This window comes from Belonocnema kinseyi, chromosome 9 (assembly GCF_010883055.1).
Source record: "Belonocnema kinseyi isolate 2016_QV_RU_SX_M_011 chromosome 9, B_treatae_v1, whole genome shotgun sequence".
Lineage (NCBI taxonomy): Eukaryota > Metazoa > Arthropoda > Insecta > Hymenoptera > Cynipidae > Belonocnema > Belonocnema kinseyi.
Window position 1 is genome coordinate 85900384 of NC_046665.1, and position 72089 is coordinate 85972472.

General features: G+C 26.2%; 2 protein-coding genes across 4 annotated transcripts in view; one reads left to right on the forward strand and one right to left on the reverse strand.

Moving 5' to 3' along the window:
• The first annotated feature begins 2317 nt into the window (after positions 1 to 2317).
• Positions 2318 to 38254, forward strand: LOC117179529 (CD2 antigen cytoplasmic tail-binding protein 2 homolog). Of its 3 annotated transcripts, XR_004467931.1 has the most exons (8): positions 2318 to 2743; positions 7748 to 7911; positions 11103 to 11283; positions 16682 to 16866; positions 19520 to 19616; positions 24268 to 24573; positions 33842 to 33897; positions 37820 to 38254. XR_004467931.1 is itself a non-coding variant. In XM_033371417.1 (6 exons), the coding sequence occupies exons 1-6, from the start codon at positions 2593 to 2595 to the stop codon at positions 24495 to 24497; spliced, it is 1008 nt and encodes a 335-aa protein (XP_033227308.1). In that variant the 5' UTR covers positions 2318 to 2592; the 3' UTR covers positions 24498 to 24816. The 3 variants fall into 3 exon arrangements, 1 of the variants encoding a protein (XP_033227308.1); XR_004467930.1 differs by lacking the exon at positions 33842 to 33897; XM_033371417.1 differs by lacking the exons at positions 33842 to 33897; positions 37820 to 38254 and having other exon boundaries at positions 24268 to 24816.
• A 31423-nt stretch (positions 38255 to 69677) lies between these two features.
• Positions 69678 to 72089, reverse strand: part of LOC117179528 (chondroadherin-like) — a 117032-nt gene continuing 114620 nt past the window's right edge. Inside the window, exon 3 of the mRNA XM_033371416.1 lies at positions 69678 to 71531. Within this exon, the coding sequence (XP_033227307.1) occupies positions 70769 to 71531 (763 nt within the window). The 3' untranslated portion in view covers positions 69678 to 70768. The remainder of the gene's footprint in view (positions 71532 to 72089) is intronic.

Below are 72089 nucleotides of genomic sequence, written 5' to 3' on the forward strand. Positions count from 1 at the left end.
ATTGAGATGGTTTTTCAATCAACAAGGTTAATTTCTTTACCAAAAAATACGAATTTTCAACCAAATATATGTACATTTTCTACCAAGCATATTTCATGCCCATAAAAACGAATTTTTATCCAAATATATAAAATGAGCACTAGAAAAATATAAATTTTAAAAGGAAGAAAATATTTGTAAACCAAAAACAATCTTCAATAATATTGTAGTTCCATTTCCAAATAAAGAAATGAATTTTCAACAAAATACAGGAATTTTCTATCAATGAAGACAAATTTTCAATAAAATACATTAATTTTCAACCAAAAAGTTGAATTTTAAACAAAATACGGCAATTTTTAAGAAAATACATGAAACTTTCAATTAAAAAGATTGCTTCTAAGTCAAAGGAAATAATTATTGAATAAAAAAAATTCAAATAAAATTGTTCAAGTTTCAAACAATGAGATGAATTTTCAATGAAGAAGATTAATTTCTTACTATAAAAGGCAAAGTTGTAACAAAATTGTTTCTGAATTATAAACCAAGAAGATTAATTTTCTATTAAGAGATTTTTTTAACAAATCACATAAGACTTCAACTAAAAAGATCAAATTTAAAATTAGAAAAAATTTTTGGACTAAAAAACAATTTTCAACAAAATAGTTCAATTTTCAGAATTTTTACACAAACAAAATTTTTTAACTATAAAACAATTTTCAACAAAATAGTTAAATTTTTAAATAAAGAGTTGAATTTTCAATCACAAAGGACGAATCTTGAACAAAATACATAAACTTTTAACAACAACAAAAAAAAAACTTTTAGGATAAATAAAATAATTTGCGAGTAAAAAAAGTGCACAAACAAAATAGTTCAATTTTTAAACAATGAGATGAATTTTCAATTGAATGAATAATTTTCTAACAAAGAAAGCAAATATTCAAATACATACGTAAATTTCCAACAAAATACCTGAATTTTCCACCGAAAACAAGCATTTTCAACCAAAATAGTGAATTTGTGACAAAGAAGATATATTTTCTACCAAGAAAGATGAATTTTCAACAAAATACATACAAATTGAAGTAAAAAAGATTTACTTTAAGATTTAAAAAATTTTGGACATAAAACAAACAATGTTAAAAACAATACTTCAATTTTGAGAGAGATGACTTTTCAACGTAAAAAGATGAGTTGTCAACAAAGTACAAAAAATTTCAACGCAAAAGATAAATTTAAACGTGAAAAAATTGCAAGTACAAAACAATGTTCAACAAAGGAGTTCAATTGTCAGATAAAAGATTGAATTTTTAACCAAAGAAGACAAATTTTTAACAAAATACATAAATTTTGAACTAAAAAGACAACTTTTTAGATAATCAAAATAATTGTTGACCAAAAAAAAAATTTTCAACGAAATAATTCAGTTTTCAAAAAATGAGACAAAATTTTTAATAAAGAAGGTTAACTTTCTTCCAAAAAAAGGCAAATTTTCAACAAAATACATGAACTTCAATCAAAAACATTAATTTTTAACCAAGAAGATAAATTTTCTGCTAAGAAAGACTTCCAAATTCGGTTCTAAGGGTTCTAAGTCAAGCCAATAAAAATTATTAGTAAGTTTAAAAAAAATACATTAAAAATCTTTTCACTGCGTTTAACCAAAAACTCGATATAGTAGCTAATCTATTTGATTATTAATTATCTAGAACATTTTAAATTTGTGTCCAGCTGAAAAATATCACTAAGGTAATTTATAAATCTTATTAAAATTTAATAAAAATAGCGATTAAAATCCTATTTTAATTTTCTCTTAAAGTTCATTTTTCAAAATAAATAATCATTAAAAATTTTCACACGAATATTGAGGAAATTCACCAAATTTCATCTTGATATCGATATTCGTATGGACATGAGTTCTTGCAAAAATATTTCGGTAAGAGAGGAATCAGAAAAGTATTACATGCCCTCAAAGGGCATGTTACCACATGTGACACTTCTCCGATTCCTACCTTAACCAAGCAATGTGTACTAATCAATGTTTGCTACTAACTACCACCAAAAAATTATCAAAATGTTATATATTTATTGTACATCTAAGAATTTATTAACACATAATTGCATAAACATTCCCTTGTCACTGTTCTTTATTTTTTTTAAATAACCCTGAGTCAAAGAAATATTTTTGCCTGAGTCCCGTAGATTTTCAATAATTTCAGTTGCTTGAGGCAAAGTATCTACTGTCGGTAAGTAGTAGACTTGTGGAAATTCTTCCTTACCGATAAGTTATGTTTACCTCAAGCAAAGTTTGCCTCAAGACTAGAAATGCCGCCGCACTTCTAGAGACGTCGAGTTTATGTGTTTTTCTCCTGAGAAAATGTAACGCGCAATTAAATATACGTTGATGAAATTGCAATTCAGAAAGAGTTAAAGTAATTTCAAAGTGTATTTGCAGTAGTGGTTCTTCAAAGTGTGAAAAAAATCTATTCTGTATGACCTGTTACGAATCTTAACAAGCTAAAAGTGAAAACTAACCTCGAAATTCGTAAAAAAAACTTTCGGTTTCCTCGTTTCGTTTTGGTTAAACTGTGATAAATTAAAACCCTCAAAATGTCTCTTAAACGAAGATTCGAAGAAATATCGCGTGATGAACAGAGTGAAGAAGCTGCAGGTGTATTTAAAAATTCACTAGATTCAGATGAAGATGACGACGAAGCGGAGGAAGAATCGCGTAATGTTATGAACGATGATGATTTCGAGGGTATGTTTATTATTATTTTAGTTATTATTGTTTATTATTATTTGATTTATTAATTTATCTCGAATTCTCCTAAAAATAAAGTTCCCAAATCCAGGGTGGCCGCTGGATCCGGAAGTTTATGAGGCCGGAAAAAATTGGGAAATTACATTGAATTTATTTTTTGACCGTGAATTTTACAAATTTTTAGGAACAAAATTTGTCAAAATTTAATTTTAATAGTTTCTTAAATAATTAGTTGAATTGTTATCTTTTTCTATTGTATCATTCTATCATTCTATTGTGCGTAATTCGATAATATTTCACTTCAAAATTTTCCGTTTTAGATTTTAATTTTTAAGCGTACATTTTTCATGTAAAGAATTTTAGAATGCAGTTTTAAAGACTTAAAAAATGCAACATTAAAAGCGTTCGAAACTTAGAATTTTGGATAAAAATCTTTTTTAGTTTATCGAGAATTTACGAGTGAACAATAATTGATTTTCGGAGAAGATTCTGAATTTCAAAATAAGATTATTCATAATTAGGGGTTTTTATTAAATTTAAAATATTATTTTAGTCTAGAAACGGAAATTTTACATTTTGAAATTTTTTGTGAGAAAAAAACAATGCTCAGTATTTTTAAATATTTTATTGCTTATTAAAGGTCAATATAAATCAAATATCTAAAACTAAATAAGAAAACTAAACTTTGAACGTTATAATTTTAATGGTTCTACTTTAAAAAATTTAATTTACAAGCGAAATTGTTGAATTTTGACGTATAATATATTTTGAACATTTAGTATTTATGGAAAAAATCAGTGAAAGTTGAAGAGATATTTAGAAGATCCGAAAAGATTCAATAATTCATTTAAAATTCAAAATAATTTAAGCGAAGTGCCTACGTATACTAATTTAAAACAAAATATAGATTTTTGCAGATTTTGAAAAACAAATTTAAAAGATTTTTAAACATTGTAAAGGGTTTCAAAAGTATAAAAAAAATGCTCCAGATTCCTATCAAAATTAAAAATAACTTTTTATTTTCGAAAGTTAATTTTAAGAGCATATTTAAAAAAATTTTTAAATCATCAAAAATTAATATAGAAGGTTTTAAGGAAATACTTATTTTTTGCAAGATTTCAACAAAACTTTTTTTTTTAAGATGTTTAGAATTTCTGAAAAAAATTCAATAAGTTAAACTTTGAAAAAATTTAAAACGTGTGGATTTTTTAAGATTTTAAAATAAAATTTGGGAGATTTTTAAGGATTTTCAAACTATTTAAAATAAAAGTAATTTAACTTTTCATTAAACAAGTATTATGATTATAACAAAAATGTAATCCTTTAATTTCTAATATTTCTGGCTCAGAATTGGTTTAAAGGATTTACAGCTTAGTTTTTATTACATGAAATGGAGGAATTTCTAGTCCTGAATTATAACATTTTTAATAAAACAATAATATAAGAAAAATATTTTAATTGTTTAAATTTGTGAATTTTCTATTTCGGATATTTTATAATTCGGCAATTTTCTGTCGGGAATTTTCAAATTCGGTAATATTTTAATCTATCGGGAATTAAAAAATTTTTTAATTGCGGTAAATTTATTTTTCAGGTATTTTCAGTCGTCCTCAAGATTACGGGACGGCTGAAAATTCCCTTAAAGTTTATATTGTTACCGAATTTGAAAATTGTCGAATTATAAAATATGCAAACTGAAAAATTTCCGAATTTACACAATTAAAAAAATTGTTGTTATAAATATTGTTTATTTAAAATACAAAATTAAATATTTTTATTTAAAAAAATATTATTTTCAATGTTTAAAGTTTCGAAATATTGTTTGGCTTTAAAACCACAATAATTGAAGAAAAAATTCATCCAGGAATATACTTTTTTCAATAATGGTAATTATATTTTTAAACACTTTAAGCATTAAAAATAATTTTGTGATAAAAAAATGGTTTATAATATCACCGAATAATAAATTTCCTGAATTAGAAACTTCCCGATTAATAAAATTCCTGAATTAGAATATTCCCGAAAAATTTATAATATTTTCGAATAAAGAATTGCCGACAGTATATAATATTACCGAATTTGAAAATTCTCGAATAATAAAATTCCTGAATGTTAAAATTCGCGTATAATAAAATTCCCTAAACGTTTATAATATTACCGAATTTGAAAATTTCCGAATAATAAAATTGTGAATTCTAAAATATCCTAACTGGAAAATTCCCGAATTTAAACAATTGAAACATTTTTGGTTATAAATATTGTTTATTTAAAATACAATAATCAAATATTTTCATTAAAAAAATATTATTTTTAATGTTTAAAGTTTCTAAATATTGTTTGACTTTAAAACCACAAAATTTAAGAAAAAATTCATCCAAAAATATACTTTTTTCAATAATGGTTATTATAATTTTACACACTTTAAGCATTAACAATAATTTTGTTATAAAGAAATATATTATTGCATTTTTAATAAGTAAATAAAATATTGAAAAAAAATTTTAATTCGGGAGTTTTCTAGTTCGGATATTTTATGATTCGGAAATTTTCTGTCGGGAATTTTTAAATACGTTAATATTATAAACAATCGTTAATTTTTTTATTCGGGAATTTTTTCCTCGGGATTTTTCAGTCGAACACAATATTGGGACGACTGATAAATTTCGAAAAATAAAATTCCCGACACTGCAATATTCCTGAATAGGAAAATGTTCGAATAATAAAATTCCAGAAATTATAAAAATTCTGAAATGTAAAAATCCTGAATGGGAAAATTCCCGAATAATAAAAATATTGACAGAAAATTACGGAATATTAAAATATCCGAACTAGAACATTTCCAAATTACAAAATTCCCGAATTTAAACAATAAAAAATTGTTCTTTAAAAAATGATTCTTTATTTATTATAAATACGATAATCAAATAGTGTTATCACTGAACATTTATTTAACGTTTAAAGTTTTTAAAAATCATTTTTTTAATTTAAAATTACATTAACTGAACAAATATATTTCTGCATGGAAAGTTTGTATTGAAAATGTGCATAGTATTTTTGTTTAAATTACAAAAAACGGTATAAAAAATCTAATTTTTAATTTTTTTAAATAAATTAAAAGAACGCTTCGAGATTATTCAATGCTGAATTGAATCCTGCAAAGTTTATTTGGAGAATGTTATTAAGTTCGAAGAAAATTCAGGGGCAAGATCTTTTTTTTCGTTTGAGGCTTGTTTTTACATTCTTTTTATACAAGTTTCATAAGATTATTGTTATTGTTAATGTTATCTGAAAAATAATTTTTATAACTTGAAAAATTGAAAAAAATCGTTGGTAAATATATTTTATTATTGTATTTTTAATAGAACTATAATAATTATAAAAAATATATATTATTTAAATTCGGAAATTTTCTAGTTTTGATATTTTATAATTAAGGAATTTTATTTCGTAAATTTTATTATTCGAGAATTTTCCCATTCGGGAATTTTATTTTTCGGGATTTTTCACTCGTCCTATAATATTGCCGAATTGAAACATTCGCGACAGTTTATAATATTACCGAATTAAAACAATTTTGAATAATCAAGCTTCTGAATTAAAAAATTTGCGAATAATAAAATTCCTGAAATAGAAAATTCCCGAACAGTTTATAATATTTCCGAATTAAAAAATTTCCAAAATAAAAAAACTCCTGAGTTAGAAATATCGCGAATAATAAAATTCCTAAATTAGAAAATTACGGAATAGTTTATAATATTACCGAATTTGAAAACATGTTACAAAGTATGAATCATGTGGAAGCCCTATAATATAATTTAAATTAAACTTATTTATTAACGTTCTTTAAAAACAAAATAAAAAATAGGAGACATGATTTGATGCCATGGTACTGTCAGGTTTACGCAGTTCCCCTTGAAATCTTTAGAAGTGCTACAAAATTCTTTAAAATCCCTTGACATTTTGAATCTCTTGTAATACTTTAAAATCAATTAGAAACACTTGAAGTCTCTAGAAAACATAAAAATCTATTTAAGAAAGTTTTAATCATTTATGAGGCCCATAATATAATTTGAAATAAACTTACTAATTACATTTCTAAAAAGAAACCATTCAAATCTCCAGAAATCCTTGAAATCCTTGGACATTTTATAATAAATTGAAATTAAACGCATTGTTTTAAAATTCCTTGAGATAACTTAAAACCCCATCAAATCTTTGGAATTCTTAGGAATCCTTTAGTTTCATTTCATTTATTTTCAAAGTTAACTATAAATCCTTTAAAATCTTAAAAATCCTAAAAAAATTCTCTGAAATCTCTTGAAATTTTTCCATATCTCTGGAAATCCTTTAGAATCTCTTTCAATTCCCTGAAATCTTTAAAAAGCGTAAAAACTCATTTTAAAACGTATGAGTTATTTGAAAGCCCTAGAATATCATTTAAATTAAACTTATTCATGAAAGCTCTCTTCAAAACCCCGTATAAATTCCTAGATATAATTGAAATCCCTTGAAAGCCTTGGAGATTTTATAATAAAATCCTTGAATCTTTATCAAATTCCTGGAAATTTCCATTAAATGTTTGAATTTTCTGAGAATTTCTTGCAATTTGCATTGGAAATCCTACAAAATTCTTTGAAATCCTTTGACATTTTTTATATCTCTTGCAATCCCTTAAAATATAATTGAAAAAAACATCAATAAAAAATAAAATAGAATCCCGTGAAATATGTTTAAATCTTTACAAAAAGTAAAAATCCATTTTAAAAAACTATAAATCATTTTAAATTCCTTGAAAATAATATAAAATAAACTTCTTTTCCTTAATTTATTTTGAAAAAAACACGTTTGAATCTCTAAAAATTTTCATTCCTAGAAAAACCGCCGGCATTTTGTTAATTTATGCAATTTTGCATATACTTATACTTATATATACTTATATGTTATATTAATTTTTTTTAATTAATTAATTTTTCCATTTTCATATTTGATTTTAATAATTAGGAATGGAAGAAGGACCGTCTACTGACACAAACATTGGATTCACTGCATTTAACATGGACGAGGAACTTGAAGAGGGATATATCACAAAGGAGGGAGATTACGTTCTGCATAAAAAGGAGAACCAAATAAGAGATAACTGGCTGGATAATATTGACTGGGTTAAGGTGAGCAATATAATATAAAATACATAATAATATAAAAATATATAATATGAAATTAGATAAAAATGATTTTTTTTTATTTGTAAAATTAGCTTAATATTACTGAATTTAATAATACATTTTTATTTATTAGTACATTTTTACGCGAGAATTCATCTTTTCTTTATGGAAATTCAACTATTTAGTTGAAATATGAACTCTTGTTAAAAATTAATTATTTGGTTAAAGATTCTACATTTTACTATTTTGTTGAAATGTCGCTTTTTTTTGTTGAAATGTCGCTTTTTTTTGTTGAAAATTAATTTTTTACTGAAAATTTAAGTATTCCTGTTCAGGCTTGAATTATTTTGTTGAAAATTATTATTTTTTTCTTCTCTGTAATTAATTTCCTTAACTAAAAATTTAACTACTCCAGTTGAATATTTCATCATTTTTAGTTTAAAATATATCTTTTTGGTTAAAAATTAATTTTTTGTACTTAATCTTTAATCATTCAAATTTTGGTTAGCAATTTATTTCTTTTAGTAAACTTGAATTTTTTGCTAAAATATCGTTTTTCTTTTTGTTGAAGATATTTTCCTCTAAAAGTTGAGTTATTTTAGTTAAAATTTGAACTTTTTTTATTTCTTTGTTGAAAATAAATGTTTTTAACTGAAAATTTAACTATTTTAGTTGAATATTCCATAATTTTAGTTTAAAATTTATCTCTTGGGTTAAACAATTATCTTTTTCAGTTGAAAATGTTTGTATTTTTTTGAAAATTTGTTATTTTTGTTAGAAAATTAAATCTTCTTGGTTTAAAAATTGATCACTTTTGTTGAAAATTAAATCTTCTTGGTTGAAAATTTATCATTTTAGTAGAAAATTCATATCTTTCATTAAAAATTCAACTGTTTCATTTTAGTTGAGAAATTAATCTTTTTAGTTTAAAATTCGACTAACTGATTGAAAGTTGAACTCTTTTTTTCTAAAAATTCATTTTTTGTTTCAAGATTCTAAATTTGATTTGAAAATTCATGTTTTTACTGAAAATGTATCTATTTCAAGTAAATATTCCATTATTTTAATTCAAAATTGATCTCTTCGATTGAAAATGTAAGTATTTTGAGGAAAAGTTGTTTTTTGTTTGTTTAAAATTAAACTTTTGCAGTTCAAGGTTCATCATTTTACTTGAAAATTCCTCATTTTTATTGCAAATTTAACTATTTTGTTGAAAACTCCTTTTTCTTTTAATGAAAATTAATTTTTTGTTAACTGAATTTTTAACTATATTTTGTTGAATGTAGGTTTTTTTTTTATTGAAAACTAATTTTTAATAAATTGATAATGTTACTATTTCAGTGGCACAGTCCATCATTTCAGTTTGAAATTAATTTCTTTGGTTAAACTATTATTTTATTACTCAAAATTTAACTACTTCATTTTTGGTTGAAAATTTTTCTTTTTCAGATGAGAGTGCATGTATTTTGTTGAAAATTTTTCTTTTTTGTTAGAAAATTAATCTTCTTGGTTGAAAATTCATCTTTTTTGTTGAAAATTTAACTGTTAAATAATTTTTTTTAACTTAAAATTTAGCTATTTAATTTTTGGTTCAAAATTGGTCTTTTACCGATAAAAATGCATGTAATTTTTTGAAGATTCGTCTTTTCTTGCTAGAAAATTAATTGTATTTGTTGAAAATTCATCTTTTTTGTTGAAAATTTAACCATTCCAATTACAGATTCATCATTTTAGTAGTTGAAAATTCAGCTTTTTTGTTTAAAATTCGATTATTTGGTTGAAAATTTAACTCTTTTGTTAAAAATTAATTTAAAAAAAATAAATTTTACGGTTAAATATTCATAATTTTAGTTGAAAATTCCTATTGTTGATCAAAAATTAATCCTCTTGATTGAAAATTAATTTTTTTTTATTTTTAATTTAACTATTTTGTTGAAAGCTTTATTATGTTTTGTTGAAAATTTATTTATTTTTTTTTAAACTGAAAATAAAACTTCCATTTTTTGTTGAAATTTCGACTACTTGGTTGAAGGTTAAACTGTGGTGTTACAAATTATTATTATTTTTTTTTAATTAAAATTTTACGGTTAAACTTTCATAATTCTAGTTGAAAATTTATTATTTTGATCAAAAATTCTTCTTCCTTGAAAATTAATTTTTTTCTTTATTTAAAATTTAATTATTTTGTTGAAAATTCCTTTTTTTTATTGAAAGTTTTTTTTTTAACTGAAAATATAACTATCCCATTTTTTGTTGGAATTGTACCTTTTTTAGTTGAAAATTCAACTATTTTGTTGCAAATTCAACTATTTAGTTAAAAGTTAAGCTCTTGTTAAAAATTCATTTTTTTCAATTGAAATTTGACGGTTAAATATTCATAATTTTAGTTGAAAACTCATCCTTTCGATCAAAAATTATTCTTCCTGTTGAAAATTAATTTTTGTTGTTCAAAATTTAACTATTTTGTTGAAAATTGATTTTTGTTCAAACTGAAATTATAACTATCCCATTTTTTGTGGAACATTTATTTTTGTGTTTAAAATCTTACTATTTTGTTGAAATTTCGACCACTTGGTTGATAATTAAACTCTTTTATTAAAAATTAATTTTTTCAATTAAAATTTTACGTTTAAACTATCATAATTCTAGTTGAAAATTTATCCTTTGGATCAAAAATTCTTCTTGCTTGAAAATTAATTTTTTTTTGTTTAAAATTTAATTATTTTGTTCAAACTTCGACTACTTGGTTGAAAATTAAACTCTTTTATTAAAAATTTTTTTTTTTAATTGAAATCTTACGGTTAAATATGAATCATTTCAGTTGAAAATGCATCCTTTTGATTAAAAATTAATCTTCTTGCTTAAAGATTTATTTTTTTATTTAAAATTTAACTATTTTTTTGAAAATTCGTTTTCTGTTTTGTTGAAATTTTATTTATTTTTTGACTGAAAATATAACTATCTAATTTTTGATTGGAAATGTAAATTTTTTAATTGAAAATTCCACTTCTTTGTTGAAAATTATGCTTGGAAAAATCTTGAGATACCTAGAAAAAGCCTGAAATAGTCAGGGAATTTGTTTTCAGAATTTGATTAGACAGCCTGAAAACCACTAATATTAGTTATAATTAATTAGCATCAATTGACCATTCTGTAACCAGGAAAAAAGTTTCAAACGAGCTTAATTTCAACAGGTTAAGCCCGTGTCTGCAGAAGATAAAAAATACACAAAGGGAGAAAGAACCGGAATAGCAGATAGCGACAGTGACAGCGACGAAGATCCTGACAAGTCTTTTGACCCTATCTCATTATATAAACAGATAATAGAGTATCTTCAACCTGGAGAAACAGTAAAAAGAGCTCTATGTAGGCTTGGTGAGTAGCAAATTAAAAAAAAAGAGATTACATGCGAGACTCGGACTTTTGCCACTATTTTTCCTAGGGAAACCTGAAAATCAGGAAATTAACCCAAAATTTTACAAATTTGTAGAAAAACATTATCTGCCCAAATTTTGTTTCAACAATTTTTTCAGTAATCAGTTGAATTTTTCTCTTTTTTCGACTATGATATCATTCAGTTAACAATGCGTAATTCGAAAATCTTTGACTTTCAAATTTTCCATTTTGGATTTTAATTTTTAAGTGTAAATTTTTCATTTAAAGAATTTTTTAATGCAGTTTTAAAGGGATACAAATTAAAAATTAGAAGCGTTTGACTTCGACAATTTTGGATAAAAAAACCCTTTTTAGTTGAACAAATGCGAATATAAATTCTCATAACTTTAAAAATTAAACTATACATTTAGGATTAACAAGTGTATAATAATTGTTTTTACAAGGTTCAAAATTTAAGAATTTCCGGATTTTAACGATGAAAGTTAAACTGTTTCAATTGGAAAGTCTCGGTAGTTAAAATTATGTAAACGGCCGATTGAAACTTTATAAACTATTTTCAATTTTTAAATAATTCTAGAATAATATATTCAGAAAAGCCTTTTATTAAATTTAAAATGTCGTTTTAGTCTAAAATTTTCAATTAAAAAATGTTAAATTAAGAAAAATAACAAATACTTAATGTTTAGAAATATTTTATTGTTTTAAAATCAGTAATTATAAATCAAATACTCAAAACTAAACAAAAGACACGACTTTAAACGTTACCATTTTTATTGTTTTATTTTCAAAAATTTAATTTACGAGTAAATATGTTAAATTTTGATGTATGAAAAATATTAGACACCATTGCAGATTTTGAACAAAAAATTTATAAGCATCTTAAGAATGATACATTATGAGATTTCGAAAAAAAGAGGTTTTTAAGAATTTTGAAGGATGTCAAAGAAAACAAGATTTTTCTTTAGATATCTAAGGAAATTTAAAATTATTTTTAAAAATTAATTTAAAGAAAATATTAAAAATATATATAAAGCATGTTAAAAATTTTCAGAAATTTTCTAAGAAGAATTTGAAATACCTTAGGCATTTTTTTGTTTTAAGAAAAACTCTAAATCATTTTAGAAAATATTTTGAAGATTTAGAATTTCTAATACGCATTAAAAAGGAAAATTTTTAAGATTAATGGAAAATTTTGTTATGATTTTTTTTTATTTTTGAAAGTGAATTGTAAGAGAAAATTAAAGAAAGTGAAATTAAACCAAATATTTTGAAGCTGAATTTCGAAAGGAAAAAATTCTATTAATTCCTGGGAATATCTTTAATAATTCGTTCTTTTTAAACATTTAGTTTTAAATAAAATTTAAATACATTACAAAATATTTCCAAAAGTGTCGAAAAAAATGGGAAAGATTTTAAGGCAATTTTTTAAATTCTTTAAAAGATATTTAGGAATTTAAGAGGTAAACATTTTTTTACAACTGGGAAAGATTTCGGAAAAATTATAAAATATTTTTAAATTTCTTCAAAATTTGTAAAAGTTTGAAATATCTTTTAAACTGGCTTCAATTTTCCCTAAAATTGGTTAAAATCCTCTAAAGTAAAAAAATTTTCTCACCAATTTTGTATATTCTTTTTCTACATATCTGAATTTTTCAAAAATCTTTTTAATTTTCTTGAAAATCTTGAGGAAGTCACTTTTAAATAACAATCTCACAATCTTTATATAACAATCTTTAAAATGATGATGATTTATTAAGAGAAAAATCATTTTAATATTTTTCAAAATTTATGCCCGTAATAAATACCCGTATTTATGTAGAGTGCGTCTAGCGACCTTGAAAAATCTGGAATTCTCTTTAAATTTCCCAAAAAAATCTTGAATTTGAACAGGGTGGCCGCCGGACCTGAAAACCGGGAATTTTACGAATTTTTAGAAGAAACATCTGCCCCAGTTCGATTTTAACAGTTTTAAAAATAATTAAAGTGCAGTTTTGAGAATTTAAACAATGAAAAATTAAAAGCATTTAAAGTTGAACATTTTTTATTAAAAAAAAAAAACAGTTTTATTTTATCAACAGTAAATATAATTAAATAAATTATTTTTAAAGTGAATCTGTACTGTAAGTGTACAAATCTGAACAATAATTGATTTGACCAAACAATTCTAGATCAGTTCAAAATTTGAAAATTTCCAGATTGTAATTATTTCAATCTGAAAGTCTTGATAAGAATTGAAATTAATAAATCATTTATTCCGATAATTGTATTTTTAAATACAAATTTTAATGATTTATCAATAATATATTTTTAAATCAGAGTTTCAGGTATTCCTTTATATTATTTTTTTATAATAAAACTAATAAATAAATTTATTAGTATATTATTTCTATTAATTTTTTTCAGCTATTAAAAAATGTAAACGTGCGTTTTGCTATTTTCCACTTAAAAATAAATACATAATAATATAGTCCTAAACAAATGTTTTTATTAAATTAAAAGTATTTTGAGTCTAAATTATTTAATTTATTCCCCATTTAATTTGAAATTTCTTAATGTTGAAAAAGAATAAGTATTTAATATTTAACAATATTTCACTGTTCATTTAAGACGAGTAAATTGAAACCAAATATTTAAAAGAAAACAATTTGAAACTCAATTGTTTTACATAGAAAGCTTTGAATCTTTAGCTTTTCAAAGAACTTTTTATCTTTTAGCGTTACAATTTTAATTGTTAACATTTTTTTCAGAATTTCTAAATATATTTTAAAATTAATTGAAATTTTCCTACAATTTTTCAAAATTCAGAAAATGAAATAAAATCCTTAAAATCTCCCATTTTCTTCTTTGATAATTTTTGAAATCTCTTAAATTCTTTTTAAACTTTCTGTTGCAATAATCTTTTAAAGTGAAAAATCATTTTCAATTTTCCTAAGAATCGTAAGAACATTTTTTATCTTTTGTAGTCTTTCACAATTCTTAAAAAAATTCTAAATTTTTTGTTTGAAATCTACAAAAATCTAAATTTTATTTTAATTTCGGCTGTAAGTATTTCAGATTATTTCAAGTTCTAAATTTAATTTGAATCTTTCTAAAACTTCTAAATATCTCTTAATATTACTCTATTATTTCTACAAATAATAAGTGTTCTATTGTTATTTATAAATTCAAATCAAATGTTTTTTAATTTGCAGGATTTTTAAAAAGCTATAGAAAAATTTCAATTTATTTTGAAATATATTTAAAAGTTCTGACAAAAAATTCAAAAATGATTTTGGATTTGGAAAAATATTAAACAACTTCTAGATTTCTCAAAATTTTGAAATAAAATTTTAAAGATTTTGAAGGATGCCTAGGCTATTTAAATAAAAATAATTTGACTTATAATTTAAGAACTGTTAAGTTGTTAAAATAATTTTTCAATTTTTAATGTGTCTAACTTAAAATCACTTAAAATAATATAATTTAAAATTTTTTAAAAGTTTATTGCTTGATTCTTTAATTCAGACTTGAAAATGTTAACGTGGATTTATATTTTTGGAAACTAATCTGAATCTTCGAACTCTATAATTTATAAAAGTTCTAAATTTTGCAGTTTATTTGCATTTCATTTAACATTGTTTAATTTAAAAGTGTTAGTACCTTCCAGCTTATACGTGTAAGTTATTGAGCATTGGAATACACACTTTTTTAATTGAAAACTTTTAAAATTTGATTTTAAAAATTTGGAATTCAAGGGTTTCACTTTGAATGCTTTAATTTGTTGTTTATTGTTTATTACTTTATATGGAAAAATGTTTAGAATATAGTTTGATTTTTTAAATTTCATTGGCCGTGAAAAATGTTTGCTTTTAAAACACGGATGGATTTCAAATACTTAAAAAGGATTCAATGATTCTAAAAAGGTGTGTAGACAAGATTTCACAAACATTTTTAAACTTTCAAAAGATATCAAGGATTTAAAATATTTTAATGATTTTAAATGGATTTTAAATGTATTTAAAAAGATTTAAAAATTTTTTCAGAAGTTTTCAAAAGATTTCACAACGCTTTCAAAGAATTTACATAGTTTGCGAACATTACACAAAGATTTCAAATATTTCACCAAAATTTTATAAATATTTCGAATTCAAAGATTTCAGTAAATGTACAGTACACCAGATTTTCAAGATTTTAAAAATGTTGATAGATTTTCAAAGATTTCAAATTAGTTCAGAAGTTTTTTAAAGATTTTACAAAGGTTTTACAACTTTCAGAAGATTTCAAGGATTTAAATCATTTAAATATGTTTAGGATGTTTCAAAAGATTTTACAAAGATTCTAAATATTTCAGTGATTTCGAAAAAATACAAAAGGTTTCACAAATATTTCGAAGAAACCATCGGGATTTTTAAAGATTCCAAAAATAGTAAAGTACAGCGAAATACAAAATATTACCAAGATTTTAAACTAGTTCACATTTTTTAGAAGTTTTGAAAAGATTTCAAAGATTTTACATAGTTTTCGAACATTTCACAAAGATTTCAAATCCTTTAAAAAGTAAATCAGATTTCGAAGATTTCAGAATATTGCAAAGGTTTTAAATAGTTTCAAAATTTCCAGAATATTTCAGAAGGTTTCACAAAGATTTAAAAACTTTCAGAATATTTCAAGGATTTAAAGATTTTAAAAAGGTAGTTTTTCAAAAAGTGAAATCCTTAAAATCCTTCAAAAAGTAAATCAGATTTCTAAGATTTCAGAATATTACAAAGGTTTTTAATAATTTTAAAAATTTTACAGTATACCAAAATACAAAATATTTCCATGATTTTAAACGAGTTCACATTTTTTTAAAGAAAATTTCAATATATTTCCTAAAAGTTTCAAACATTCCAGTGATTTCAAGTAAACATAAACAATATAGAAAAGATTTCACGAGTATTTCAAACAATTTACAAGGATTTCAAGAATGTTAAAAATTTCAAAAGGTATCAAATATTTCTTAACATTTCAAAAGGTTTCCAGAAATTTTAGAGAATTTTAAAAGATTTAAATTATTTCAAACGAACACTTAAGTTTTCAGAAACAAAGATTTCAAAGATTTGATGAAAAGATTTTTAAAAATTTCAAAATTTTGCAAAGATTTTCAATACTTCAAAAGATTTCAACGAATTCACAAGATTAAAAAAAAAATCGAACACTTCAGAAAGGTTTAAAAATATTCTCAAAAATTTCACAAAGACGACTTTTGTTCGAAAAACATTAAGAATTTGTTTATTTATGATTCAGCCTTTTTTAGAAATGTTGATGTAAAAAAAAGGAGACCTGGAAAACCTGGAAAAGGTTTTTAATTTTGTTCCTAGGAATCGAAGAATTTAAGTATTTTTAAATGTTTTTTTAGGCAAAGGAAAAAAACAGCTGACTACAGCAGAGAGGTGGAAGAGGAAAAAAAATCCAGAATTGGCAAAGGAGGATGACGAAAAGTCGGCACAAATCATCAAACTTACAGAATTGGCTAACGAAATACTCACTCGAACCGGAAATATGGACATCTATGAGGAAACCTATGAGCAAATTAAGGAAAAGGTATCTCCACAAAACAGCATTTTCTGCATATTCGCAAAAGCCATATTTTTAAAATGAATCACATTTTGCTTAAACTTTATTAATTTTTACTAAAGAATCTCACCTGGAATACCTGAAATTGTCAGGACATTTTTATGTATCTGGAAAAATCTGGATATGTCGGGGTAATTTTTTTTATTGAATTTTTTAAGAGCGTGTTAAGGTTCTTTCAAATTTTTAATTTAAAATTAAATAACAATGTTTTTTTTCGTTTGTAAAAGTAGCTTTGTATTACTGGATTTAACTGTTTAGTTGAAAATATATTTTTTTATCGGAAATTAATTTTTCTCTACGGAAAATTCGGCTGTTTTTTCTTTTTTTGAAAATTAAAATATTTTTTGGTTTAAATATCAACTGTACTTGGTTAAAAGCTGAAATATTTTCTTGGAAATTAATTTTTTTATTGAAGATTTATCATTTTAATAGAAAATTTAGCTCTGGTTAATAATTAAGGTATTTTTGTTAAAAAGTCGTATTTTTCGTTGGAAATAATATTTTTTACTGAAAATTTAACTATTCCACGTCTGGTTGAAGAACTGCCGTTTTTAGTATAAAAATTCCCCCTTTGGCTTGAAAATTCCTTTAAGTTGTTGAAAATTATTTTTATTTCATTTAACTGCTTTATTAAAAAATAAATTTTTGTTTAAGATTAAAAATTTTAGTTGAAAATTCATCTATTTGATTGGACTGCTTTCTTGAATTTTCTTTTTTGGTTAATAATAATTATTATAACGGAAAATTGAACTATTTGTTAAAAATTGGTTTTTTTTCCTATTGACTTTTTTGTATAAAATTCAACTGTTTTGTAGAAAATTCTTTTTTTTTTAATTGATAAATCATTTTTTATGTGAAAATTTAACAATTCCTTTTTTGGTAAAGAAATTATTTTTTTAGTTTAAAGACTTCACTTTTTGGTTCAAAAATTATGTAATTTGTAGAAAATTCTTATCAGGTAGAAAATCAATTTCCTGCGTTGAAAATTCATTTATTTAGTTAGAAAATTATGTGTTTTGTTTAAAATTGTTTTTTTTTTTAGTAAAAAATTATCCTTTCTTAAATATCCATCTTTTTGGTTTAGAATCTAAAGATTTATCATTTTTAATTTAAAAATTAGATTTTTGGTTGAAAATTCAACTAATTTGTTAAATATTTGTTTTTTCTGGTTAAAAAATAATTATTTTAACCGAAAATTGAAGTGTTCGATTCAAAATTAAACTGTTTGGTTGGAAATTAATTTTTTATGTTGAAAAGTCTGCAATTTTGTAGCAAGTTTGACGCTTTGGCTTGAAAATTTAAGTATTTAGTGGAAACTCCAACTGCTTGGTAGAAAACATGTTCTTTAAAATGAATAGATCTTTTTTTTTAATCCTGTTTAAACCAATATATTTAACAAAACTGTTCGATTTTTGTTAAAAATTGATCTTTTTTTAGATTCAAAATTCGGCTTTTTATTTGAAAGTTTATGTAATTTGTGGCAAATTCTAATCATATATAAAATCAATTTCCTGCGTAGAAAATTCATTTATTTGGTTAAAAATTGATGTATTTTGTTTAAAATTGCTCTTTTTTGGTAAAAAAAAAAATTATTCTTTCTTTAAAGTTCAACTTTTTTGTTTACAATCTAACTATTCCAGTTAAAGATTCATAATTTTTAGTTTAAAAATCATATTTTTGATTGAAAATTGAACTAATTTGTTAAATATTCGTTTTTCTGGTTAAAAATAATTATTTTAACCGAAAATTGAAGTGTTCGATTCAAAATTGAACTCTTCGGTTGAAAATTAATCTTTTATGTTAAAAAGTCTGTAATTTTCTAGCAAATTTGACTTTTTGGCTTGAAAATTCAACTGCTTGGTAGAAAATCTGTTCTTTAAAATTGTTAAATCTTTTTTTTTTATGAAAAAACCTTCTTTTTAATATTTAACAAACCTGTTAGATTTTTGTGTTAAAAATTGATTTTTTGTTTAGATTTAAAATTCGACTTTTCGTTTGAAAGTGTATGTAAGTTTTTGAAAATTCTTCTCATTTGGTAGAAAGGTAATCTTCTTAGTTGAAAAATAAAAAATTTAGTTTAAAATTTATGTAGTTTGTTGAAAATTCATCTTTTTTTTTTGTAAAAAAAATCATGTTTTTGGTTGAAAATGTATTTTTGTTGTGGAAAATGTAAACATTCCAGTTAAAGATTCATTATTTAAGTTGAAAATTCATCTTTTTGGTTTGAAATTAAACTATTCCAGTTGAATATTTACCATTTTCTTTGAAAATTGATCTTTTTGTTAAAAAATTAGCTGTATTAGTTGAAAATTGGTATTTTTTAGTAGAAACTTCATCTTTTACTTCCATAAATTAACAAAATTCCTAAAAACTTGTACCATTAAGAAATTACTTATGCTTAAATAAAGTTATTTTCACAAATGAAAAAAGTGACTTATTTTTTTCTCTAGCATTTGTGTAAATAAAAAGGTTTTTAATAATTTAACAATGAAGTTAGAAGCTTCTAGAAATGTAATTTTTTTAAAAATAATTTATTTGGAATTTTCTAATTAATTTAAATTATTAACAATGATGAAATATTCTGAAAGATTCTCTTTCACATATTTTTTAACTATTTCAGATCCAGCCATCCAAGAAAGAAGAGGAAGTCCTCGATATGTACGCCGATGATTTTGACGTGAAGGAGAAAGAAAAACTGAATGTAAACACTTCTGAAGGTGAGGTTTCAAACTTTGAATGTCTAATACAAAAATTTAATTAAAAAAAATATATAATAAAATGAAAATTTACATAAAAAAGGTGGACACTGGAACGGGAAACCGGGAATTTTATGTTTGTGAGATCGGGAAAAATCAGGAAATGACAGTTAATTTATTTTTTGATCGAGAATTTTACAAATTTGTATAAGAAAAATTATCAAATCATTTGAAATATTTAAAAATTCATATCACATGAAATAATGCAATTTAAAATACGTTTCATTTCAGTTTTTTTAAAAGTTTTAATTATTCAATTATAAAACCATTCAGCTCAAAATTCATAATTCTACAATTTTTTACTTTCAAAATTGTCCATTAAAAGCGTTTTAATTTTTAAATTTTGAGGAAAAACGTTTTTAGTTGATCAACTGTAAATATAACTAAATCATTTATTTTTATAACTGAAAGTAGCTTTGAAAATTAAACAAATTAGAGATTTTAACGTTGAAAGTTGAATGATTTCAATTCGAAAGCCTTAATTGTTAAACAAATTTAACCGTCTGATTGAAGCTTAATAAACTGTTTTCAATTTGTCAATAATTGCAAATTAATAGATTCATAATTAAACGCTTTTATTCAATTTCAAGTAGAATTTCATATTAAAATATTCTATTTTCAATCTATTCAAACTGGAATATTTTTATTTAAAAAGGACATTCTTTCAATAATTATCAATATTTGAATATTTAAAATAAGCCATCATAAATTTAGTATTTAAAACTACATTTTTTAGAAACACTTGATTCGTTTAAATTTCAGTGTTAAATTTTAAACCTTGTATTACAATTTACATTGTTCCATTTTTTGTATTATTTATTTTTAAGTAAACTTGTTAAATTCAACTTAAAATTAATTATATATAAAAAAAATGTTTGGATTTTAACAATTCTAATTTTTTAAAGCGAAGGAATTTCTGTATTTATTTTTTTCAGAATTGGTACAGTAATTTTTTAAATTTATTTATGAAGCTGAAATTGGATAAAATTGATATTTTTAAAAATTTTAATTGAGTTGAAAGGAAGACAATTTTGGTTTTTACTATTTTCTAAATTGGAAGAGGCCCTCCCTGTTTTGTTTTTATAATATTTATTGAGTCTGAAGGGATATTTTAATTTTTTTCGGAGTTGCGCGAGTGAAATTTTTCCTTTTGAACATTTTTGTAAGAAGGAAGGAAGAATTTTTGGTTTTGCACTTTTCTATGAATTGGAAGAGGCCCTTTCTTTTATCATTTTTATTGAGTTGGAAAATATGATATTTTTCTGAATTGAATGAGGCCATTTTTTATTATTATTAACGTTCTTATTGAGTTTAAGGGAAGAATTTTTATTTCCAATTTTCATCTGAATTGGAAGAGGCAAATTTTTTCTTTTTATAATTTTAATTTATTTGAATGAGAGAACTTTTTATGTTCGATCTTCATTCTGATTTGGAAGTGGGTAATATTTAATTTTTGTGAATTGAAAGGGAAGAAATATCGGGCTTCAATTTTTTCTGAATTTAAAGAGGGGTATTTGTTGGTTTTTATGATTTTTATAGATTTGAAGGGAAATTTTAGTTTTAATTTTTTTTTAATTGGAAAAGGCTCTTTTAGGCTTTTATCATTTTTATAAGGTTGAAAGAGATGACATTTTTTTCTTTTTAACATTTGTATTTAATTTAAAGGAAGAATTTGTTTTCATTTTTTTCTGAATGGGAAGAGGAAAGTTTCAAGGATTTCAAAAATTTTACCAAAATTTAAAAATATTTTGCAAGTATTTGAAATATTTTAATGATTTCAAAATAATACAAAAGATTTCACAAATATTTCAAAAATGTATTTAAAACTTAATTAATACTTCAAATTCAAAGATTTCACCAAGATTTCAAACATTTCACAAAGATTTTAAAGCTTCCAGAAGATTTCAAGGATTTTAAAGATTTTAAAAAAGGTAAATTAGATTTCTAAGATTTCAGAACATTTCCTAGATTTGCAATGATTTCAAATTTAGTTATAAAATCTCCAAAGATTTGAAAAAGAATTTAAATATTTTTAATGATTTCATATTAATACCAAATATTTCACAAGTATTTTAAATAATTGCAAAAGGATTACAATACACTAAAATACAAAACATTTCAAAGACTCTAAAGAATTTCACATTTTTTAGAAAATTTCAAACGATTTTATGAAAGTTTCAAATATTCCAGTGATTTTAAATAAATACAAAAGATTTAGGAAAGATTACACAATTATTTCAAAGATTTCTTAAAAACTTAATAAATTATTTCAAATTCAAAGATTTTAAAAAGACTTAGAGTACACCAGATTTCAAAGATCTTGCAAAGATTTCAAACATTTCACAAAGATTTTAAAACTTTCAGAACATTTCAAAGATTTTAAAGATTTTAGAAAGGGTATTGTAAATTAGATTTCCAAGATCTCAGAACATTTCCTAGATTTGCAATGATTTCAAATGTTGTTAGAAGACTCGAAAAGATTTCACAAATATTAAAAATATTTTTATGATTTTAATTGAGTACAAAAGATTTCAGAAAGATTTCACAAGTCCTTCAAAGGTTTCACAGGCCTCACAGACCGGTCCCTATATCCCCTAGTGTACCCTATATTCAGTTTAAGATTTGGTCCCTATATGGTACCCTACTTCCAGCTCATAATGCAACTTTAAAAAAATTTATAATAAGGTCAAAGCTTCTAGGAGTCACTTTTTCAAATGAAAAGTTCACATTAGTCACTTTTCTTTCAATAGTTACCTCATGGGTTAATCGCTATTCAATTCAGATCTATACCTATTTCTGAATTTTCCTGAAATCTTTTAAAATATTTCAGGTTATTTTCAAATGTTTCGATAAATTTTTAAAGATTTTAGGGAAAATTTTTAAATTTCTAAAATCTAAGGCATTTTCAAGAGCTTTTAATTTGAAATACTTTAGGAAATTTAAAAAGATTCCAAGGAATTTTTGTATTAATTTCATTAATTTGAAGGTAATTCAAAGCGTTTGAAATATTTTAAGGTAAAGAATTTTCTATAATTTCGGAAGATATAGGTATTTTAAAAGATTTTATAAGATTTCTAAAGATTTCGATGATTTTAAGAGACTTTAAAGCTCTCCAGGTTTTGAGGAAATACCATCAAAGTTAACTGGATATTATAATATTTTAGTGGATTTCAAAGAATATATTCACAAGACGTGATGTATTTTGCAGGGTTTCGAAGATTTAAAGAGATCTAAAATTATTATTTAGAATTCTTTTGATTTTTTCAATTCACTAGATTTCTTGTAAATTTACTGAATTTTATTTATTTGAATGCATTTTTTTAATCACAGTTTTTTTTAAGTTCTTCTAAATTTACTTAATTTTATTCAGTTCAATTTTTCATGAGATTCATCAAATTCTTCTCATTTCCCTTAAATTATTCTAAATTCAATCATATTTTACTGAAATAAATCATTTCTCACTTTTTTGGTTAGAAATTAGTAGGGTTTTCCAAAATTTGAAGTGATTCACATGTTTTTCGTGAAATTCAACCTGAATTCTTTTAAATTCTTTGGGATTTCCTTTAGATTTTTCTAATTCGCTCAATTTTACCTAATTCCTTAGATTTTTGTTTTTATTTTTTTGGATTATTTTCAATTCACTTGATTGTTTTTTTAAATTCAGTGTCATTTTTTATGAAATTCATCGAATTCTTCACATGTCCCTTAAATCCTTCAAAATTTACTTAAAGTTTCCTGAAATAAATGGATTTATTCGATTTCTTTTTCAATAAATTCTTTTGAATAGTTTTGTTTTCATTATTCACCTTTTTGGTTAGAAATTAGTAAGATTTTGAATTATTTTTATTTGAATTATTTTAATTCACTTCAATTTTTAAAAGTTTTTGTTAAATTCATCTTGCAATCTCTTATACTCATCTTGATTTCTCAGGCATTTCATCAAATACCTTTGAATTTTTTTAAGCTCATTAAAAATGTTTGAAGAAGAATTTCAAAGATTTCTAAAAGGGTTACAGTACGCCAAAGTACAAAACATTTCCAAGAATTGAAACAAGTTCACATTTTTTTAGAAAATTTCAAAATATTTTACTAAAGTTTCCAGTGTTCCATCAATTTCAAGCATTTACAAAATTTGGAAGGTTTCAGAATATTTCAAAGCTTTTAAAAAATGTCAAAGGTTTTCAAGAAATTTGAGAAGATTTTAAAAGATTTGAATGATTTCAAGCGAACACAACAGTTTTCACAAACAGAAATTCACAGAAATTTCAAGATTTTACAAAGATTTGAAATACTTCAAAAGATATCAACGAATTTACAAAGATTTAACCCTCAAACGGTACACTGGTGCGAATTCGCACCCGAAGTTTGTTCATTTTGTTGGCATTTACGCAAACACAGCTGCAGCGGATTATCCCCACATATATTAAATATATATGTTAAATATGTGTGATATATGTTAGTAGTTTATTATATGTTCAATATATTTAAAATTAACGTTACAAAAGAGTTAAAAAGATTTAAAAATTTTACAAAGGTTTAAAAAATGTCAAGAATTTCAAAGACTTTACAAAGATTTCATAACATTACTTATGTTTGCAAAAAATTGTTGCAGAAAAAAATACAACTGAAAACAAATCCGAGAGCAATGATGAAGAAAGCGTGACCTGGGAGCTGAAATGGTCGCAAAATGAAGATGCTGAAGTGAGCGGGCCTCACAAAACAGAAAGAATGCTTTCTTGGTCGAAGGAAGGTTATTTTAAAAAGGGCGCTTGGGTCCGTAGAACAGGCCAGGAAGGGGATTTCTACAGCGCCGCAAGAATTGATTTTGACTTGTACCTTTAAATTACTTTTCCAACATTTATCCTAAACTCAAAAGACATGGCAGATGTTTCAGAATGTTGAAAAGAAGATTCCGATAGTGAGTTTCTCTTTTTATTTTTCGCTTTATAAGGCGTTGAACGCGATTAAAGGCATTTACTAGATTATCGCGTGACCGATATTATTTTTAATAAACTTACCCTTAAACTAATACGTCGAAATCGTCAGGAAAATTGGCTAAATAGTGCAAAGTTTTGTGGTAAGGCCGTTTTTTTCGGGAAAAATGCACCTTAATTAACGGCATCTCAATTCTAGAGTGAAATAAACATATTTTTGTAAATTACAGAGTTATTATAAATCAGGTAATTCCAGAAAGTCAAGAAATTCCAGAAAAATCTGATAAGAGTTAGGGAATTTTTGAAAAAATAAAGTTGAATTTAATTTTATTAATTTGGTTTTTAATTTAAAAAATCGCAACTATTTGGTTGGAAATTAAAATCTTTTGGTTAAGGATTCAAATTATTTTGTTGAAAATTCATACTTTTGGTTGAATTCGACTATTTTTGGTATAAAATTCCAATACTGTTTGGTTGAAAAAATTAAAATACTTGATGGAAATAAAATTACTTTTTTAAACATTGATTTATTTGGTTGATACTTTGTCATTTTATTTGAGAAATTCTTCTTTTTTTTTTGTACAAAATTTAATCATTTTATTCAAAATTTTGTGTTTTAACTTAAAATTTAACTCGTACATTTTTATTTCAAAATTTGTCTTAAAATAAAAATATTTTGTTTAAAATTCCTTTATTTTATTGAAAATTAGAAATTTTTGGGAGAATATTTAAGCTTCTTGGTGACTAATTGCTCTTTTTGGTTACAGATTGCTTTAAAAACTCAAATACTTGGTTGAAAATTCATGTAACTTTTTTTTAAATTTCTCAATTTTGGTAGAAAATTAGTTTTTTTCTTGTTTAGAATTAATTTTTTTGAAGTGAAAATTATACTATTTCGTTGAAAATTTAGTTTGATTGTATTGGAATTTTTTTTCTGATAATTTAATTATTTTATTTTTATTTGAAAATTTATCTGTGGTAGGTGAGAATTCAACTATTTGTTGAAAATCTGTCGTTTTTTTTAGAGTAGTACTCGCATTATTTGGAACTTCATCTTTTTGGTTAAAAATTAATTTCTGTGGTTGCAATTTTAACTATATTGTGAAAAATTATTTTTTTAATGAAGATTTATTTTACTAACTGAATGTTTAAGTATTTTATTTGTCGAATAAAATTGATCTTTTTAGTTGGAGATTTATTATTTTAGTTGAAAATTTACTTTAACTATTCCATTTTTGATGGAGAACTCACGTTTTTTGACAGAAATGTTCATTAAAAAATGTTGTTTCGTCGAAAATTTAACTATTCTATTTTTTCTTAATAATTCGAAAATGCATATTTTTACTTGAAATTTCATCACTGTCAATAAAAATTAATTTCTTTGGCTGAAATGTCGTTTTTTTTAGTTAAAAATTAATTTCTGAATAATTTTATTGAAACTGTATCTTTTTTTGGTAGAAAATTCGTTTTTTGGGTTTAAAATTGAATTACTTTCTTGATATTTTTTTTGGTTGAACATTTATCTTTATAACATTTTAACTATTCCATTTTTGGTTGAAAATAGATATTTTTAAATGAAAATTCATGTACTTTTTTGAAAATGAGTCTTTTTAGTAAAAAAATAATCTTTTGGGTTAAAAATTCAACTAACTATTTGGTTAAAATTTTATATTTATAGAATTTAAAAATTGGTACAGATTAGCAACCCTGAATAAGCTGCTGTTTAAAGCAAATAATATGTTTTCTATTAATTTTTCTTCTTTTACCATTGAAATTAGGCACCCTTTTCAATTTCGGGTCCGAGTTCTGCGAAAATTTAAATTTAAAATATGAAAAATAGCTTTTTTATATACCAATTATTATTAAAAGTTTATAATTAATTCGTAAAATAGAGTCACAGGGTCAGTTACTCAGTTTGAGAAGAAAAAATTTAATATTTCAAGTACAGTCAGTTTTTCTTGCAGATTGCTCTGAATTTCATAAACATAACATTATTTTTGACTGAAAGAACGTTTTAAAGTACATATTTTCAAAAGTTTTTTATTTTTTATGGCGAAAAATGGGCTTTTATTTGTTTTTGTTTTATTTTGGGTTAAAAACTGATTTTTTTCATTCATCTCTTTCGTTTAAAATAAACTATTTTCATGAAAATAGTTTTTTGTTGTTGTTAAAAATTGATTAAATTAACATTTAACTTGCCCGTTTTTGGTTAAAAATTCGCTTTTTTTAGTTTAAAAATCAACCATTTAGATTAGAAAGTAATGTATTTTTTTTTAAATCCATCTGTTTTGGATGAAAATGAAATATGATACTCAATAATCAATATTTTTGGTGGAACAATCAATTTTCGGTTGAAAATTTAACCAATTTAAAAAAAATCGTTCTTTTCTCAAAAATTGATCTTTTTAGTTGAAAATTCAAATTTGTGTTTGAAAATTGATATTTTTTCTTCATGAAATTATTTTGCTTGCTTGCAAATTAATTTTTTTTGTTTGTTAAAAATTCATTAGCTTAAAAAAAATCACATCGCTCTGTTAACAATATTTTTTTGAAGACTTAATTTTTCAGTTGAAAATTCGAATTGTTTTTTAGAAAATCCATTTTCATTTTTGAGAATTTATTATTTTTTGAAAATTCATTATTTTTGGTTGAAAATTTCAGAATTTATTTTGAAACCTTCTTTTGTTGGTTCAAAAATTATTTTTTAAATTCGAATGTAAACTATTTCAGTTTTGTTTACCATTTTTTTTATTTGAAAGTTTAATTTCTTTCTATAAAAATTTAACTATTTTATTGATTTTTTTATCATTAATATTTTAACTTAAAAACGAGGTATTTTATTTAAAATTTGTTTTTTTTTTTGTTTAAAATCAACTCTATATTCTTTAATATCAAAACTTGTTTAGGTAGGAATATCAACTATTCAATTTTTCATTGAAAATTCATCTTTTTTTTCAGTCAAAGTCATGCTACTTTGTTGGGAAATAATTTTTTCAGCTGAAGATTCAGTACTTTAGTTGAACAATGATCTCTGTAGTTAAAAATTCAACATTTCTGTTCAAAAATTCGTTTTTTTTTTGTGTAGAAAATTAACTTTTTTAATAACAAATCTAGTTTCCATTTTTGGTTAAAAATTTTTTCTTTTATAGTTCACAATTCACTCATTTTGTTGCAAATTTTATATATTTTTGAACATTCAAATTTTTTATCTGAACATTTCACTATTCCATTTTTGGTTGAAAATTAATTTTTTTAGATGAAAATTTAACAATTTTATTGAAAATTCGTTCTCTTTCAGTAGAAAATTTTCCTTTTTTAGCTTAGAATTCTAAATTTTTAGTTCGAAATTCATGTATCTTGATGAAAATTTGCCTTTCTAGTAGAAAATTATTCTTCTTGTTTGAAAATTCATCATTTTGTTTCAAACTTAATCTTTGTTATTAAAAAATTTTACTATTTGTTAGAAAAAAATATCGAATGTCATCAAAACACGTACTTTAAAGTTTTCAGCATACAATAATAAAATTATATAAAATTTGTAAAATTCAGAACTCTGCAAGAAAAAGTGACTAGTGAATAAAATATTAACTTCTTTTTCAAAATAAACAAGTTACTTTTCTACTTTATTTTACAAATGAGCTATAAACTTTTATTAATAATTTGCATTAAAAAAAATCTATTTTTGATTTATTAAATTTAAATTTTCGCAGAACTCGGACCCGGACAAATCGCACACTCTGGTGAGCAGGCTGAAAAATAAATGTTTATCTTATCTTTAGTTAGCAATATAGAAAACTGTCTTACCTACTCCCTTTTCAGAAAAATATTAAAACACTTCATTTTTTCGCTGTGGCTAATGTTGGCGTGATGTCGCTAATTAAGGCGCATTTTCTTATTTCGATTATTACATTAAAAATCAAATTCTTCTCCAAAAAACGGCCTTTGTTCACAATCTTTTTATTCTGTAGATTATTTATGCAAAAAACTAGAAAAAAATTATTCTCCCTTTGGTATTAGTTTATGAGAGGCGATTTTCCGATTATTTCCACGGCCCTTAAAATTGTACAGAATGGAATACATTGTATGAATATATTTACCTGTGGAATTGAACCATGATTTAAAAAATGGAAATAAAATGGCATGGTACTCGCAGATAATAGTAATTTATTTAGATACCAATAATTTAAATTATAATTTAATTTATTCTTAAATATTAAAATTAATTTATGGTTTATTTTACAAATGGATTTGATTACATAAGTTTATCTTTCTCTTCTTTTCCCTCCGCTATAATTTGTGGAAGGCCTCTTAGTGTCAGATACTCTTTGGGCGTAAATATTTGATGAACTCCAGTCTTTTCCGTATCTATCATGACCTGAATGATCCAAGTGAACAGGTGGACCTATCGGAAACACGCAATTTTAGAAATACAATTTTACAGAAAAAGGGATTTGTTTTACAAGAAAAGCATATAAATATAAAATTAATATTCTTTCCCCTATTTTCAAAAAAAAACTTCCCTCTTTTCTAGTTTTTTTTTCGTCTAAGTGCGAACTGAATTAACGCTCAAAGTGCATTGTGGGTGTATGAGACCCCAAAAAATTTTCAAACTCTTATAAACCATTCCTAATTCGAAAAATTTAAGTAAGTGTCGCTATATATCTTTAGTTGGAGACACTAACTGTAAATTATGGAAGTACACTATTTCAAAAGTATAGTAATAAATTTTCAGGTTAAAATAATTGAAATTGCGTGAGTTATCAATTATCAAGTAAAAAACCCAATTTTTCCACTTTTTTCAATAATTTTTTAACAAACTTCAAATGAAATAATGGTTATAAAATCAACTCTGCTTTATAAAAAATACCTTAAACCATATCGGATAATTTTATTGTGATAAAATATTCAATAGGGGTTAAAAAATACATGATTAAATACGATGGGGTATTTAGCACCCACGATGCACTTTACCGTGATTTTTACCATGTATGCAATTTGAGGGTTAATAAAACCCAATGAGATAAATTTAAATCTTTTTCGTTAAAAGTTTATTTTTTCCATTTACAGACCTACTTATATTTTTGGTTTAAAATTCTCCTCTTTTGGTTAAAAATGGTACTATTTGGTTCAAGATTTAACTTTTTTAAATTATCTTTTTGGTTGTTAAAAATTAAATTTTTAACTAAAAATGTAACTAATCCATTTTTAGGTGAAAATTGATCTATAGTTGAAACTTTAATTATTAATTTTTTCATTGAGAATTCAGGTATTTAGTTCGAAGTTCAACTTCAGTTTTGGTTACAAACTGAAAATTTAACTACTATTATTTTTTGTTGAGAATTCGTTTTTTTTTTTTTTTTTTTTTTTTTTTTTGGCAAATTCAACCACTTGGTAAGAAATTTATTTTATTACTTCAAGATCCATCTTTTTGGTTGCATATTTAACTATTTTGATGATATTTTTTTATTAGTTAAGATAATTCTTTTTTTTTTTATTGAAAATCCAAGTTTTAACGGAAAATTTAACTATTCCATTATTGATTGATGATTAATCGTTTTTAGTTACAAATTCAACAGTTTTGTTGAAAATTGTTTTTTTTTTTTCCTAGAAAATTTAATCTTTTGGACTGAAAATTTATTAACTTTCAAGAAAATTAAACTATTTGCTTGGAAATTAACTTTTTGGTTTGAAAATTCATCTCTTCTCTTTTGGTAGAATATTGATCTTTTTTGGTTAAAATTCAACTGTTTTGTACAAAAAAGGGTGGTTGCTAGACTGGAAAACCGGGAATTTAATAAGGCCGGGAAATAACAGTACATTTATTTTTTGACCGGGAATTTTACCAATTTTTTCAACATTTAAAAAAATAATCAGTGGAATTTTTATATTTTTAAATTATGACATCATTCAGTTTACAGTGCGTTATTCAAAAATCGTTCACTTAGAAATATTCCATTTTTGATTTTAATTTTTAAGTGTACGTTTTTTGTTGTAGAATTTTAAAATGCAGTTTTAAATACTTGAAAAATAAAAAATTAGAAGCGTTTGAATTCGATAATTTTGGATAAAAAAAACTTTTTAATTGATCAAATGTGAATATAAATTATAATAAAATTTAAAATTGAACTATACATTACTATTAAATATTATATACATAATTAATGGTTTTTATTAAATTTGAAATATTGTGTCAGTCTAAAATTTGAAAATTTTAAATTTTTGAATTAAGACAAATAACAATTGCTTAATGTTTAGAAATATTTTATTTTTTATGTAAAATCAGTAAGTATAAATTAATTATTCAAAAATAAACCAAAAACTATGCATGTAAGTTGAAGAGATATTTAGGCCTGAAAAAATTCAAAATTAATAAAAAATTTGAAAAGATTTCAAATAATTTGGAAAAAGTGTCTACGTATACTGACAAAATCCGTCTATTCATACAGATATTTCGATGTAGTAGATTTTTGCAGATTTCGAATAAAAAATTTAGGAGCTTTTTAAATTTTTCGAAAGGCTTCAAAAAAATAAAAAACATTTTCTCAAGACTCCTAGGAAAATTCAAAATGACTTCTTATTTTGAAAAATTAATTTTAAGAGAATATTTGAAAAGATTCCCAAAATTATCTAAAATAAATCTGGAAGATTTTAAGGAATTATTTTTAATTGTGCATGATTAAAAAAAATGTAGGAAGAGTTTTTATCATTTTAAAAGATGTTTAGAAGTTCTGGAAAATTTTCAAAAATAATTTAATATTTGAAAAAATATGTAATAACATTTAGATGTTTCGAGATTTTCAAATAAAATTTTTAAGATTTACAAGGATTTTTAAACTATTTAAAATTAAAATAATTTAACTTTTAATTTAGGGAGCATTCGGTTTATAACAAAAATGTAATCGTTCAATTATTAGTATTTCTGACTAGAATTACTTCAAATGATTTGCAGCTCAGTTTTTATTAATTCAAATGGAAATTTTTTTGCTGTAGAGTTCGAATATATTATTTTCATTGACTGTGAAAACTATTTACGAACCGGGAAATTAGCGGAAATTTTTTCTGTGATTGGAACGGCCACCCTGTTTTCGTAGGAAATCAAACTATTCGCTTGGAAGTTAACTTTTTGATTTCGAGATTTCATCTCTTTCAGTAAAATATTGATCTTTTTGGTTGAAAATTAAACTGTTTTGTAGAAAATTTAATTATTTTGTTGAAAATTAAACTTTTTTGTTGAAAATTTGTCCTTTTGGATAGAGAATTCGTCCTTTTGGATTTAAAATTCTACGGTCTTTTAAAAAATATGTCTTTTCGCCCTAAAAAATTAAAAAATTTGATTAACAATGTATTGTGGTTTAATCCTTTTTGTGTAAAAATTCGACTATTTTATTCAAATTTCTTCTTTTTTAGTTTGAATTTTTTTTCTTCAAAATTCAAGTGTGTCGTTAAAAATTCAACTATTTGTGGTTGAAGTTAATTCAGGGTGGCCGCTGGACCGGGAAACCGGGAAATGACCGGAAATTGTTTGAGACCGGGAAAAACCGGGAAATGACAGTGAATTTTTTTTTCTTGACCGGGAATTTTACAAATTTGTCGAAGGAAAATCTGTCTACGTTTGATTTCAACAGTTTTTAAATAATTAGTTAAATTTTTATGTTTTTCAATTATGCAATTATTTAGCTTACAATGCGTAATTCAAATTTTTTTTACTTTAAAAATTTTCCATTAAAGATTTTTATTTTTAAGCTTACATTTTTAATTTAAAGAATTTTTTAATTCTTTCTTAAAGATTTGAACAAATAACAAATAAAGGCCTTTGATGTTGAAAATTTTTGGTAAAATACATTTTTATTTAATAAATACAGTTTTTTTAATTTATCTGTATTGTAAGTAATTAAAATTGCACAAAAACGATTTGACAAAAAGATTTTAAATCAGTTCGAAATTTAAGAATTTTCAGATTTTAACGTTAAAACTTAAACGGTTTCAATTTGAAACTCTTAGTCATTAAACAAATGTCAACGTGTGGCTGAAAGTTTATCAACTATTTTCAACTTAAAAATAACTTCATAATCATATATTCTTAATTAAAGGATTTTATTACATTTAAAATATTGTTTCAGTGTAAAATATTCAATTCGAAATTTTAAATTAAAAAAAAAGATAAATTATTGAATATTTAGCAATATTTGAATTTTTATTTAAGACAAGTAAATTGAAACCAAGTATTTAAAAGTAAAGAATCTTTAACTGAATTGTTTGACATAAAAAGCCTGGAGTCGTTAAAATTTCGAAGAGCCTTTAAACTTTGAACGTTACAATTTAATTATTGTATTTGAAAAATGCTTAATTTTTAAGTGAAATTTTTTAATTTTTATGTATAATTCACAAATGAACATTTGTTCAAAAAATTTGAGTAATTTACAGAGATATTTGGGAGTTTTAAAAAGATTAAAAATTATCATGGAAATTTTAGAAAGTTTTCCTAAAATCTTCTAGAATCTTTTTTGAAAATTTTGTTTAAATCTTTGAAAAACTTTTTAAATATTCTCTTAAAATAATTTTTCAAAATGAAACATTATTTTTAATTTTTCTAGGAATCTTAAGAAAATATTTTTATTCTTTTGAAGCCTTTCACAATTCTTGAAAAGAATCTAATTTTTTGTTTAAAATCTGCGAAAATCTACATTTTGTTTTATATTAGGCTATCATTTCAAGTTTTACATTAAGTTTGAATCTTTTGAAAACGTCTACATATCTCTTAAAATTAATTAAATTAAATTTCAATTCATTTTGACAGATATTCAGAAGTTCTGAACAAATTTCCAAAATAATTTTTAATTTAAAACAAATGTAAAACAACTTCTAGGTTTCTCAAGATTTTGAAATAAAATTTTGAAGCTTTCCAAGGATGTTTAGACTATTTAAAAAGAAAATAATTGAGTATCTAATTTAAGACGTGTTCAGGTAATATTTTTTCAATTTTTAAATACTTAATGTTTCTAGCTTTAAATTCCTTAAAATTATAGTTTCAAAATTTTTAAAGTTCATTGATTGATTTTTTATTTAAAGCATTGCAAATGATAAAGTGGATTTATATTTTTTTATATTGAAACGGCCACTCTTTAATAGTTTTCTGTTTAAAAATTTTACCATTTGGTTAAAAATTCGTTTCTTTTGCTTGAAAGTTAAACTTTTCGGTTGAAACAGCAACTGATTTTGGTTGAATCTTGATCTTCTTTGTTTTTTTTTCAGAAATTCGACAATTTGATTGAAAATTTTGTTTATGTTGGAAATTCAACTGCTTTGTCGTAAGTGTAACTCTTTTTTTTATAATTGATTTTTTTTAATAACTACGTGGTTAAAAAATCAACTATTTTGTTGAACATCGAATTATTTTTTGCTTCGAATATTCGACTATTTGATTAAAAATGCCATTATTTTGGAAATTAATTTTTTTAAAGCACGATCTTTTGCTTAAAAAATCAAATATTTGGTTTTAAATGCAACTGTTTAGTCTTAAAATTAATTTTGTTTTTATTGAAAATATTTTAAAAAATTTCCCATATTTATCCCCTATTTTGGTGAAAAATCGCCCTATTTCCTATTAGGCTGTGATGTTCAACATCACAGTACTTTAAACTACGTAATGCTTTTGAAAGGCCCCAAACAAAGAATTAAACAAGAACGTGAAAATGTTTCTTAAACTTTTCTTTGAGATCTTTTTTTTTAGATTAATGACGGTACTTAGTATTTGTTTTATGGAGACAGAATTACGGAATATTTTCGAGGGTCCTTTGAAGCTAAAACCTGCCTTGAAATGTTTATCTTTTTCTGTAGTAGTCTACTGAGCTTAAAAATGAATTCCGGGTTCTCATCCCTCCTTTGAAGTTCTAAGGGTGAAGGGATAAGGGGACTTCTAAAAAGTCAACACCAGGGGTAAAAAGAGTGCTCTACTCAAATATCATATCTCTATACAAAAAGAAATAAAAGAAAATTTGCAAGGTCAATTTCAGAAACAAATATTATATATGAAAATTTTCCAATTCATTCTTTCATTTGTCCACTTTAAAGCTCTCGTTTCCGATCACATATCGCCTGCTTTTTTCTCTTGATTTTTCTATATAAATCTCCAAAACTGAAAAAAATTTAAAAAATGTTGCAAATTACATAACTTTAAAATATAAACCTTGAAAATTGGATATATTGTAATTCTATGTATTGAAATTGTATTGAAAATTCTTCGAAATCTAAGAATTTTACATTGTAAATCGTAAAAATTGAAGAATTTAAATTGTAATTCTTCAAAATTGAATCAGTTTTTAAAAAAATTTCTAAATTAAATACCTTTAAAGTAGAAATCTTGAAAATGGAATAATTTATAATATTATATTTTCAAACTTCAAGAATTATCAACTTAAATTTTCAAAATTGCAGAACAGTACACTATGAAACAGTACAACATTTAAAGTTCCTTCTATTTGGAAGATTTAGAATTGAAAGCTTCACTTTTGAGGTCTGGAAATACCAAAATTGAAGAACTTTTATTTATAAATCTATAAATCTAAAAAATGTTGTAGCTCACATAAAGCTGATCGGATGCCTTTTTTATATTAATAGTAATGTTAAGAAAATTGTAGGAAAAATAAAAAAGTTTGGGATTTCCAGAAAATATTTGTCCATGTTTTCAAAATTTGAAGAAGAAAAAAAGATTTTTTCTAAAACCACTCCTTTTTTTCTATATTGCTTTACAGTTTCTGCTTGTATATGTAAGATATCCTATCGGGTTTATGCAGGCTAAATTTTTTCCCTAAAAATATAATTTTGTAATTTATCTCGTAAACGATGCAAGATATAGCAAAAGAGGAACAAGCTTTTTTCATATGACTTTTTTAGTTGTACAATCTTTTATCTTAAAATTTTGTTGTCTTTTGTTTGCAAGAAAAATGAGCAAATTAGATTTCATGAAAAGAAGTTCTTCTGGCCACAAAAGTGATTTAGCCTACCGAAAACTCAAAAGATGTCTTCCTTTTGAAAGTAAAAATTCAACAAAAAATTGTCAAAAAATATAAGTTATTTTTTTCTTCAGAAAAATAACTCAATTTTTACAGAAAAACCGCTGCCATGTTGTTAATTTTCAGCCTTTTTTAATTATCTAGCGGACTTCGAAAGAAGACAATAAATACTATTAGAATTAAAAAGGAAACGATAAATATCTTGGTTAACTCAAAAGCTATAGAGGACTTTACGCCTGTAGAATCTGCCTGAGTTAAAATGGATTCGGTCTATACAATTTTTTATAAAAACATAAGTTCTTTTTTTCTAAATTTAAAAATAAATGTTTAATCTTTCCCCTTTGTTGTGAAAACATTATCCTATTTTCCCTTTTTGAGGGGAAGAGGGACTGATATAGTGAAACTGTGGGATGGGAAGAAGAATGCATCTTTGCTATTTAAAAACTTTATTATTTGGTCCAAAATTAAATTATTTAATTTAAAATTAAATTAATTTAGGCTCGGGAGAGTAGAAGAAGTGGGCGGAAGGGAAGTAGGGGAATTTAGCTAAGAGGAAGGTAAATGAATGGAAGTGAGGGAATTTGGCAGGAAAGGGAAAGTGTGTAAATATGGAGGGTTAGAGAAGTATGCAAGATGATGGGAGGGAAGTAGGAAAAGTGAAGGGTGGGGAAGGGTACAAAGAGAGGGGAAGTGATGGTAGGGAATACAGGGAAATTGAGGTGAGTGTAAGTTAAGGGTGTAGAAGTGAGGGTATTGAGAGTTAGGACAGTATGAAAGTGAGGGGATGGAAGTAAGGAAAGTGCAGCGGAATGAATGTGAGGATAGGTCAGGGATTCGGAAGTAATGGTGAAGGAGAGGAGAAATATTGGAACTAATGGGAGCGGAATTTAGGTTTGTGGAAGTACGGAATGGAAAATGAGAAGAAGTAATTGGAGGGATAGTAGGAGAAGTGGTGGAATTTAGGGCAGGGAAGTAGGGATGGTGACGCAAGAGAAAGTAGAGGTCAACGGTTAATTGAGGGCGTGTAATAGAGGAGGAGAAGAATTGGTGGAAGAGAAATAGACGGTTGTTGAAGTATGTAATACAAAGTGAGAGGAAGTTATGGAAGGGATAGTAAGGGAAGTATTAGAATTGAGGACAGGAATGTAGGGATAGTGCCGGAAGGGGAAGTTATGGAAGGGAAAGTAGAGGTCAATTAGGGGTGTGTAAATAATAGAGGTGGAGAAAAATAGAGAAATTGATGAGAGGAAAGTTGAGGGTTGTTGAAGTATGGAATGGAAAGTAAGAGGAAGTGATGGGAGAGATAGTATTGGAAGTGATGGAATTTAGAGCAAGGAATTAGGGATCGTGAGGGAAGGGAAAGTAAAAGTACAATGTTAATCAGGGGTGTGGAAATAATGGAGGAGGAAGGAAATAGAGGAATTGGTTGAAGGGAAATTAAGGGATGTTGAAGAATATAAAATGGAAAGTAAAAGGAAGTGATGCAAGAGACAGTACCGGAAGTGATAGCATTTAGGGCGGGGAATTAGAAGTGGTGGTGGGAGGGGAAGTTATGGAAGTGAAAGTAGAGGTAAAAGCTTAATTAGTGGTGTGTAGTAGAGAAGGAAAGAAATATAGGAATTGATAAAAGGAAAATTGAGGGCTGATCACGGAAGGGGAAGTTATGAAAGGAAAAGTAGAGGTAAAATGTTAATTAGGGTTGTGGAAATAATAGAGGTGGAGAGAAATAGAGAAATTTGATGGGAGGAGAGTCAAGCGTTATGGAAGTATGGAATGGAAAGTGAGAGGAAGTGATGGGAGGGATAGTAGTGGAAGTGATGGAATTTAGAGCAAGGAAGTAGAGATCGTGAGGGAAGGGAGGGTAGAGAATTTAAAGTAAGGGATAATAGGAAGAGTGGTATTATTGGAAATGAGTAGAGGGTAAGATGTAAGGCTGGGGAAGTGATGAGGGCGGAAGTAGGGAAATCAGGGATAAGAAAATGAGATCTAGGAATGGATAGGTATTGGTAGTGAGAGAGGTATAGCAGGAAGATGTAAGGGAAGAGTTGGGAAGTAAAGGGAGAGGAAGGGAGATGACGTGAATTATGTGTGGGGGAATAGGTTGATACGACTAAGTTTTTGAACTTCTTTTGCGTTGGGATCTCTGAAATAAGAAGCGTATAATTTTCGTTAAATTTGTTAAATGTTATAAAATGTAACAAACCATAATCATATGCAGGTTCGTAAGAAATTGGATAAGGGCTTGAGTAAGGAACATTTCTTTTGAAGATATCAACAAACTTGAGTGCGAAGATCAGAACAGCAACAACAATTGACACCAGGATGATTTTTGCTTTTATCAAGACCAGAGCAATCCAGAATTTGAGGCCTCCCAGAACTGTGGACGGATGAGAGAATAGAAGTCAGAAGTCCGTTATTTCATCTCGTGCATATGTATAATTGTATATGTATATTATCCTCTCACTATATCACTACAACTCGAATCTTTCGTCGTCGCCTAGATTCGCGGCGGTATAATATAGAAAAGGGAGGTATGCAAATGTAATTATGTAAATCGTGGTATGTAAAGCAGGTGCCAGCTCGTTGCCGGGGTAAAACATTTGTGTAAGTCGCGTTGTAACGATAAAAGTGAATATGTAATTACTGAGATAAACGCTGCTGAAGCCGCAACAATTCCTTGCTGAAAAACGTCAGACGTGACAATATTTACTCGAAGACTTTCCCATTTTCCGAAATTCCGGGAAAGTAGCCAAATTATTTTCCCCAATGTTCGCTTAGAGTGCGTCAAATTAGATTTCGTACCATTTGAAGGATATACATCAGTTATTTTAAGTTCAAAAATGAGCATTGCAACCCTAGCGGATCGAGTGAATGGGACGATTACTATACATAATTGCGTGACTATACAGTGACATATTTTCATCATTTTTCACATTTATTTACAATTTCACATATAATTCAACGCTTTTTAAATTTTTTTTATTACCAATTAAAAGCTGTGTGCGATCAACCTGCTTGCGAGATTGCGCATTGCGTTGCTGTGCGCATCTTTTAATTCGTTAACACATGAATAAATACAAATAAATATAAATGTTTAAAAATATTTAATTGTCGGATTCTATGTGAAAATGAGAATAAATGCGAAAAAGGCTGAAAATACGCCTTAGCGGATCACGTGAAGGTAACGTATACTATACGCATTTTCGTGACCGTTAAATGACTACATAGTGACTTTCTCGTTCACTGGGCCCACTAGGGCATATTTTTATCACTTTTCACATTTATTCACAATTTCACACGTAACTCAACACAGTTTATTTTTTACGTATTTATATTTGTTCCACACGCACACAAAGTGGTTAAAATTGTTTATTTAACAAATTGTTATCTCGATTTTTATTTTTTTGCTATCTTTTCAGGTAAAAGTTGCAATTCTTATTTAATTTGAATTAAATATATTGTTTATAAAATTAACAGTTGAGTAATTCCTGAATACAATTTTTTTTAAAGAAGCGTACCAAAGAGATTTTTAGAGAATCCTTAGAAGAATAAAATGAGCCTTATAATATTAGTAGTGAATACGAATTGCAACTTTTACCTTGAGAGGCATCAAAAACATAAATTTCTAAATAACTAGTGTAGAATAAACATTTTAAAAAATTTAACTATTTGGTTAAAAATTAAACTATTTAATTGAAAATTGATGTATTATGTAGAAAATTCGTCTTTTTTTGGTATAAAATCAATTTTTTGGTTAAAAATTAATCTGTTCTGGTTATGAATTCAAGTATTTTGTACTCTTTTATGGTTTAAATATAAACTATTACATTTTTAATAAAAATTAGTATTTCCAGGTTAAAAATTCAACTGCTTTGTAGATAATTTTATTCTTCTCCTAGTCTTGGAAATTCAACAGTCTTGTAGAAAATTCGTTTTCACTTTATTGAAATTTAATTTTATTATTTTATTTATATATTTTATTTTATTTAACTTTGTTGATATTGTGAATTTTCAACGAAAAAGTTCATTTTCAACCGAAACGGAATCAATTTTAACCAGAGAATTGCACTATTCACACTATTTTTTATCTCTAAAATGACATTTATCATGTCCTATGAAAGAAAAAAAAAACTTTTTTTATTTAAAAAGTTTAAAAATAACGAAAAGTAATTATTTTAACAATAGTTTTGGTAAATTAATCTTTTCTTACTGTATCTAATAAATTAAAAAAGTCACCAAATAATATAGAAAAATTTAACTCTCAAATTGGAATTATTAGAGTTCTCGAAAAGGTTTTCACAAGGAAAATAAGCCATTTAAAAAAAAGTAAGACGGGATGGTAAGAAAGAATTTAATTGCAAAAGAAAATTGTTCAAATTTTCTTTATAAGTTTGAACATTCTTTCTTTATAAATCGTGTCTTTCATTTCAATGTCACTAAATAATTTTAAATGGCATCTTATTTTAATTCTTAAAATCATACAAAAAACTATTTTTTAATAGATCTAATTTTTGGCACCAAACTTGGCATTTTTTACATTTTAAATTTAGAAAAGTCAAAATTGCAGTGTATTAAGTTTAAACTTCGAACGTTAAATTTGATTTGTTTCATTTAACAAAATTTTGAATTGTAAGTGAAAGTATTGAATTTTGATGTACAAATAACACTTGAACAATTATTCCTTATTGGAAGAGGAACGTTTTTGTTTTTTACATTTTTATTGAGTTGAAGATCAGCTAATTCTGTATTTTTAACATTTTTTTTTTTGAGTTTGAAGCAAGGAAATTTTGTTTTCAATCTTTCTAAATTGGAAGATGGGAATTTTGTCATTTAAGGATATTCATGAAAAAATTTTCTGAATTTTGAGGGAATTTAAAAAAAATATTTTCATTGAGTTGGCAGGAAGGAAATTTCGGTGTTCAATTTTCTTCTAAATTGGAAAAAGAACATTCTTTTGTTTTTGAAATTTTTATCGAGTTAGAAGGGATGAAATGTTGGTTTTACTTGGAAAAAAAAATTTATTTTATTTTTAAGATTTTTATCACTTTAACTTTTTAACATTTTTATGGAGTTGGGAGGGAGAAAAATTTGGTTATATTTTTTTCTAAATTAGAACAGATCATTTTTTAATGTTTAACATTTTTATTGAGTTTAAAGAAAGCATTTTTCATTTTCAATATTTTTTTCTGAATTTGAAGACTTTCCTATTTTCAAAAATTCCTGGAAAGTAGCCAAATTATTTTCCCCAATGTTCACTTAGAGTGCGTCAAATTTAAAAAAATGTAGGAAGAGTTTTTATCATTTTAAAAGATGTTTAGAAGTTCTGGAAAATTTTCAAAAATAATTTAATATTTGAAAAAATATTTAATAACATTTAGATGTTTCGAGATTGGAAGAAAAACATTTTTTAAAAAGTTTTTATCAATTAAACTTTTACTAATGGACTTTTAAAAATTTGTATTGAGTTAGAAGGGAGGAAATGTTTGTTACGATTGTTTTTCTGATTTGGAAGAGTAAAATTGTTAAATTTGAAACATTTTTACTGAGTCTAAGGGAACAATATTTAATTTTTAATTTTTATTGAATTGAAAACGGTTCTTTTTTTTATCATTTTTATTGTTTTGGAATGAACGAGATTTTGTTTTTTATTTCTGAATTGAAAAAGGTCATTTTTTATTGTGATATTTTCATTGAGTTTCAGGCAAGAATTCAAAAAAATTTAGACTGGAAGAGGGACCATTTTTATTTTTTACTTTTTTATTAATGTGGAAGGGAGGACGTTTCGATTCTGAATTGGAAGAGGGAAAGTATTAAGATTAAATTTTTTTTTACATTTTTAGAAGTGAGCAAATTTTAGGTTCATTTTTTCGGAATTGGAAGTGGATGAATTTTTTTATTTTTACGATTTTTATCCAGTTGAAATGATTTGAACATTTTTGGGATTTTAAGTTTTTCTACACTGGAAGAGGCACATCTTTCAAACATTTTGATTGATTTGGAATCGAGGAAATTTGGTTTGTGATTGTTTTTCAGAATTAGAAAAAGCCAATTCTTCATTTTAAACTTTTTAAATAAATTTAACGGAAGAATTGTTTTGTATTTTTTTTCTGAATAGAAAGGGGGAAATTATATATTTTTAACATTTTTTTATTTATTTGGAAAAGAAGAAATGTTGGTTTTCAAATTTGTCTGAACTGGAAGGAAGAGATTTTTTGTTTTTAACCCTCAAACGGTACACTGGTGCGAATTCGCACCCAATTTTTTTTTCATTTTGTGAGTATTTACGCATCACAGCTGGAACGGATTATCCCCATATATCTTAAATATATATGTTAAATATGTGTGATATATATTGCTAATTGTTTATTATATGTTCAATATATTAAATATTTAATATTAACACTGCAAAACAAACTAATTCGCACCATTGTACCGTTTACGTATGATCGGTTGGACTGTTCAATTTGTGGAAGTAAAAACTTTTGTATAATGCAGTTTAATGGGATTTAATTTAAAATTATGATATAAAACACTTGAAAACTTCCATTTTATACGTTTAAATTTTTGAGTTTATGAATTTAAAAAAAATGTAACTCAAGTTGTAAAAGTTTAAAAATAAAATAAATTTTGCGGACCTGGCAAAAACCGAGAATTTTTTTCGCCGATTAAAAACGGCCACCTTAATTGAACTTGAATTCTGTACTTTTAAGATTTCGAAATCTTCCAGTATCAAGTTGTTCAATCAGAAAAAATGCCATTTTTGTAAAAAAAAAACAAAAAAGAAACATTGAAATTGGGACAAAAAATTAAATATTTGTGGTCAAATTAACCCTAGCGGAGCGAGTGAATGTTACGGTCACACAATTGCTTACTCTAGGGCGTAATTTCATCCTTTCTACAATTTATTAACAATTTGATATTTAATTAAACACTTTTTACACATTTACAATCATATATTTGTATTTACTCATGCGCTAAAAATTAATAATTAAAAGCTATGTGCGGCAACCAGAAGTGCAATATCGCACACAGCTTTTAATTTATTAACACGTGAATAAATACAAATAACCAAATATACATGTATAAACAAATAAAAAAAGTGTTTAGTTCTGCATGAAATTGTGAAAAAATGTGAAAAGGGATGAAAATATACCCAAGTGCCAGTGGTCGCTAGGGTCACTGTGAGGTCACGCAATTGCGTAACCGTCCCGTTCACACTGTCCGTTAGGGGGAAACAAATTTAAATTCCTCTCGTGATTTTAAAATATAAACTGTTTTAATTATTTAAATGAAAAATGTAATCATAATTTGGCTACTTGTCCGTGATGATCGTTAGAGGAAAACTCACAAAAAAGGTGATGGTACTTGTGTTTCCGGGATTGCAGCTCATTTCCGTGTGATCCATTGTCATCGATGTCATTGTTATTCGAGAGTTTCGCATCCATCATGCAGATCATCGAGACAACCAGGAAAATCAAAAATCCCGACCGATTCACTGTCACCGCCATTGCGCGAGCTTCCGGAAGAACGAAGATTCGTTTTGAAACCGGAATTATATACCTATCAGCAGTCGCAGGTGTATAACTCTTTGTGCAACTAAAACTGAGCTACTTTTTCCCTTTTCACTCCGGGAAAACGTGACAGCTTCTGTAAACTCACCGATAATGTGGGTCATTATTCTGTTGGTAGTTGTCTCTCATCTAATTAGACCACTGGTGCCAATTTTACGAGGGTTTAAATACTTTCTCGATGAAATTGGTCACACTCGATTTCGTTAGAAGATAACGAGTCACTTCACATTTGGTTAAAAATTCCACTACTTGGTTGAAAATGAAACTGTTTTTTTTGTTGTTGCAAATTCTACTGTTTCGTTAAACATTCATCTTTCTAGGATAAAGATTCATAATTTCAAGTGAAAACTTATCTTTTTTTTCTTGGAAATTAAACAATTTGCTTGAACTTTTTTTTCTTTCTTGACTAAAAAATCTTTGTTGGCTGACAATTTTACTATTTTTTTGAAAATTCGTTTCTTTTTTTCTTTCGTTTGCTTAAGGGTTTTAACTTAAGCTTTACCCACTCAATTTTTAATTTAAAATTGTAAATTGGGTTGCAAATTCAAATATTTTGTAGAAGATTTACAACAAAAAATTTTTGTATAAAAAACTTTTTCTGTTGAAAATGCATTTCTTCTGGTAGAATTTTAATTTTTTTTGTTACAAATGTAACTGTTTGATTGAAAAATGATCTGATTTGGTAGAGGATTCACCTAATTTGTTAAAAATTCATTCACATTTTTATGGTTGAATTCACTCGTCTTTGATTAACAATGAAAATATTTTTAGCTGAAATATCAACTACCACTTTTTTCATTAACAATGAACTTTTTTTGTTTAAAAATTTGACTATTTTGTTGAAAATGATCATGTTTTTTTGTTGCAAATTCAGCTATTTGTTTTAAAATTCATCTTTGTAGGATAAAGATGTATCATTCTAATTAAAAACTCGTCTTTTCATTCTAAAGATTCAACTATTTGGTTGAATTTAATTTAATTTGAATTAAATTTAATTGAATATTCATATTTTCATTGTGAAAATTCAACTGATTCGTAGAAAATGTATTTTTTTCTTGAAAATTCAACAATTTGGTTAAAGAGTTTTTTTCTTGACTCACAAATCTTTCTTGACTGACAACATTACTATTTTGTTAAAAATTCTTTTTCTTTTAAATATTAAGAGTTTTAATTAAAATTTTAAACATTCCGTTTTTTAAATTATAAATTAGAGTTGAAAATCAACTGTTTTGTAGAAAATTCACAAAAAAGGCATTTTCTTATCGTATATATCTTTTTCGGTTGAAAATGCATCTCTTTTAGTAGAATTTTAATTTTCTTGATAAAAATATGTTTGGTTAAAAAATGATCTATTTTGTTAGAGGATTCAACTAATTGTACAAATTTATTTTTCTAACTGAAAATTTATCTTTTTTTGTTGAAATTTTATGTATTTTGTTGAAAAATTCTCTTTTTTGTTTTTCTGGTAGAAAGATATTTCTGTTTAAAAATTTAAATATTTTGTTGAAAATTCTTTTTTTACAAAAAATTTAACTGTTTTGGATTTAAAATAAATTATTTTTATCTTAAATCGCATGTATGGCTGTGTACGTCAAGTATTCATTTCTTTGGTAAAAATTTAACATTTTCATTGCAAATTTAATTAATTTTTTTTTTTGCGGAAACATTTATTTTGTAGTTAAATATTCGTCTTTTTGAATCTAAAATTATATTTTAGGTTTATAATTCATCTCTTTGTCTAAAAAATCTACTATTTATTATTTTATTATTATTTATTATTTATATATTTCTTTATAGTAATGTCATATTTTTATATTAAAAATTATTCATTCTCGGCTGAAAATAAACTTTTTCTTAAAAATTCCACTTTTTTCTAAAAAGATTATCTCTTTGGTTTGAGAACTCAACTATTTAGTTAAACATGCGTCTTAAAAATTAAACTTTTTCATTGAAATTTCAACTGTTTATTAAAAAAAACCTTACTCTAAATGTGAATATTCTATGTTTTATAGAAAATTTACATTTTATGTTTGAAAAAACGACAATTTGACTGAAAATTAATTTTCGTAGGTTTTAGATTCATCATATTAGTTGTAAATCGAACTATTTTATTGAAAATTCATTTTTTGTTGTTGAAAATACTTTTTTTGTAGAAAATTCAACTATTTGGTTGACAATTGAACTATATTCGGTTAAAAATTCGACTATTTGGTTAAAAATTAATTATTTCCTAAAAATTGATACTTTGGGTAGAACCATTAGAAATTTCATAGTAATCAATGTTATTTAAAAGAACTGATTTTTCTCTAATTTGAGCATAAAATTGCCATATTTCCCCTGTTTTAAAAACGTTTTAGATGTTTAAGTCTGTTATTTAATTTCGCAAATAAACAACGAAGTCATTGCGAAATTTTGTATAGTTATAATTAAAACTTATTTTGTATTAAATAACTATAGTACGTTTCAAATTTAAATTTAAAATAAATAAATAATAATGAAAAAAGAAATAATAATAAATAAAAAGATAAGTAAATTTTAATATCAAATATATAATAATTTCCAAATTGTTTAGTTTAGTTTAAATTTGAACGTCAAATTTTTATAATTTAAAATTAGATGCTGTTTTTTTACTGTTCGCAACTGAAGAATTTACTATGGTAAATCTATCGAATGCAATAAATTTCAACTTTAAATCTTCAAAATTAAAAGAATTCAGAAACAGCATAAAAAAATTTCATCACATTTTATTGTACATAATACATATTTAAGAGTCTGTAATTGCAAATATTCAGAATTAAAGAATTAAAAATTCCAAATCATTAAAAATCATTTGAATTAAAGGCAATTATTAATTTTTAACGAATAATGTAATGTTTGATATTTACGTAGAAAAAAGTTTTAATTTTTCGATTTTTGTAGATTTTTTTAGAGCAATTTTTTTTTAACAGGAATTCTTTTTTTTCAAATTGCAATAGGAGCATTTTATGGTGTTTGTAAAAATTTGGTCGTTACATTTTTGGTTTTATTTTCAGTAATTATATACATTAAATAGTTAAATAAAAGCTAAATAAAAAAATAAATTTTGTTTTTGATAATTTACAAATTAAAGAATATTAGTTTGAATAAACATTGAAATTCATTTTTAATACTTTTAAAATATTATTTTTTTATAAAATGAAGTTACTTTAGACACGGAACTGGGGCTGTTTTAAATAAATAAAAAAGAATTTGGAAATGATGGAAAGCTTAACCGAATAAACTTTTCTACATGTTAAATGTCTTTTAAAAAAATGTTCTCTTAGTTCCGCTGGAATTCGAGCCTAGGTCTTCAGATTGACGGCCTGTGAAAAAAGAAAATATCAATGATAAGGTTTGAAATCACCTACATATATAAAAATGATAAATTAAATTAGGGGTCTTTGAAAAGTGAATCTTGTCCTCTTCGTAGCTTAGCTTAGTTGGTAAGAGCACCAAATCGGCAATCTAGAGACTTGGGTTCGAATCCCAGCGGAGTTAAGAGAAAATTTTCTTATAGATTAAAAATATATTAATGCTCTGATAGTGTCAATAAATACCAGTAGACCGAAAAAAATAATAGAAACAATATACCGTTAAATGGGGTAATTTCGGTCATGTGGGGTAAATTCGGACAGTCCTAAATTCATAGTTTAAAATCCCCATCGTTTAAAAAATTTAACTATCAATTTAGAAAACCCCGACTTTGCCCCAAATGTCCGAAATGACCCCGTTTGACGGTTAAGTCGAAGAATTTAAATTCAATTATAAGGTTAGCTTAAATGTCCCCAGAGGATTCTCCAATTTCACCATCATTCTTTATTTCCAGAGATATATATCAAATGGTCGAATTATTTTCAGAATTGACTGAAAGGGGGAAAGGATTTATTCCTGCACCTGAGTCACATGACGGACTGGATGTAATATAGGGTGGTCCAAACATGCATTGGAATTTCTCTCTCGGATTTTCATGCATATATCGCCCTTACATTTTTCCGAATCCGCAGAAAATAAATGTTTTTTTTTTGTGAAAAAAATCAGGTGCTTCTAATAAAGTACATCCCTATAATTCTGTTTTATAGGGTCCGTAAAAAACCCATAATTAAAAATCGAGTTTTTTCGATTTTCTGGCGCTAATTATGACTTTTTAAAACATTTTTTAAATATCAGTTATTTATCATACATAAAATACTACTTTCTATTAATAGTGAGGTGTTTAAATGCATTTTTAAAACAAATTATTAGTGTTTTTGACCATTTTCTCTTAGAATAGAGATAACAAGTCGCGGATGTTCCAAATTTTTTCACTTATTTTCAACTTCAGTTAGAGAGATTCAATAATCAATTAAGTTTAACATATATAATTGTTTAAAAAGTGTATGATTTTTTATAATAATATTCTCTTAAAATAATACTAAAAAGTTGAAATTTTTTCGAAAATGTTCCACTTTTTGTCCAATTTGAAATTAGAGTGAGGTAATAATTAATTCAAGGTAACAAACAATTTATTAATATTTTTATTAATATTCTCTTTGAAATATGCTAGAAAGTTGCGTTTTTTCTCAAATTCTCAGCTTTTTTTGACTTTTTATTTAAAAACAAATAAAAAAATAACATTTACAAGAATCATTGTTTAAAAAGTATTCCATTTATTCGTAATAAAATATGACTATTTTGCTAATTTAAAAAAATATATTATGGGCTTCTGCTTGTTTTCGGAGCTAATTATGATATATTTGCGTTTTTTTAAACAAATTGTTTAAACAATTTATTATTTTTTTGCATAATCTTATAATAGAGTTAGAAAGTCGCGGTTTTTTCGAGTTTTTAAATTTTTTAATTAGATTGATGTAATCTTTAATTTTACTTCACAAATATAATTGTTAAAACAATTTATTATTATTTTTAATATTAATATCTTTTAATAGTGCTGGAAAGTTGCCATTTTTTAAATACTCACCTTTTTGTTCACTTTTCACTCAAAGTCAGGTAATAATTGATACAATCTAACAAAATTATTTGTTTGAACAAATTATTATTGTTTATAACTATCTCCTCCGACAGTAATGCTAGATAGTTGCGGCTTTTTCTGGAAATGTAAACTTTTTGTCCTTTTTGCACTTATAGTGGGGTAATAATTAATTTAATTTAGTAAAAAAATGTTTATACAAATAAGTATTATTTATAACGATATTCTCTTACAATAATCCTAGAAAGGTGCAGTTTTTTCTAAAATTTTCGACTTTTTGTCCACTTTTTAATTATAGTAAAGTCATAATAAATTAAGTCAATATAAATAATTGTTTACACAATTTATGATTGTTTATAATAATATTCTCTTAGAATAATTTCAATTAGACTTATGTTATAATTAATTTAAGTTAACAAAAATAGTAGTTTAAACTATTTTTTTTAAAGGTACGCTCTTTGAATAATGATCGAAAGTTGCGGTTTTTCCTCCAATTTTTTACTTTTGACAACTTATAACTCAGTGAGGTAATAAATGAATGCAAGTTAACAAACATAATTGTTTATACAATGCTAAACAAATTGATAGAATGCTGTTTTTTTCTTAAGAGCTTTAACTTCTTATTGGCTTCTAAGTTATGAACAAATAATAAATAAACAATAGAGAGAATCATATTTTAAAAAACGTCTTTCTTTTTTATAAATATACTCGATTTTTCTATATGAATTATATTAAATGCAAATCCTTCAAGTAGTTACTGAGAGTTTTTTTTTATTTAAATAAGTGTTAATATTTATTATTTGTTTATTAATGAAATGTGAAACCAAAGTCAACATTTTCTGAAAACCCCGCAACTTTCTAGCATTAATTTAAGTGATGATATTTAATTAGTTATAAACCATAATAAGTTCTTTAAACAATTATATTTCTCAGATTGTATTAATTATTGTCTTACTAAGTAAAAACTTAAAAAAAGTAACAAAATTGTGAAAAAGCCACAACTATATAGCATTAATATAAAGGATAATCACAATCTATAATTATTTGTGTAAACAATTGCTTTTGTTAAATTGTAATAAACATTACCTTACCTTCAGTGAAAAGTTGACAAAAAGTGGAAAATTCCCGAAAAAATCGAAACTATCTAGCATTACTATATGTGAAGATAGTTTTAAACAATAATAATTTTAAAAATTTTTTTTGCTAAATTTAAATAATTATTATTGCTGCACTCTTAGTGAAAAGTAGACGAAAAGTTGAAAAATCCAGAAAAAATCTAAAGTTTCTAATATTATTCAAAGAGAATATTATTATAGATAATCATTAGTTGTTTAAACCATTATTTCTGTTAATTTCAATTAATTATTGTCTCGATCTAACTGCAAATTGGAAATAAGTTTAAAATTTCGGAATAAAACGCGACTTTCTAACTCTCTTCTAAGAGAAAATAAATAAAACAATAATAAATTGTTTAAACAATTTATTTATTATCTATTTATCAGAAAAATGTCATATTGTATGTTTTAGAAAGACTTTTCATTCAGAAAACCGCAAAAATTATAATTAGTGCCAAAAAAACTCGCAAAATAAATATTTTTACTTATGGAGTTGTTTTGGGACCCTATAAAACAGACTTATGGGTGTGATATTTAAAAAATAATAATTAATTTATATTATATGATTATTTCTTAAGATAAATTTTGAGTTTTAACTCGATGCACCTAATATTGACTATTCTGAATAAAATTACAAAAACGTATTTTTTTCTTATGGGAAATACTAATTAAACTTCATGGGGCTTTAACCTAGAAGTTTTTAAAACAAAGCATGAAAATTGAAAAAATATGGAACCAGCCTAATGTGCAAACACATCCACATAAAAAGTAAATAATAAACCACCAGGATGATCCAAAAATGTAAATGTTGAGGAAAAAGGATCAGTATGGAAAGACAAAAGACAAAACACACAATTAAGATAAATAACGAGCCTCTATCTCTAAATTAAATGTACATACTCGTCGGCGCGTTAGAAAACTAACGTGCTTATATTACGTAATATACTATTTTTTAATTTTATTGTACGCCTTAAACAATTTTCTCTCGTCAGTAATATACGAAAATCTTTTTAGGGGGAACCTCCCAACAGTGAATAGTACAGCCTACAGTGGATAATGATTAAATAAAAATACAAATACATGTAAAGTGATCAATTTAATTTAATAAATAATTAAAACTCTATACGTGATCATAAATTAAAATTTAATTTGCTCTGTTTTCTTTTATTTATGCTCTGAATAAATCAGTATCCACTGTATGTTGCATTATCCACTTTAGGGAGGTTGCCCCTTTATATATTTAAAATACTTAAAATATCTCATGTTCGTAGACATATACGTAAGGATCGTTATTCTTTTGGAACGAGATTTTCTTTTTTAATATTCTTGAAGTATGGCAAGGGCTCTCTACTTTATTTCACTGATAAGCGACTAACGAGGCGATAGGACAGAGACACGTAGACGCGATATAAGTAGAAGGTAATTACAAGCAAATTTTTCCAACAGACTTCACTTCGTTTAGGTACTGAAGAAAGTTGGCGCTAAACTGCTTCGTTGAGGTGTTAACAAGAGACTGTTTGTGAAAAAATTGGAACTAAATATGCTAATTCTTTCTGAGCTGAAAGTGCTTTCACGAAATTAATTTCTCAAGAATTAGGGACCTAGAAGAGCCATTGAATTTTCAATTTAACAGAACATTTTTATCAGTGTTGGGTAAGTTACTTAATTCTATAATTTAAAAATTAAAATAACTAAGATGATAATTCAAAATAATTCATAAAAAATTAATTCGAAAAGAAATAAACATTAGTTAAAGTAAGATTTTATAGTCACATTTTTTAATCGAACTGTTGTATTTTTAACCAAAAAATATACAATTTTTCTTACCAGGAGAAATGAATTTTCAAACAAGGAGGACTAATTATCACCAAAAAAGTTACTTTTCAACCAAATTTGGATTTTCATCAAAAAACTTCATTTTTAAACAAATTTGAACTCTATACCCAAATAGTTTGTTGTTTTTAATTAATAAATTTTTAATTAAGTTATTCAACTTTCACACCGAAAATATTAATTTTCAAGAAAAAAGTGCATTTCCAACCAAATAGTTGAACTTTCTACCATTTTCAAACCGAAAAGACGAATTTTTAACAAAAAAGTTATTTTCAACCAACTTTAGACTTTCTACCAAAATAGTTAAACTTTTAACAAAGTAAATGAATTTTCATCCAAACTGTTGAATATTTTTGCACCGAAAATATTAACTTTTTAAATAAATAATTTTCATCCAAATTATCAATATCAATCTTTGACCAAGCAGCATAATTTTTAACAAACTAGATCAACTTTTAACCAGGTAGCTAAGTTTTCGAACAGACATTTTTTTTGATTAGCTGAACTCTCTTCAAAATTTTTTTTTCCAAAAGAGATGAATTTCTCAACCTAACTCAACACTTCGCAAACAAAGGCTTGACTTTTCAACAAACAATGTTCTTTAATTTTTAACAAAATAGATGAATTTTCAACAACAAAAAATTGAAATTTTTACCAAAAGAGATAAATTTTGAAACGAAAAAAAAACGTTTTTGAAACAAAAAAAAAGTTTCTACTCAATTATTAAATTTTCAAGCCAAAAAGACGATATTTCTGCATAACAGTTTGATTTTCAAACCGAAAATATGAATTTTTAACAAAAAAGTTACTTTTCTACCAAATAAAATAGTTGACTTTTTGTACAAAATAAATGAATTTTTTAACGAAAATAGATGAATACTCAATGAAAAATATTATGGTTAATATTATGCCAACCAAATAAGATTTTGTTTGAAATCTATTCATAACTGGCCCATAAACCTCTCTTAATAGGAGAAAAAAAGCTAAATGCTAAAAATCTAGTTACTACAAAAATCGTAACTAAGTTACGTTACAAGCTACTGTTTAAAATAGTAACAAATTTACCCAAAAAGTAACAAACTTTTCACTTCCCAGCTCTGATTTTTACCTACAATTGGTAATTTCGGTCGCCCACGCTTTTCAGTTGAAAGGTTTCTAATGTGTAGGCTTTGAATTTGGAAATGATCTAAACGATGCGTGCTTCCAATTTGTAGGAATTTAAATTTAGATTCTTCTAAATTGAAATCGTTTAAGTTGGAAAGCTTTCTGTTTAAAAGCTTATATTTCTGAAATTTCATACTCAATTAACTAAATAGATTGAGTGGCGAACCTGAAACAAGTGGGACACTAGTTGAATGTTCTACAGTGGTTATTAATTAATTAAAAGCACAAATAAAAGAAAAATAATTAATTTAAATTTATGAACACGTTTAGTGTCCTAAATATTATTTAAATTAATTAAATTATTTTACACATAGATAAAATAATTCTCATATAACATGACTAATATAATATATGATAATATTCTAATATATATTAGTATTTTTAGTTAATGATAATCCACTGTAATTTGCATTATTCACTGTAGGCAGGTTTCCCTTATACAAAATTACGACTTAACAGACTTTCGAGAGGATATTTTTTTTTGTAAATTTTAACTGCCCGGTTCATGAAAAATCTAACAGTCAGGGATGTCAGGAAATTTTTAACAACAATTGGAATTGGAATTTAGAAGAAAGACTTTAAGTTACTTTTTCTTAAACCACTTTTTAAGGATAAAGTCCCTATAGAAACTTCTCTAAATAAAAAGATCACTTCAGTCATTTTTCTTTTAATAAATTAACTCAGAATTTTTTCTGAATTTTCTTCAATTCTTTTGAAGTCTTTTTGAGTATTTGAAAAGAGTTTAAGAAATGTTTAATAGACTTTAATAACTGCCAATGATTTAAAAAAATTGTGATCATTTTACGTTGATTTTAAAATTTTTGAAGATTAGAAACAAATGCAAGTGATTTCAAAAGATATCGAAGATTTAAAATATTTAAGGGTATTTTAAAAGATTCCAAAGAATTTTTTTTAATGTAAGGGGATTCCAAATTATTGTATAAATTTCAAGGAATTTTGAAGATATTTGAAACGTTTCTATAAATTGGAAATGTTTTAGGATATTTTGAAAGATTCTAAAGAATTTTAAATACATATTGAATTTACATTTTCAATAAGTGAAAGGATTTTAAAGGATTTAAAATATTTTCTCTATTTTTTGAAATTCCGATTTTCAGGAGCTTTAAAAAGGTTTAGGTGATTTTAAATGATTTTAAGGAATTTTGAATATTTTAGGTTGTTTTAAAAGATTCCAAGGAATTTTTAATACTAAATATTTTTTTCAATAATTAGAAGAGATCGCCAGGGATTTTAAAGATTCTAAGGTATTTTTTAAACTTCCGAGGAATTTCTAATATTAAATTTTTGTTTCTAATAATTTGAAGAGGTTTCTAATTATTTGGAATACTTAAAGGTATTTTTAAAAATTCTAATTTTCAAGAATTTTAAACAGGTTCCAGGAATTTTAAAAGATTTCAAAGGATTTGAAGTACTGTAGGGTATTTTAAAAGATCACATGTACTTTTCAATACTGAATTAAAAAAAATAACTTGAAGGTATTTCAAAGGATTTAAAAGATTTTAGGATATTTGAACATTTGAAAATTTTCAATATCTTTAAAAGATTCAAGGGATCTAGAAGGATTTTAAAGAAATTAAGGTACTCTTAAAAGTTCCAAAGTATTTTTAATAATGAAGTCTTTTCAATAATTTTAAGAAATTGAAAAAGGAATTTATAGGTTTTAAGGTATTTTTTATACTTAAGAAAATGTATTGACAGCTATTTTTTCATAAATTCTAAAGGATTCCTAAGAATTTTCAAAGATTTTAGTTTATTTTTTCAAAAATATAATGTTCAGTCACTTGAAAATGATTTCAAATATTTTTTCATTCTTCACGGCATTTAAAAAATGTGATGAAACTATTAATATTAAATATTTTTTCAAATTTAAAGGGATTGACAAGGATTTTAAAAATGTTAGCGTATTTTTGAAAATAAAAAAACATAGTAATATTAAATTTTTTTCAACATTTTGAAGGAATTTTTTGGATTTTGAAGATCTTAGGATTTTTTCAAGTTCCAAATTTTTAAGAGTTAAAAATAGGATTTTAAAAGGGATTCCAAAGGATTTTAAAAATGCAAAGCATTAAAAAAAATGTTAAAGAAATTTTAGGAGCTTTAAAAATTTTCAAGGAATTTCACACGATTTGAATTATTTTAGGGTTATTTAAAAAGATTTCAAATAATAGTAAAGATTTCAGGATATTTTTCACAATTCCAAGGGATTTTCAAGATATTTCAAAAGATATTTTTAATACTAAATAATTTTTTCAATAATTTGAAGGGATGGCAAAGGATTTTAATGATTTTTAGGTATTTTTAAAACTTTCAATGAAGTTTTAATATTGGATTTTTATTTTCAATAATTTGGAAATAATTCAAAGATTTCAGCATATTTGAAAAAGTTAAATTTTTACGATCTTTAAAAACGTTTCTGGGATTCCAAAAGAATTTTAAGAATTTAAAATATTTAAGGGTATTTTAAGATTCCAAAGAATTAATCATATTTAATCATTTTTGTTCGGTAATGAAAATGAATTCTCAAGAATTTAAAAGCTTTTGAGTATTTTTTAAAGTTCCAAGGAATTTTAAAGAGCTTCAAATACGTTCAGGGAGTTTCGAAATATTTGAAATATTTTAGAGGGTTTCAAAAGCTTCCAATGCATTTTGAAGAGATTTAAATTTTCTTAGAGATATTCAAGGATTTATATAATTAAATTTTGTTTAAATTCATGGAGTTTTTAAGAACTTCACTTTAGAGTAACTTCAACTTTACAGTATTTAGAGTAACTTCAACTTTAGAGTATTTTTAATAATTGTATGAAATTAAAACTTTTACAAATTCCAAGGAATTTTCAGGAGCTTACAAATGTTCAAGGCATAAAAAAATTCAATTAAAAATATTTTAGGTTATTTTTAAAAGTTCCAAGGAATTTTGAAGATTTTTACCCAATTTAATGGAATTTGAAAAGATTGGAGATTTCAAAAGGCTTAAGGGATTTCCAAGGATGTTAAAGGGTTTGAAAAATTGTAGGTAATTAAAAAGTTCCAAGAAATTTTTTATTGGCTTAATGAATTTTGAGATTTTAAATCATTTGCAATACTATAGGTTATTTTTAAAACATCCAGGCCAATTTCAAGAGATTTCTAAGGGTTTTAATTATTTGAAGGGTTTTCAAAGAAAGAGTTTATTTGATGAGATTTTTAAATACTTTTGGCAATTCATTTGAATTAATTATGAATTCACCCCTGAATTCTTAATAATTTATTTTAAACTCTTTTTAATTCTTTCGAAATCTTTCGGAATTTTCTTAAAATGTATTTAATTCAATCAAATTAAAAAAAAATGTCCTTGATGTTTATGAATTTAATCAAATTCTTATAATTTCTCTTAAAACCCTCTGAATTCATTTCAATTCTAGTCAACTCAATGAAATTTTTTCCAATTCCAATTTCTTTGGATCATGAAACAGCAAATTTATATATTTTTTCATTTTTACTTACAATATAATAATATATAACTATTTTCACTAAAAGAAACCATTTTTTGTGAATTCTCTATTTTTTTATTTAATTCTAAAATCTGTACATTTTTTAATATGCAAATACAGTCACTGCTCGGTAGAAGCGCCATGCCAAGAAATCTATCAAGTGTTTTTGACTTTTAGTTTTGAGATTAGGAAATTAGTCGATAATTATAAATTTTCGGTCTTCTTCTATTATTAGTAGAAGTGATTCAACAGGTCAAGGTCATTGTAACATTTTAAATCATACTAATTGATTTTTCAAGCTTGAATTATTTTGAAGTCCTGTGAATCCAATTCGTTTACATTATTTTCAATTCAAATGAAAATTAGTCACATCAATAATGCACATTAGTCCTTTTAATTCAATTTTTCAGTTTAAATAGGTGATTTTGTCATTAAGAAAAAGTAAATTAGGCTGTTTCAGCTCTGCGAATAATAAATTAGAAACGTATTAAAAACAATTTAATTGGTTAATTCAGTTAATATAACTTTCTGTATAAAAAATGTTACAAGATAAAAACGTTTTTCTGTAAATAATAATGGCCTAACTGTACGCAATGCTTCAGCTACACCTAACGGACCGAGCGAATGTTCCGCTAGGGCATTTTTTCATTCTTTTTCACGTTTCTGCACAATCTGGCAAAGAATTCAACATTCTTTTGATCTTTGTTCTTTAATTCCTCATTTTTAACACATATGAATAAATATAAAAAATATATAAATGTGTAAAAAGATCAAATGAGTTCTAAGTCAAATTTGGAATAAAAGTGAAAAAGGATGGAAATTACCCTAGCGGGCCCAGTGAACGCAACGGTCACTGTGGTCAATGTACATCTACACGAGCGCGTAACCGTTCCATTTACGGGGTCTGCTAGGGACTATATGAATGTCCTCTCCATACTAATTTTTTTTCGCAATATTGCTGCAATGTTGCGAAAATCTTAAGAAACATTTCAAGGCAATATTGGGAGAGGACATATATTTCTGCAATATTGCAAATGTTCTCATGCAATATTGCGTGCTGTTAAAGGTTCAGGGGAAATTAAAAGTCAGTCCGGGAAAAATCAAGGAATTTTGCAAATTAAGTTTTGCGAATTGAGTTTTGCGACCACTCTGTTTCAAATAAACAATTAGGAGATATTCACAGGTGACGGTGAAAATGGGCAGAAAGAAAAATGGTGTGAATAAATGGTAACATACAAGGGAGACAGGTTGAAAGAAGCAACTGACATGACAATGAGAGACAAGATACAGACCGACAGTCGGACGTAGACAGGAAGGATGTGCGACGAACGCTCGACATTATTCGGGCGTTTGTATCTACATACAAAAATAGCCGCCAAACGCCTTCTTAACTAAACTGGTGTCGGGATTCTGTGAACGGTGACACGAGCTTCAAGTAGGGAAGAGTTTTTTATAAAAAGTCAACAGTCACCATCATCACCAGGGACGCAACGCATGTCTCTCAAAAAGACCTCGAAATTTCAAACAACTCATAAAAAACCTCACGAAATCGAAATTGAAACTATCTGCAAAAGTAGTTTATTAGGGAACAATTTGAGAAAAATGGAGTCTTTTTTATAAGGGGAATCCAGTATGAGGTGCAGCTCGTACTGGTGTCAGTACGAACTGAACAATAAAAAAGTGTGTCATTCAGTAAGAGATGATTAAATTGTTGTCCGGTTAGGCTTGACCATCGAAGTCAATTTGTGGCTAAATATTAAATAAAAATTATTTTTGAATGAATTAAAAAATGTTTTTGAATAACAGTTTTGGATTATTGTAAAAGTTTCCCCATCTTTTCATCATCTATCCATATATTGACTTCAACTTTTTTCTATACATCTCGTACTCGTTTCCTCTTTTTTCAGGTGATGCTGGGAGATATTTATAACATCTAAGGGTTTTTTCTGATAAAAATACACTAGGAAAAAATTGACAAGTCTAGCTTTAAAAAATTTTGTCTACACCCAAGGGCTTTCTAATGGCAAAATTAGACTTCTGTTTAATATGTAACTGTATAATCAATCGTTTACATAAAAAAATCTTCATTTATTTTTGTGAACATGCTTCTCTTCTTTTAATTCTCTTTGTGCAACTTTGTTACACGGGTTGATTTTCTTTGAGTTTTTTTTTTTAATTGTTTTCAACAATATTTTCTAACCCTGCTGCCTGCCTTTTTCTGTAGCAAAGTTTTTTCAAAGTCAGCTGGAAAAAGATAATTGGGGAAAATACAACAAAAATAAACGAAAAAGTTCTGTAAAAACGTCGTTTTTACAGAGGCTCGGAGAAATTGATATATTTTGCAATAGTATGGCAAAAAACTATAAAGTATGAGATAAATATTTATAATGAATACAATTAATACAAAACCAAATAAATGATTACACCTTTATATGAAATTTTACGAAAATTATGTCTGGAAAAACGAGTAGCTCTTCGTATTTTGTTGTTAGAAAATTATTAAAATCAATACAAAGTTATGGATGACATCAATTTTTAAGCAAAAATTCGAAAAGCTACAACCTTATGCTAAAGGTTTAGTTTTTCATTATTTTAAATAGTTTTTTTTTAATTATGAATTTCCACCAAAAATAATGAAAGTTTACGATTTGCGAAAGCTAGTTGCGGCTTTCTTTAAATATTTCATTTTGAAAAATTACAAATTTCTAGAAATAATTATGAATAAATGCAATTCTCTGTGAATAAACAGAAAAATTTATAAATGCTAAATGAATGTTTAGTTTTTCATAATTTTTAATTGATTTTTGTAGAAAAATACGTGTTTCTACAAAGAATAACGAAAATAAATTGTTCTCCTTATAAAATTATAAATTATTATCGAACTATTATTATTAATTATTATTTTTGAATTCTAAACAATTCTTGCTAATATTATTCTAAAACTTGTAAAAATTCTGAAATTATCACCATATTGTTTAAAATTAATTCGTATAATTCGAAAATATAAAATTCGCTATTTTGTGCTCAATAATGATTAATACTTTGAAGTAGATTTGAATAAAAAAACTTAGTAATATTTTTTAAATTTCATGAATTTTTCAGGTTTCATACTTCCTGAAAATTAAATTTGTTTAAATCAAGGTTCTATTAAACATAGATTATTGGCGAGTTGAAAAAGGGGAGGCAGCAGGTTTAAAAAATAATTTTGTTGTATTTTTTGATAAAAATTGTATAATTTATTGGTTTCAATAAAAAGCCCTCAGATGTTATAAATATGTTTTAGAGTCTTATCAAAAAAGATAAGTTAAGAAACTCAGTTTTTCTTAAATTTACTGTGTTACATTGATGATGTTTTGAAATGATCAAATATGTTTCATATATGTTGGTGCCAGTAGAAAAGCCCTAAACACCGAAAAAAATTCGGTTCTCATTCTTGTAGATTTGAAAATTGTGTTTTGAAAACAGGGTTTTATAAAACATATGTCATCTCTTGGAGAACGTTAATTAAAAATATTCTAATGCGCAAGTAAAAGGCGTTGATCCCATTTCGATTTTCATAATTTTGTTTTCAACCTACGCTAATAGGTATAAGTAAAATCGAAAAATAAGACAATATAGTGGCAGAACAACGTTTTTGTTGAGCATTATTGTCCACAGATTTTTTTTTCTAGGTACTATAAAATAGAAGCTTTTTTTAAGCAACACAAAATGTTCCTCTGCCACATCATTTGGCACGATAGTCTGAGCGGATCAGAAAATAATCCAAATCATAAATAATTACTTCTTCTCCAACTTTTTCACATTAGCTTTTCTTTGAAGTTCCTCCATTTTTGACACTTGAATTTAGGCTATTTTTATATGAAAAGAAAAATGTGATGTATTAATATTAATCCATAGTAAGTGAGGATGATCAAAAAGTTCTACGACCCTGTTGTCCCTCCCTTGAACAAGAAGCACATAGCATGACTAACGAGCGGAGCTAAGTGCCACCGAAGAATTCGACCAGAGCGAAGGGTCCACCGGGATCATGAAAGAATGAGCAACATATTTCGTGTCTGAAAGTACATTAAAAAAAAAAACCTAAAACAGTCAAGTTGTGTACCGAAATCGCACAAGACAGCTTAAAAAGATTTACGTTTAAAAAATTCTTTTTTTAACAATGACTCAAGAATGTCAAATAATTGCGCAAAGAAGTTAAAGCGAAAGAAATATGTTTCGAAATAACACTCTAAAGTCTAAATGGCTCATTAGAGACAGCCAGCTGAAAATTCCTTTACAGGAACTTTGGAGGATCATGGAAATGTTGCTGCATGTGAAGTTGCGCAAGAAACCTGTACATGCAATCTTAAAGGTTCCTGTACATGTTCCTTCAGAGAGTAATTTGAGACGCGGGTTCATGTACAGGTGCTCGTTGAGGATCATATACATGAACCTGCATAGGCTCTAATCCGCGAGGGCTCACTAGTGGTTTGGCTATCTCGATCGTAAGTTCAATATTCAAGGGAATAAAAGGAAAGCGACTTTATAATTCTAAGTTTCATGAGTTTTCGCGACTATTTTCTGTAAAGGACACCATACGCGATTCGTAAATGTACCCGAGCCTCAATTTACTTCGCAAAGGTACCTGTACAGGAACCTATACTCCATCATTCAAAGCTTCCTTTCTCGGTGCAGGTTCAATTGCAGGATCTTGTACAGGTTCCTTCGTCCAATTTCTGTGCAGGTACCGTCAAGAATATCTGTGCAGGTTTGTGTGCAGGATCGTGTCCAGAAACATAACCAGGATTCTTCGAGGTTCCTGTACAGAAGTTTTCAACATTAGTTTCCTATTATAATTTCCCTGATAAGGACGCCTAAATGGCCTCGAAACATGTTGAGCGAGGTGTTTTGGTTCTTTACTCTTTTTTCTTCCCTTTTTCATTTGTTTTTTAAAAACAGTGGGAATTACTTCTACAAGAATGTACAAAGATTTTACAACTCTTAATTTTTGTTAAGCCTTACACTTTTTTATAATAAAAAAAGTACAACATTTAACAAAAAAATACAGTGAAAGACAAATGGCTAATTTTTTTCTTGTATTTTCTTGTAGAAAAGTGGAAAAATTAACCATGAAGTATAAGTTTCTACATTTTAAAAGTTTGTATAACTTTTTAGTAATATTTTTTACTGGGTTGTAAATATTTAGAAAGTATTACAGAAAACTACAGAATTTAATATTTTTTCACTTTAGGTATTTGACATAATAAAATACGTTTAGTTTTATCTAAATTATTGCAAAAAGTTACAAATATTTACAAAAAAATACAAGATTTCCCAAAAATTGGAAAACTGTACTTAAAATTATGTTGTAAATACTGGTAGTTTATTGTAGAGCCAAGCATTTTTACAGGACAATTATGAATCTATTCAAAATGAAGCAATTAGAGATTTCTAGTTTAAAGATATAAATTTTTCGATTTGAAAATCTCAGTAGTTAAAAAATTGTAAACATTCGATCAAAACCTTATAAACTATTCTTAATTTTTAAATAATTTTCGATTAACAAACCATTCAATTTGACATTTTTTCATTACGGATGATATTTTTTTGAATATTTAGCATTATTTTACTTCTAATTTTAAATGAACAGTTGTAAATCAAATAGTAAAAACTAAACAATTTTAAACTTTAACAATTTTAATTCAATAACTTCACGTTAGTGAAGTTATTGAATTGCAAGTTTAGAAAAGCTTTTAACTGCATAAGGTTTCAAAAAATAAAAATAAATAATTTAAATTTTTGAATATTGCGAAATAAAATTTGGAAGCTTTTTGAGGATCCTTAAGGGTTTTAAGAAATAAAAATAAATTTCTGAAGTTTGCTGGGAAAATTTCACACGATTTTTTATTTTAAAAAGTGAATTTCAACAGAATATTTAAAATGATTGAACATTTTTTTCTTATTAAATGAAAATTGAACAATTTTTAATTTGGAAAATATTCGAGTAAGTTTGAAATATATTTAGATATTTAGAAGTTAGATTCCAAAATAATTTAAAACGTGAAAAATGTTCAAACCATTTAAAAGACAATGTCGATTTTTGGAAATTTCGAACAAAAATTAGAAGCTTCTTAAGTATTTTTAAAGGTTGCAAATGAATAAAATGTTGGTGTTTATATTCCTAGAAAAAGTAATTCGTTTTAAAAGAATATTTAATAAGGTTTTCATAATTTTCGAAAAAGGATTTGAGTTTCAAGATAGTAAAATTATTATTAGATACCTGGACAATTTTTCAATTATTTTTTTAAAGCAAATTTTTAAGAGAATAATCAAAAAGACTTGGATTGGTATAATTTAAAAATTTCATCAACTTTTGGATTCTTTCTTCAGCTCTGTATAGCATTAAAAATGATAGCGTGGATTTATACATTTTTTAAATCTTTCAACTGCACAACGTGAAAAAGTTAAAATCTTGCAGTTTCATGGTTTTTAATTAAAAAATTTTAATTAAAAAAATTTTAAAGCTTCCATTTTATACTCTCAAATTATTGATTTCTTGAATTAAAATTTGTCTAAGCTTCCATTTTAAATGTTTAAAGTTCAAAAGTATATATTTCACTTTCTGTGTCCTAATTTGAAGTTGACTTTTTATAACATGACATAGTGTTGAATGACATACATGAGGTAAATTGATTGCTATTAATTTGAAAAAAACTTTAAACGTAAAGTTTTTTGTTGTTTAATAACGATTATTCAATTGTTTTTTTTTTAAATATTTTACCATTTTTTAAAAGTTTAAACATAGAAGCTTTTTTGGAGTAGCCAAAATTCGGCTCAATAATAAAAAAAAGTTGTAATTTCCTATAATTTTGGTTGTAAATTATTTTATTTATTTTCATGTTCCTGTGAGAAGGCTTCCTATAAGAAGTCTCCCCGGAAGAAGGCTTCCTATAAGAAAGCTCTCGGTAAGAAGGCTTTCTTTAAGAAGGCTTCCTGTAAACGGGGTTCCTGTAAGAAGTCTTCCCGTAAGAAGGCTTCCTGTAAGAGGACTTACTGTAAAAGGGGTTTCTGTAAGAAAGCTTCCTGTAAGAAGTCTTCCCATAAGAAGGCTTCTTGTAAGAAAGCTCTCGGTGAGAATGCTCTCGGTAAGAAGGCTGCTTGTGAGAAGGCTTCCTGTAAGAAAGCTCTCAGTAAAAAGGCTCTCGGTAAGAAGGCTGTCTCTAAGAAGGCCTCCTGTCAAAAGGGTAAGAATGCTTTCTTTAATAAGGCTCCCTGTAAAAGGGAAAGCTTCCTGTAAGAAGTCTTCCCGTAAAGTGGCTTCCTGGAAGAAGGCTGTCGGAAAGAAGACTTTCTTTAAGAATGCTTCCTGTAAAAGGGGTTCCTGTAAGTAACCTTCCTGTGAGAAGTTTTTCCGTGAGAAGGCTTCCTGTAAGAAGGCTTTCTTTCCGAGAACTTCGTGAAAGAAGGCTTCCTGTGGAAGGGGTTCCTGTAAGAAAGCTTCCTGTAGGAAGTCGTCCCGTAAGTTGGCTTCCTGTAAGAAGGCTCTCGGTAAGAAGGCTTTCTGTAAGAGGGCTTCACGTAAGAAAGGATTCCTGTAAGAAGGTTTCCTCCAAAAAGGGTTCCTGTAAGAAGTTTTCCTGTAAGAAGTCTATCTGTAAAAAGTCTTCCTGTAAGAAGGGACAATTTGACTGTTTTTAGTTTGTTTTTTTAATGTGCTTTCAAATATTTAATAAACAGTGACATTAAGCCATAGACCCTGTGGTCGTTCTCTAGCGTTCGATTCTTTTTAATGCTCCCAAAAATTGACTCTGGGTCAACCATAGAAAATATCGTGTCTGTTTAAAAGTTCAATATTGCTCTCGCAGCTATAAACCTGAAAACTGAACCGAACCAGAGTGCTTTACAAACGCACTCACTGAAACAAGAGTTACTCGACTTATTTACAAAATAACTCACCAGTTTCGTTTTATGTGCATGTGTATGTGGTGCATGTGCATGAGCTTGAGGTGCGTGTGCATGTGGTGCATGAAGTCGCTCTCAACGAAAATCTGCATACGAATGGAGAAAGGGAGGAGTGTCATCAGCGTTCTAGTTATTGAGTTTTGTCATTTCCGTACTAGATAGTTTTGTCCTCTCCCCATGTATGAATATGATTAAACAGTCAATAACGAGAATTTCAATACATAAAGTCATCTACGGACCTTTACAATTTGCAGTCGATCCAATTTTCGAAATTTCAATTACCTTTTTTGCAAGAAGTGTCAAAAAGAATTTCGAGTACTTTTCTTTAAAAGTCAATTTGAGATTTAGATTCACAAAAACACGTTCGTTCTGCATCAGTATATTTTTCTCTCGTTTCATATCCAAAACGTAACAGCGCCTCAAAACGTAACATCGTAAATCAATAAATAAATATATGCATATAATATATTTGTAGTATTATCTTTAACCTTATGTAAGAATGTTATTATAATTATATTATTTATAAGTGCGCGTGTATAATATAAGTCAGTGTGCCGATTCTTAATAGAATCTCATTCATGATTGCTTCGATTTACATGTGTTGTATCTTGCAAGCCCTCGTACTATGAGCGGTTCTCCATCTTGTGATCATAATTAGAATAAATAATTACAAGAACAATAATTAGAATAAATACAGAACGAAAATAAATTAAGTAGTGGCTACCAAAGTGAGATTATTTATCAAAAAAAAAATATTTCTTTTGTAAAAAAAACTTTTTTTCTGATAGAAAAATAAATTTAAACGAACTAGCGAATTTTCGCAATTTACATGTACAAATTAAAAGTACATGGGGGAGCGAGAGTGACCTTTATATAGAGAATATCCCATATGTACATATTTTAATTCTAAACGGATGCTCTTACTCATTCGCTCTTTCGTTTCATTCACACCTGCAGGCTTCACAGCGCAAAATATTATTAAAGTAGGGTAAAAGGGCAATTTTTTCACAAAAATAGGTGAAGGTAAGCCAATTTTTTAAAGTATTTTAAGTTAATCTCAGTGTATTTAACTGAATTTTTGCAGATTTTTTAACAAATATTTAGAGGTCCTAAAATTGTTGTATGACCAACATGCAACTTTTATAAAAGTTATTAATTTTTTACAATTTTAACCTTTTAATTTTTCATGAAAACTTAAGGTTCTTCTTCATAAAAATGTTAATTTTCTTCAAAATTTTGTCAAATGTTAGTTTTTTAATTACCAGTAATTTCCTGGACGAGAAGTCCTGATTAAACTAATTATGTTCAAAAAATGAACTATTTTTTGAATTAATGAATTGCCCAACTCTGGAAAAAGTAAGTAACTAAATTTAAAAAAAATAAATAAAAATAATCAAAATAGCTGACTCAATTTATTCATTTTCAACAATTTTCTGCTTTTTTTTATTAATTTTTTTGTCAGAAATTCTTAGTCTGTTTAATAAAAAATTATTCTATCTCAAAGAAGATTAACAATTTTTCGACAAATGTAGCTTATGCTGTGCGTTTTACTTGAAATTAATATTCTAAAATAAAACACATTAAATTTAAATCCAATGATTTATAGCGTTTTTTGTCAGAAATTCATAATTTTATTGTTCAAAGTAATTGGATTATGAAAAAATCTGAATTTTGAAACAATTTTAGGTTACGTTGTTGTTTTGCATCGAGAATTACTATTTTTTAAAAAATCAGTATAATTTGAACAAGATTTAGAATTTCATAACAATTTTGGTTTATGGTAGTGTTATTTGTCGAAAATTGGTACTTTTAGTGGAAAATTATTAGAATTCAAAGAATATTTGCAATCCTTCAAAAATTATAGGTTATGTTGTGTGTTTTACCTAAAATTCGTATTTAAAATAAAACTCATTAAACTTAAATCCAAAGATTTATAGTGTTTTTGGTCGAAAATTGAAATTTTTTGGTTAAAAATCATTGGATTTGAAAAAAAATCAGAATTGTTTTAACAATTTAGGTTAAGTTGTGGGTTTAAATTTAATATTGGTTCTTTAAAATCAATATCATTATGATTTAAACAAGATTCATAATCTCAGATCAATTTTGGATACCTTTGAGTTTTTTACGTCGAAAATTCGTATTTTTATGGAAAAAACATTAGATTTTAATGAATATTTAAAATCCTTCGAAAATTTAACTTTATGTTAATGTTTTACATTGAAAATCGGGATGTTTGGTAACAAAATTATTAGATTTCAAAGAAGATTACAAGTTTTGTTCAAGGAATTAGATTATTATATATTATTACCATAATTATCGATATAGAAATGAAGTAAGATTTACCATTTTTGAACAATTTAATGTTATAATCATGTTTTTCATAGGAAACCAGTTAATTTAAACAAAAATCGTTAGGTTCAAAAGAAGATTTAAAATTTTGAACAATTTTTTGTTCAGATTAAATTAATTTTCAAGTTTTTTATTACCCGAAATTGGTATAAATTTCAAAGAACATTTGCAATTTTCAACAATTGTTACTGTTAATAAAAAACGTTAAATTTGAAAGAATATTACAAATATTTTAATAATAATACGACATGTTTGCATTTTTACCGAAAATCAGTTATTTGAATAGAAATCATTTCTCTTAAAAAATTGATAAACAAAAAAAATCCACCAATCAAATTTGGGCAACACACTATTAAATGACTTAGTTTAAATAAAAAAATGTAAGAAAATGTAAAAAGAGAAATGAAAAAGTAAAATTATTTTTTTTTATTCGTCAGAAAAAAATTTTTACAAAAATCTATCAACGTTTCGGTTTTGTTTAAAATGGAGACATGTAGAAGTGTGTTCCAATTTTAGCGACCACTAAATATTTTTTAACTCTAAAAAAATAGACAATAACTCACCAGTAGAAAAAAATTTCTGCTTCAAGGTTTTAGAAAATCGAAAAATCGGGATTTGGCTGGGTGCCTTAGGGTACATACATGTTTTCAAATAAGTATTTTTTTTTTAATTTATCTTCAAGAACCCCTAGCGGACCGCGTGATCCCTAGGGCATATTCCCAGTGGGCAAAAAGTTTGGCGACGTCTTTACGACATCGTTACGACAGCTTTATGACATCCTATGTCCATGTCGTACGATGTCGTAAACACGTGGCCAAATTTTGTGCTCACTGGGTTTTCTATTCATTTTCACATTTATTCTCAATTATATATAGAATTTGTTCACTCCTTTCATTTTTTTACATATTTTAATTTATTTATTCGTATTTATCCATGATTTAAAAATTTAAAAGCTGTGTGCGGCAACGCGGCGTGCAATATTGTAAACTAGGTTGCCGCATTCTCACTAAGTGGGCACAAAATATGGCGACGTCTTTACGACATCGTTACGACAACTTTACGACATCCTATGTCAATGTCTTTGAGGTGCCCTCACGATATCGTAAATATGTCGTATGATCTGACAATGTCTTTACGATATCGTCAAGACACTGTAACGATAAGGACATATGATGTCGTAACGTTGTCGTAAAAATGTCGTAACGATGTCGTAGACGTCGCCAAATGCTGTACCCGCTGGACAATTAAAAAAGAGATAAAATCCTAAAAAGAGTGTTGAATTAAATATTTAAAATAGTGAATTAATTTTAAAAAGAATGAAAATATGCCCTAGCGGAACTATTCCGATAGGGAAATATGTAACTAAAATAAGGATGATTTCTTTAAAAAATGGGTGGTGTTTGAAGAAAGGGAATAAGTGGATGAGTGTGAAGTCTGCACTTGGTTCTATTCTATATTTTACTCCTTCGCGGTGCTTGAAGCACCTTTCATTTCGTTTATTATCTTCTTTTATTTATTTTTTTTTCTCTCAAACTTGTAGTCACCGATCTTTAAAAGCCGGTAGCTCCGAACACTGACTCCAGGCGGATTAAACGGGCTAGATCGCGGCTAACGAGATGCTGCTTTGACTTGATTTATCGCTACGTAGAATGTAGAACGAACGTTCGCCCTGAAACCGTACTGCTTCGGGCTGCGCAATTTCGCGGAAGACATTTCATTTGTATCTCTCTTCAACCAGACTTCCTGCCTGCCTGCGTTCGTATTCGATCCGATAAAAAATAACGATTATTCATAAAGGCGTCACTTCACTGCGGTTTAAGAGAATACCCCCGTGGCGAGACAAATCACTTGCTCCTTGATCAAGAAACTAAAAAAAAAAGACATGGTTTTAGTCGAAAGGAAGGTATTCCGAGAAGTTTCGAAAGATACGAAAATAGAAGATGTTTAATACAATTGTTATATTTACAGAAAATTATATGATACAATTAAAATTACAGGGTATCGAACCCTAGCGAATTTACGCTAGGGAACCCATTGGGTGATTTCAAATTCCCAATTCTCTCGCGGTCAATTGAAAATAAACTTGAAAAAGAATTTGTAAACAATTTTTTATTCTTTTCTTCTAAATAAAAATTAATGTTATTTCTTAAAATTCCCATTCGACACAGAATAATTTTTAATAAATATATATTTACAGAAAATAGTATAATTATAACATAATTACAATTACAATTACAGGGTGTCTATCTGATGTATGATTTCAAATTCCCGGTTTTCTCCCGGTCCATTTAAAAGAGTAAAAAAATATGAATGATTTCCAACAATTTTGAGAGATTTCAAGAGATTTTCAAAATTTTACATTTTTTAAAAAGTTTTTAGATTTCGAAAAGGGAATTTCGTAAAATAACTATAATTCTGTCATTATGCAGGGAATATTTAAGTTCTCTTTTTCGAAATGAAAATTAGTTATTTTTCCAAATTGCTTTTCATGTCAAATATTTTCTGTTACAAATCACAATTACATTGATTTTCGAAAATTCCCGATAAAAAATAATTCTTTAATTTAAGTAAATTCTGATTTGGAACAAGGAAATTTTTAAATCTGAAGAATTCGAAATTTATACAGGCACTGTTGTTATAAATTCTCTTTTTATAAATCAGAATAACAATTACTTTTCATAATTTTATTCCGGATATTGCCTTTTCCAAACTCGAAATTATAATTCTTTATTAAAATTTTCTGTCTCAAAGTAAAAATTATAATTTTTTCCAAAAATTCTCTGCCCCAATTTAGATTTGTAATTCTTTTAGAAAACTTCTTTTAGTACTCTTTTATTAAGAATCGGACTTCTTTGACAAAATTTCCTTTTAACATAAAAATGATAAAGTTTCAAATACTGACTAATTTTATTTTTTAAAAAGAGAATATTTTAATTTTCAAAATACTGATTTAAAATAAGGATTTTCAAAATCTGACAAATTTTGACTTGAAACAGGGCTTTTTTTGTCAATTCACTTTTTATAAATCAGAATTAAAATTATTTTCCAAAATTTCCTGCCCCATGTCAAAAATTATATGTTTCAAGAAAAAATTATAATTCTTTGGGAAATTTCTTGCATTAAATTCTTATTTATAATTCGTCACGCAAATTGTAATTCTTTATGGGAATTTTTTATATTTAATTTATTTATTTCCCGTCTAAACTCAGAATTAAAACTCTTTTTGAAAATTTCATTTATTAAGTCACAATTAATTTAATTTCCAAAATTCTCTATTCCAAGTGACCAGTGTATTTATTTACAATCATTTGTCTTGAAAGTCGGAAATATAGGCAATCATTTTTTCAAAAAGTTGGAAAAGAAAAATGTTAAATTTTCTTCCTGTCCTAAATCGAAAATTATAATTTTTATGAGTTTTCTTTTTCAAAAGTCGAAATTATAATTCTTTATGAGAATTCCCTTCCCTAAACTCAAAATTATTATTCTTTACTAGAAATGGTTGTTTTAAAACAAAAATTAACATTCTTCATGGAATTTTTTTTTATCTGAAACTCAAAATGATATTTTTTTAACTAACATTCTATAAAAATAATTCTTTTCAAAATTCCCCGTTCCAAGTAAGAATTAGAATAAAATAAATATATGAGACCACTTTTAATTTCTATATTATAGCACATTCGAAAAAAAACTATCGGTAATTTCCCTGTCAAATAGACACCCTAAATTACAATAATTAATATTTAATAATTAATAATTTACAATAATTTAAGACGTTTAACGAAAAACTAATATTCTCGAACAGAAATTCCGTAAATTTCTAGAAACTCTTTTCTTCAAGAATTTCGTTTCGGAAGTTATTTTCGAGTCTATTAAACAAAATTTAAATAAAGAGTAAGTGATTTTTACAAGATCCAGGGGTACTTAATTTGGTCGAAATGATTTAAAACACATTTTTGGTCAATTAAAATTCTGACAGTAGGATATTTCTCAAGTAGACGCAAAGTTAAAACTTGGTTGATTTCAAATAAGTTAAATAACACGGAAATGTTTAATCTGTGAAATCGAGAATTGTCTTTTTTTATTTCAGAAATGGATATTTATAAAATTTGTGAAAAGTCGAATAAATTTCAACCTTGCGCGAATTCAAGTAATGTCCTACTGTCATCGTTTCATAAAATTGCGCTCGAGTGAATAGTGCAGCGAAGGAGTGAGTGTAAATATTCAAACAAAAAAACATCACCAAGCAACCAATGCATCTGTTTTCGAAGCTTAACAATTTGTAGTCCTTAGAAAAGAAGTCTTTTAGACCCGACTGTGGTCGACGAATTCTATTATACATCTCAATTAGAGTATACGCTCACCAAGTGCCTTTTCCACCAAGCGCCCTTTCTCGTCAAGTGTAAAAATTTTTAACAAGCGCCTTTTCCACCAAGCGCCTCGCCCTTCCAAAAATATTCAAATAATCCGCCAAAGCGTCTCAGAGATATATCCCGCCAAGATTGAGGGGCGTGGCGCCGGGCGCTTTGTGAGAGTCCACTCTATTCTCTTTCATGAGAGAATCCTGGCAGTGAGTTGACTGAAACAGCCTTACACTCACCCCTTTCAAAATCCCTCACACCTCCTGGCCCCTTATAATCGAGTTCTCACAAACCATACACACAAAAAGTCTCTTTCAGATAATCAAAGAGGCTAACTCGAACAATCTGAAGGTAAACTCCTTCAGACGAAAACCACATGTGGTTTGTGAGGCATTGGAGGTTCGTAGTCATAGTCATAGTCCCTGGCGGAAGGTGCGCTCGGGAGAGCCCGCATGCGATAAAGGGAAAGTACTTCCGGTGGCTGATCCCGGAGACCGGTGACATCCGCGACGGCGTAAACACCTTCCTCCATTTGTCTGCAGTCATAAGGATCTCGATCTCGACGATTCGGTCTCGAGTACCTGGGTGTCTCGTAGACATTTGTGTCCCTAGGATCCGAAGAATCCTGACTCGTTTTCCTCCTCGGCGTCTCGTAGAGCATCTCCTCATTCCGGGCGATCAGCCGCCTGCTGTAGGACTCTGCGTTCTTGTCCAGCTCATAGACGAGCAACTCGGGTCGATTTGGAGCTGAATAAGCCGGCCTTTTTCTTCTCTTTGCCCTCGTCACGTGGACTATCAAGGCCAGAATCGTGGCGGTCGCCGCGAGGCAAGCGGCGGCTGACAGCGAGAGGTAGAGAGGACTCAATCTGCACCGGAGGGATCCCTCGGGCAGGGAAATGAGCGCCTTCCCAGCAAATTCCTCGTCGACGCAGACGATATCCTCGAAGTCCAGCTCCAGCCTCGTCTCGTTGCGTCTTTCCTCAGCTCGTAGGATGTTCCACAACCAGTGGAGGGAACAATTGCACACCAGGGGATTGCTGCCCACCCGGAGAGACAACAGACTGTCGACGGGAAAGTGCGTCGGTTGCAGGGTAGCGAGGCTGCACCGGCGAAGGGAGACCCACCTGTGAAGAACAAAAGAGAGAAATTGTATTAATGCGGATGGCCTGCTTGGCTTTGTTGCGGATTTCGATTTAGACCGATGGTCAATAATACAATGGACTTTTCTGGTGGTCTTGTTCACATAATGTACTAAGCAAATCGCATGCTGCGTGAATAATTGCTGTTTCTATTTCCCGTGTCGAAAACTCAATGGGGGATTCTATGGAGTGTGGATACTAATTATTGTTTATGTTGAGCACGATTTTCGATCAATTAGATGGGGAGAATAATTTTTGTGTCGCAGCAGGGTGGATGTAGGTCAGGGAAAACCTGGAAAATTAGGGAAAAGTCCGGGAATTGTATTGGTCTGGGAAAAGTGAGGGATTTTGAAACAATCTTTTAAAAATTCGGGAATTTCTATAGGAGGAATTTTAAATAATTACCCAGGATAAACAAATAGAAAGTTTTTTATTTTGATTGAACTTTTTTTTTATTCCGTTTACAAAAGATTCTATGTTAAAAATTTTACAAGATTAAGATTCTGGTCCTTGAATATTATTGATCAGGGATAATGAAAAATT

Coding starts and splice junctions, on each gene's coding strand:
- LOC117179529 (XM_033371417.1), top strand. CDS start 2,593: ATGTCTCTTAAACGAAGATTCGAAGAAATATCGCGTGATGAACAGAGT. Junction 2,744..7,747: donor GAACGATGATGATTTCGAGG/GTATGTTTATTA, acceptor TTTAATAATTAG/GAATGGAAGAAGGACCGTCT. Junction 16,867..19,519: donor ATGAGCAAATTAAGGAAAAG/GTATCTCCACAA, acceptor TAACTATTTCAG/ATCCAGCCATCCAAGAAAGA.